At 40.3% G+C, this 72,089-nt stretch overlaps 2 non-coding genes across 2 annotated transcripts; both read left to right on the forward strand.

Moving 5' to 3' along the window:
* Window positions 1–2,991: 2,991 nt before the first annotated feature.
* LOC126032932 (U6 spliceosomal RNA) lies at window positions 2,992–3,098 on the forward strand. Its single transcript, XR_007504090.1, has one exon. It is a non-coding gene; the product is annotated as a U6 spliceosomal RNA (small nuclear RNA).
* Window positions 3,099–14,516: 11,418 nt separating this feature from the next.
* On the forward strand, window positions 14,517–14,649 carry LOC126033288 (small nucleolar RNA SNORA51). The gene has a single exon (XR_007504396.1). It is a non-coding gene; the product is annotated as a small nucleolar RNA SNORA51 (small nucleolar RNA).
* The last annotated feature ends 57,440 nt before the right edge of the window (window positions 14,650–72,089 follow it).

The raw sequence follows: 72,089 nt of genomic DNA on the forward strand, positions 1-72,089 counted from the left end.
CAGTGAGCAGGATATAAAAGTGAAGAATAAAAATGGGGAGGGGAGAGAGAGAGAGAAAGAGAGAGAGTCCTTGTAAATAGTTGACAGGAGATACATACCATAGGCTCACACTCAGGACTCTGGGATAACTCCATCTGGATGAGATCCTGGGTTAGGTCAAGTTTCATTATTGGCACAGGCTCTTAGAGAAGTTTGTGGGCAGCTTCAGAAGATATTTGCTGAGACTTAGAACTGGCTGCAGTTTGGGTTGTTTTGTTTTATTGCATTTTTGTCACAATTCAGCAGTTGGCATTGCATTGTGACCTTGATTTGTCCTTTGTGCCTCTATCTTCAAGGTAAAAACAAGTAAAACTGAAATAAAACTAAATAGGTGGCCAGATCTGTGACAAAGCACACCCTTCACTACCTCCTCAATTTTACTTTCTCAATTTCATAGAGCCATGAATTTTGCCTACCCACATTTTCAGCGTCCCTTGTCATGAAAGCACTGATGTGAGACCACATTTGGTCCAACAGACTTTGCAAAGTTGTCTGAGGGTCTAAGAGGAAAGTCCTTTTTCACTGCCGCAAATCTGGTTAGCATATAGTCTAGAGCTACTACTACTACTACTACTACTACTACAACTACTACTACTACTACAACTACAACAATTCTCAGAGGTATGAGTGAGGTCTGTGAAAGACAGAGTTAAGAGATGGAAAATATCTGGATCCTTAATGACGTTATCAATCCAATCTTTTATAGTTAAAATGAAGCCAGACACAGCTCGGTGATATAACAAATGTCTTTATTATTCCATCAAATTGGTTAGGTAAACTAATTGGTTGGACAGTCTGTAATTGGAAGTCCAAACTATTCCTTACTGATGCCATGGCTGCAAGTTGTACCATCTTAAATTGCTATGCTGTAGGCTTATCCTGTATTGCCTCTAGACAAAAACCAATGCTAGAGTCAATACAAGGGTACAAATGTAATGTGTCCCTGATAGAATGTTAGCGTCCCCTTTTCTAATTGGCAACAGGTGAAGGAAATAGATTCTCTCTGCTGGATGGAAGAATATGTAAGTAGGTGATCTGCATTTGAACCTGAGTTTACTTGTGTGACCTTGACCAAAATATTTTTCTGTGCCTCAGTTTCCTTATGCAACATAATCACTCTGACTTGTTGAAGGGGAATAATCAAGCTAACACCTAAACAATGCTTAGAACAATGTCTGGGTTCCTAGCAAGACATTAATCAATTCCAATCCGGTTTATCTTCATCTTCTCCAGGTAGTGCCCTTTTTGCACATTGCTAATGTGCTTTGTGACCCACTTTGTGCCCTTATCTTCCTTTGCCTACCATTGTTGGGAACAGCTGAATTTGGTGTGGGACCTGACTGGAATGACAGAGCCCACTCAAATCTCTTGTGACCAGGCAGACTGTCAGATAATCAGAAGTTTAACTGACACAAGTAACACTCTCTGTCATATCTTATCACCGCAGAGAAGCCAACATTCCCTGTGCTCTCCACAGCCTGTGTGTAGATGTTCTTCACCCTAGCTACTGGAACAAAGATGACAAGAACTCTCCAACATTGTTTACCCACAGGTTCCTGAGGTACACCCTTCACATTTTCCTTGTAGTGGACAGAAGGATAAAAGTTCTATGCATTCTCTCATTCACTCTCATTTTTACCTTTGCCACCTTTCATTTCTTCCCTCACCTCTTTAGTTTTTCTGCTGGGCCAAGACATCTTCTAAGCTTCTCTTAGGAGGTTCTTTTCCCATCAAATCTAATTTTTGTGTCCTTATCTGATCCCACCCCCAGGGAGTGCAAAGACTCTTTCAGCTTCTAACATCTATACTTGGCTTGTCAATCCAGCTTGGCTTCCAGCCAGTGCTCTTTATAACTAACTTGTCTGTAGAACTCTTGGCAGCTTCCAAAATACTTTGGCCTAATCCTCACAAAAATCTTGTATGATATGTGTTTTAATTCCAAACCAGAAATCCTTGGGAACCTTTTTTTTGTTTGTTTGTTTTTGGGCCACACCCGGCAGTGCTCAGGGGTTACTCCTGGCTATCTGCTTAGAAATAGCTCCTGGCAGGCACAGGGACACCGGGATTCGAACCAACCACCTTAGGTCCTGGATTGGCTGCTTGCACGGCACTGTGCTATTTCCCCTTGGGGACCTTTTATTCCCTGGTAGAGATCAAGGGCAGAGGGAAATGTGACAAAAATACTTTACTTTCTTGTAGCATAGATCAGAATCGATGAGGACTGTGTCCAGTTTTAGTAGAGACAAAAATAAATTCCCGTCAGAAATCAACTGAAGTGAATCTGAAACTTAAGGACTTGACCTTTTTTTGTTTTGTTTTGTTTGTGGGCCACACTCAGTAGTACTCAGGTGTTACTCCTAGCTCTGCACTCAGAAATCGCTCCTAGCGGGCTCAGGAGACCAGAAAGGAAGCCAGGGATTGAACCCAGGTCTGTCCCAGGTCAGCCACATGCAAGGCAAATGTTCTACCTCTATCACACTGGCCCAGGCTTTGGTCTTTTAAGAGTAAATGACCAACCCCCAATACTTCCTTGTATAAAAGTTTCTAGTTCTGATTTCTAACGAGGGGCCCAATGTAGACCTGAGAGAGGGAAAGGAAAAAGACTAGCTTAGTGAAGTACTTCCAGGTATACTAATCTTTTGTCAGTTTTTATGAAGCCAAGGAAACTCACCATTTGGCTCTTCAGATTAAAAATGTTCTTTTGGGGCCCGGAGAGATAGCACAGCGGTGTTTGCCTTGCAAGCAGCCAATCCAGGACCTAAGGTGGTTGGTTCAAATCCCGGTGTTCCATATGGTCCCCCGTGCCTGCCAGGAGCTATTTCTGAGTAGACAGCCAGGAGTAATCCCTGAGCACCGCTAGGTGTGGCCCAAAAACCAAAAAAAAAAAAAAAATAAATAAATAAATAAATAAATAAATAAATAAATAAATAAATAAATAAAAATGTTCTTTTGGTGCTCGCTTCGGCAGCACATATACTAAAATTGGAACGATACAGAGAAGATTAGCATGGCCCCTGCACAAGGATGACATGCAAATTTGTGAAGCGTTCCATATTTAAAAAAAAATGTTCTTTTGCTACTCAGTGATTTTTCATTTATACTGGCAACACAAGGCTTCTCAAACTGAGGCGCTTGAGGAGATGCCTTTGTGGGTGGAGATTTAAATGCTGTATGAGCAACTGAGATACAGTTGGGTTTTCTTGGAAAGAACTGTGGAGCTGGGATTACTGCATTCTAGAAGTGCCTTTTCTGAGGTGAAGGACTATGTATATGGGCTGGTATCACACATACTTCTGCCAAGTTCTCCATCTGAGCTGCCAGACTCATGGAAAAGTTCCTTTCACTTCTTGAATTTTATTCAATGCCAGATTAGAAGGCCTGGAGAGAAGTCAAGGGCAACCACTGTGGTAACCAGGGCAGTACTAATGATAAACAAAGTTTTTTTTAATGTTCTGCCTTCAAAGAAGATTAAATAATAATAAATAAATAAATACCAAAAAAGCCAACCTGACTCACTTTCTATGTTCAAGTACAATCCTGTTTCTTCAAAGATAGAGAAGACCACAGAGCTACGTTTTCGGCTGAAGGGTCAACAAATGGATTCCCACAGAATACAGAGAAGTGGGGAAGGTGGGTTTCACAATAAGAAGATAAGTTATTTCATAAAGCAATGGAAAAATGCCACTATTCTTGTTTAAGTGGCATAGAATATAGCAGAGACTTTATCCCCTAAATCCCACCCCAGATTGTAGCCTGGTTCTCTCAAGACAGGCCAGGTTTCCCAACCCATTTCTGCCTGCCAGATCCTTCCTCTGAATAGGGCTTCTAGAGGGGAATTATTTATTGTTCCTTGAATGGACTTTATAATAGAAGAAACCCTACCTTTGGAAGTCAAATGAGTCATCTTCAATGTCTCTCAGGAGGAAAATACTGAAATGAGCCTCAATTTCTCTCTCTCTCTCTCTCTCTCTCTCTCTCTCTCTCTCTCTCTCTCTCTCTCTCTCTCTCTCTCTCTCTCTCTCTCTCTCTCATGGTTTTTGGGTCACACCTGGCAGTGCTCAGGGAAAACTCCTGGCTCCATGCTCAGAAATTGCTCCTGGCAGACAAAGGGGACCATATGGGATGCCGGATTTGAACTGATGACCTTCTGCATGAAAGGCAAATGCCTTACCTTCATGCTATCTCTCCGGGCCCCCCCCCTTTTTTTTTTTTGCTTTTGGACCATACCTGGCAGTGCTCAAGACTTACTCCTGATTCTGTGCTCAGGAATTACTCCTGGCAGGCTTAGGAAACATATGACATGCTGACGATCAAACCCAATCAAACCTGGGTTAACCATATGCAAGGCAAATGTCCTACCTGCTGTGTTCCAGCCCCTTTCTCTTTCTTATATACCATTCCCATTTTGTCCACATATTCTGTCAGTGTCATGCTCAAAATTCATTCACTACCTCTATAAGAAACCATGCAAATCACATTTATTCAATATTAATACCTATTATGTTTCACAAAAGAAAATGAATCAGTAGGAGATATATTTTAAGAGATTTCTACAATGAATCAGTTAATATACTTGTAGGAGCTTCCAAAATCAGAGAGAGAGAGAGAGAGGCACAGGAAAGGCAGGGGCCAACTCTATCTTTGCATTCTGGGCTGAAGCTGATGTCCCAGGTAGATTTTCTTCTTTGTATCATGTATCAAAAAACCCAGAAAGTTAATATTAACTGACATTTGTGGAAAGGAGTCCTTGTCCACTACTGGACAATGTCATTTGGTTCAGCCTCAATGGAAAGCTGTTTGATGATGTCTCATAAAAATAACAATAGAACTTCGACATGACCCAATGATTGCAGTTTGCTGCAATATAGATGTAAGGCATCCTGTTGAGAGAACTAAGTCAGAGTGAAGGACAAATGCAGGATAATTTCCCTCATCTGTGAAATATAGAAGACAAAACAAGAAAAAAGACAACACCAAACATTGACAAATTCTTTTTCTTAGAGGGGCCACACCCAGTGACACTCAAGGGTTACTCCTGGCTTTGCACTCAGTAATTGCTCCTGGCTCGGGGGACTATATGGGATGCCAGGGTATCAAACCGCTGTCTGTCCTGAGTCAGTTGCGTACAAAGTAAATACCCTACCGCTGCGCCATCACTCTGGCCCCTCATTGGCAAACTCTTGACTTTGGGTTAAGATTACCCAATACTTATTGCTAAACTATGTGGGGAAAGGAAAAATAGAAGGAGTTTTAGGTAAAAATGAGAAAGAAAGAATGAGTTATTAGTATATATGGAATAGAGAAAAAACTGTACTGAGGGAAGTTCATTGGCATTCTTCGGGAAACAAAAGCAAGGTTACATAATAACCTAGCCTTATGGTTTAAAAATAAATTGCTATATTTTAAACATTGTGTTTTACAGAGTGGCTCCTAATACAATTATTTCTAGCATTCAACGTTCCAACACCAATCCTATCACCAGTGCAACATTCCCTCCACCATTGTCCCCAGTTTCACAAATTCCCCCAAGCCTATCCTTTGGCAGGTAGAATAATTTACTTAATATTTCTTGTTACAACTAAGTGGTAATGGAATTGTCGAAAAAACCTTCATTAAAAGAAAATTTGTGAAAATTCTCATATCTCAATGGAGTCATTATGTCATTGTCTGAGGGTTTACTAAGCTATTTATTGCTAGCTGAGCATTCTGATTTTGTTTTTGTTTGTTGAGCTTATGTGACTTCTATGATGATTTTTCACTTAATTTGGTATATTCTTTCTGCGATGTGAGTACACAATTAGGAGGTGTCAAGATCTATGGACTTCAGGGCCGGAGAGATAGCATGGAGGTAAGGCATTTGCCTTGCATGCAGAAGGTCAGTGGTTCGAATCCTGGCATCCCATATGGACCCCTGAGCCTGCCAGGAGCGATTTTTGAGCAGAGAGCCAGGAGTAAACCCTGAGCGCTGCCGAGTGTGACCCAAAAATCAAAAACCAAAAAAAAAAAAAAAAAAAATATATATATATATATATATATATATATATATATATATAGACTTCAAGGATCTGTGGAGCTGGGCCAATGATCTCATATTGCAGCAGCAGTGATTTGTGAGAGTGGCTACTGGGACTTTGGGAAGTATAGTGGCACAGGGACCTGGGGCAAGGTTGCCTAGCTTCAAAGAGTCCTGAGATGTCAGCCACAAAACTGGCACACCTCAAGTTTGGGACAAGTAGGTGTTTCTGCAAGATCAGTGGAAAAGTGGTGAAGCTGGGTCATTGGCATAGCAACAGTTGTTGGGTGTGTCTGTGTGTGTACCTGCGTAGGCTTCAGCAGAGCAAGGATCTTGTCTCCCCCTCTCGAAGGGCTCCAAAGCCCTCAGCTGTGAGGTCAATAGATCCACAGATTTTCTTGGCTTGTTTGCCTTGCTTTCGAGAGTTAGTTAGTGCAGGAAAATGGGCAGCCCTCAGCTCACATTTTTAGAAACTAGGAAAAGGGACCAGAGCGATAATATATCTGTAGGTTACTTGCTGTGCATGTAGCTGAGCCAGTTCTATTCCAGCATCGCATATGGTTCCCTGAGCACCATCAAGAGCAATTACTGAGTGCAGAGCCAGGAATACCCCCGAACAACTCTTAGTATGGCAAAAAGCAAATTAGAAAAAGAATTTTAAAATAAAACAGGCAAAAATGGGGCTAGAACAATAGTATAGGGCTAAGATGATTGAGTTCCAAACTACAAACATGTTTGTAATCATGGTGCTTAAATATATTATTAAAAAATAAAGATTATTGAGTTGCACACTGCTGATCCAGTTTCTATCCTTGGCATTCCATATGATCTCCTGAGCATCCCCAGAGGTAATTCCTGAGTGCAAAGTCAGAAGTAACTCCTGAGCATCACCAGATGTGGCCCCAAAACAAAGCGAAGCAGAAAAGAATCTTACAGATAGTGGGAGTCCTCCCTAGAAAATGAAGACACAAAGTATCTTGGTCTAAGTGTTCATATACTAATTTAAAGAAAGAGTGGCAACGGTAAAAACAACAACAACAAAGTAACTTAGATACACTGTCAGATGTCCATAGCATTATTTGGGTCAACGGATGCCCATACACAACCTGTCTATGTGATTGGCTCTTCCCTCTAGATTTGTGTTAAGTACAATCTTCAACAATTGAACAACAATCACACATGTCAATATAGCCTTGGGACACACTTCCAGAATGTCTCCCAATCACTAATATATGACTGCATGGGGAGACAAAAGGAAAATGAATAATTTTAACAAGGTCTATTTACGCAGATTTCTCTGTTTCTAGTGATAAGAATATTCTTTTCCTCCTGGTATAGGGAGGGCATCTTTCACATGGGAGTTTCACTTCCTGTTTTGGAGAAGAAAAGGATTGGACAGAGCGTCCTTATTGCATATGCAAAGTGGCATATTTAAAGATAACATATCCTGAATCCCTTTTTTGTTCACTGAAGTTTTACTAAAACATCACTATATATGTGGCATGGAGTAGATGTTTAGGAAGTACTGTGGTAGGAGTAATATGGAGGGAGAATGGTAGGAAGCAGGTCGAAAAGTGCCGCAGGGAACAGGGTGTGTGTATATACACTAAAGGATGAAGTTCTTTGTTGGTTAACTGAAGCCAATATATTTCTCCCAAAGAACTGAAGAATACTCCAATTTATCTAGTTAGGAAAATGCCAGTCTTAAACCAGCCTTAGTTTTTCCTTCCCACAGGGAAAGTCACCCAGAGCCACTGTGTACTATTAGATTAGTCAGCATATTTGGATTAACTGAGTACTTTCCTTTCTAGATACTTTCCTTTCTGGAACATAACCTAAATTCTGTTCCCACTGAAATTCTAGGAAATGTGTGAATTTATCCAAAGTCCTTTGAACTAGACTCTGTAAAAATAGTCAATATTTAAAGTTCTAATAATGATTGTTTAATGCACTCTATGTCCCAACATTAGATCTTCCAATAGTGTTTACTGTCTTCCACCATTGTCTCAGAGCCTTATCTCCTATCCCACCCCTATCTTGCCCTTGAAAAGCTCACTTCAGTAGACCAGTTCTCATGTTCTGTTGTCTTTAGTCACTGTTATTCTTTCACTCTGTTTTTTCAATCATTATATATATGAGAGACATAATTCTATAACTCTCTTTCTGGCTGACTTCACACAGCATTACACCCTTCACTTTGGTCTACAGAGTGACAATGACATGATTTCATATTTATTTTAACTGAGTAGTATTCCATTATGTGTATATACTACAGCTTTCTTATCCAATCATTTGTTCTTAGACAGATGTTTCCAGATGTTTCCAGATTTCAGCTGTTGTGAACAATATGCAAAAGTCTTTTCAAAAGAGTGATCTGAACCCCTGGGGAAGTTGCCAAAAAGTGAAATTGCTGGGTTATGTGGAAGCCCAATTGAAAACAACTCTCTTTAACTCTTTAATGAAGACACAAAGTATCTTGGTCTGAGTGTTCATATACTAGTTTAAAGGAAGAGTGATTGATATTACACCATATCCATTGTTTCCTAGATTCCCATTAACAATTACAAACTCAAATTATAATAATTTTATTCTATTTTTTAAGATACTTGCAGTGCTTGTGGTCCAGAGGCCACTGCTGGGCAAAATCAAGACGCAGTGATGAAGGTCTAAAGTTCAGTGCTAAAGCCTGGCAAATGCAATGTGGCTTAGGCCATGTGATACATGGTGGCCACACCTGGTGGTGTTTATGAAGATTGAACTTGGTGTTTGAAGCAAATGAGGTACATATCCCGGTCTTCTGAGCTTTTTCCTGGGTTTTCTTTTTCTAATTTTGTGGAGTGGATTCTAATAATGCTATTGCCAAAAATCAATGTTAACTTATGTCACAGAAATTTTTATTTTATGCCATAGCAATAAAAATATTATATTAAATATTCTAATTGGCTAAGATGAAACCAGTAAAAATAAACCCAAGGTGTGACACTATTAACTGACTTAAGGATATAGGGATTATATCGTCTGTGGTATGATCAGAGTGAAGCTGTAACTGGTAGCAACTTTATGTAGATCATGGAAGAAAGTGGATAATGTAGAAGTTAACTGAGAAAACAGGTGAAGAAAAAGAGATAAGCAAATAATAGAGGGGACTGGAACAATAGCATAGTGGGTAGGGCGTTTGCCTTAAATGCGGTAGACTCAGATTTGATATCTAGTATCCTTTATGGTCCCCTGAGCACCACCAAGAATAATTCCTAAACACAGAGCCAGGAGTAACCCCTGAATGCTGCTGAGTATGACCCAAAAACAAAAGAAAAGGAGGAGGAGGAAAGGGGAGAGAAAGAAGGAGAGGAGGACATTAAGATGAGTCTGAGAGAAGAGCCTCTCTTCCCGAGAGTTCTTTTGTCCTTCACTTTTTGCTCTTTCAATGAATTTCCAAGGACTCCGCCCTTGGACTCCTTTAAAATAATTTAATGAGTTCTCTGCTTCTATTCTCAAGACAAGTTAACTACATAATGTTTTATTGAGGAGAACCATTGAAAAGCAAAAAATTGGGACCTGAGAAATAGTAACAGCAGTTAGTGAGCACTGCTTTGCATGTGCTCAATCCCACTTCAATCTTGGGAACTGCCTGCTTCCCCATGGGAAAACATTGGAGTTTGGAGACAGACCTCTAAGCAGTGCAGGCTATGGCCCTAGAGAATTCCATTCCACTGGAATGGTCCAGGTAATCCACAACACCACAGGGCATAAACAGAACTGTATCCTCAGGTCCTCACATTGAACTGCATTTCAGGATGCCAATAATCAGGGGAGAAGCCCTTAGGCCTATGTGCACTGCCAACCAGAACTTTATGGTACTTTCAGTTGGAATTATGGAGTGACTCTGATATTTTTAGTGTATGGAAAATAAAATAAAAAGGAGTTTCAAGTAAATGGGGTATTTTGGATTAAATGCTCCAACAGAAATGTGACTTGGTGAGAATAGTTGAATCTGAATGAAATCTGGAGTCTAATCAATAATAATAGTAATACTGTTTTCTTTGAGAGAGAGAGAGAGAGAGAGAGAGAGAGAGAGAGAGAGAGAGAGAGAGAGAGAACTAGGGCCAGTTGTTAGGGTGCTTACCTTACATGCAGTGAACTCCAGATTTGATCCTCAGCATCCTATATAGTTTCCAGAGCCCACCAAGAGTGCAGAGCTCAGCAGGTGTGGCCCAAAAACAAACAAGAAAACAAACAAAAACCTGCAACACTTTTTAAATTCAAGTATTCATGATAATTTGGTGAATATATATATATATATATTTTTTTTTTAAAGTGGTCATAGTCTAGTCAGTACCCATCCCCACACATAGGTACAATATATTTTCTGTAATGGGAACTTTTTTGGAGGGGGCATGTCTGATGGCACTCAGGGGTTACCCCTGGCTCTGTACTCAAAAATCAGTCCTGGAAGACTCAGGAGGGCTATATGGGATGCCGAAGATCAAACCCAAGTCTGCTGCATGCAATACTGTGCTATTCCCCTCAGGCCCAGAACTTTTAAGAAGTTCTTCTGAAATCTCAGGGGATGGCTCAGTGGTAAGAGCACCTGCTTTTTGCAGCAAAGGGCTGTGAATTTGACTTCTAGTGCTGCTGCCTGGGACACCCAATGCCAATGTTGCCAATGCCAACACCCAATGTTTTATCTCTACCTCACTGCCAAGAGCACTGGGATTAAAGATGTGTGAGCAATGCAACCAGGACACACAACTCTTGGCAAGCATGTGTGCACATCATGACATCATCCTGTACACTCTAACCAGAAAGTGCTTTAGGACCACAACTAACCCTCCCTCCCATTCTCCTCTCTCTCTCTCTCTCTCTCTCTCTCTCTCTCTCTCTCTCTCTCTCTCTCTCTCTCTCTCTCACACACACACACACACACACACACACACATCTTCCAGGCAGCACAGTCCTTGGACATCATAATAACAAAGGAAAGGAAATGGGGGAAGTTATTTAGTCTTTCAAGAATTTTCTCTCTGACAACTTTCAGATAGACAGTATAATGTTGACGGGAGTGATAACACATTGGTACGGTGTTCACCTTACACACAGCTGACCTGGGACAAAGCTCGGTTTGATTCCTCGGCATCCCATATGGTCCCCTGAGCCTGCTAAGAGCGATTTCTGAGAGCTGAGGGCAAGCCAGGAGTAAGCTCTGAGCACTGCTGAGTGTGACCCCAAAACAAAACAAAAACAAAATGGACAGTACAATGTCATGAACCACTGTCATCATGTTGTATATTACATCTTTATGACTCATTTCTTCTATAAACTTTATACATTTTGACACCTTTTATTTTATCATTTGTCCATCTAGCACCAATCAGCTCTGTAACAATAAGTTTGGGGCTTTTTCTACTTTTTTACTCTTTTTTTTTTTTTTTAGACTTTACATATGAGATCATATGATTCCTGGTAGTGCTTTAAAGAGAAGAACTTTAAGGAGAAGTGAACAAAATATGAGGACAAAATTAACTCTACTTAAAGCATATAACTGAGAGGATATTTGAGAAAGAAAAGAGAAAAGAATGGAAGGAGAAATAACACAGTTGAAAGAGGTCTAGATGCAGCTGTCCTCAGAGCATTTTTATGGAGTCACTTAATTACTGAAGCATGCAATGTTGGGGCCAAAGTAATAGTTGAATGTATAGAGAGCTTGCTTTATAAGCTGCTGACCCAGGTTTGATCCCTGGCATCCTATATGGTCCTCTGAGCATCCCCAGAAGTAACTCTTTTTTGTTTTGTTTTGTTTTTGTTTTTTGGGTCACACCCGGCAGCACTCAAGGTTTAATCCTGGCTCTAGGCTCAGAAATTGCTCCTGGGAGGCTCTGGGGACTATATAGGATGCCGGGACTCGAATCATCATCCTTCTGCATGCAAGGCAAGTGCCTTACCTCCATGATATTTCTCCGCCCTCCCACCCAGAAGTAATTCTTGATATGCAGAGCCAGGAGTAACCCCTGAGCATGCTGGGTATGGCAAAAAAGAAAAAGAAAAGAAAACACATGTATACTCCTATGTTAATCACAACACTATTCACAATAGCCAAAATCTGGAAACAATCCACATATACAAGAACAGCTATTTAGGCAAAAATAAAACTAACACATATACACAGTAAAATGTTATTTGGCCCCAAGAAAAGATGAAGGCATACATAGATACATGCATGGATACATGGATGGATTGGGGAGTATAATGTTGAGTGAAATCAGTCAGAGAAAGAACATACTCAAATGATCTATCTCATTTGTGAAATATAAAGAAACATTGTAAGGAAATATAAATGCTTGATAGCAATAGAAACAAAGACCAGAATAATTGGTCTTGAATAGGACACTTGCTAGTGGGGTGTGGGTGTGCGGAATAAGTTAGAGAAGGGAACACTAGAACAATGGAGGAGGGGGAAAATCCCTACCACAAGGTAAACTAGGGGATGGGAGGAAAACTGGGGACATTGATGAAAGGAAGTACACACTGGTGAAGGGAATGTTTGGAAACATGGTATGCCTGAAACTCAATCATAAATATTTTTGTGATTTATAATTCTGACTGATTCAATTTAAAATTCTGTTTTTTAAAAAAGATAACCCGATTTCCTCTCACCAGGGTGTTGTGAGAATTAGCACTGACAGGTGTAAGAGCTAAGTTGCTCTTACAATCATTGTTTGTTTACTTTTTTAACTAGAGTAACTCTAAAATGCCTACCAGGAAGTAACAGATACTAAATCACCACTGACTTGGTAGGATCTCAGTTTATAAATGTACTTGCTAAAACTCAGAAACATCTAAACCCAATTAGATATTTTTGTGGTCTGAATTAGCTTTGAGGCATGTCTTGGCAAACTTAAGTCATACTTAAGTCATAATTGTTCAACCTTATATGTGTCAACCAGACTGACTGTAGATTGAAGCCAAACTAAGGACACAATTTTATGTAAAATCAAAGCTACGTAACTACATCTTTGCTCATGAGTCAGCAAAGAAAAGCAACAGAATCACATGTCACTACCACATGGCTGAAGGAACTCAGCCCTGGACAGCCCACTCAGCAAATATCTGCTCGAATGTAAGCCTATAAGATAACTAATGAAAACTGGAAATGACTTTGACGTAAAATCCAATATGCATCCATGAAAGTGAGAGGCAAAGATTGCCTAATACTGCTGTGATTTCTCAGAACTCTACAAGACCCTGGAGGCCTTAACATGTAATGCTGATACATTTAGCCCTTTTCTTAAGCAGACAAAGCCTTGGAATAAAAACTTTATTGATTGATTGATTGATTGATTGGTTGGTTGGTTTTTTGGGCCACTCTCAGCGGCGCTCAGGAGTTACTCCTGGCTCTGCACTCAAAAATTGCCCCTAGTAGGCTGGAGTAACATATGAGATGCTGGGAATCAAACCAGGTCCCTCCTGGGTCAGGCGCATGCAAGGCAAATGCCCTATCACTGTGCTGTCTCTGACCCCTAATTTTTTGTTTTTGTTTTTGTTTTGTTGTTGTTGCTGTTGTTGTTTTTGGGCCACACCTAGCAGCACTCAGGGGTTACTTCTGGCTTTGTGCTCAGAAATTGTTCCTGGCTTGGGGGACCATTTGGGATGCTAGGGATTGAGCCTGCATCTGCCCTGGGTCAGTCGTGTACAAGGCAAACACCCTAGTACTGTGCTACCACTCCCTCTGGCAGTCTTGGAATTTTTTTGTCTGAAACATTGGTGTTCACCAATCTTTCTATGAGCTCTTTGCTTCACTCAGATTTTTCTCAAAAGTAGTCTGAAAAAATATTTGTCACAAGTAATTAAGGAACACTGAAGCAGGAGTTGGCAGTGTGCAATACCAAGAAAGAATTTTCTAGGTGAAAAAGAAACTTCACTTTCACTTTAACTTTCCCCTTAGCAATGAGGAACGTATCCACTGCCTTTCATTATTCAATGGAGAGATGCTGAGAGAAGCATGTACTCTCCCATACTTTGAGAGAATCTTCCCTTATGTTGAATTTCATCTCAAAGTGTTGAAGAATCTCTAGAGCAGAACACTGATAATTAGAACATCATTCTGGAAGGTACAAGATGCTGTCGATGAGAATAACATCTGGATGGATCCACAGTGAGCAATTTTCCACTATACTTAAGACTGAGATGAGCAGTGGGCAGTGAGGAATTTGCTGTGGGCCATTAGATGTGGATGTGGTTGTCACCTGTATGTCATCGGCATACATACCTGTATGTATGTACATACCTGTATGTCGTGCAGCCACTCTTGCAGCTAGATTTCAGCTAAATTGCAGTAGAAAGCCTGTCTAGAGTACAGGCCAGTGGGGAGTGGGGAGGAAGGACACTTGGGATATTGGTCATGGGAGTGTTGCACTGGTGAAGGATTTTATATATATATTAAAAATCAAAAAAGAAAAAGAAAAGATAAGGCCTCCCAATTCTCACCACAGGCTGTGTTCTTTACACTGACTGTATAGAAAGAGGAGGTACAGTAAATACACCCCATATACACCTCAACCCAGGTCCTTTGCCTGGTCTGTATTGTGAATTGGGAGACAAAAATTAAAAAAAATCAAAAAAATAGATTTCAATCTTGTGATATTTGGTTCCACAGAGAGAACACTGATCCGAAAAATAAGACCACTCAAATTAGATTATGTGATTGCCGACAAAATCTGGGTTGTGTTAAGATGGATATATTGGAGATTTCTTATTCCTATGGTATATCCAGCACTGCATTAGAGATCATGCTCCATCCAAAACAAACAAAATTTTAAAAAAAGCAAAAAAACTGTGATGGAGAAAGACAAAGATTTCTTCCAAATGTGCAAAAATGTGCTCTATTAGTGAGTCAAAATAAGTAAGAGAATACAGGAAAAGACATCTTAATCTACTTTGTTTCTCAATGAACTTAAAAGGAGAACCCTGGGGCCGGAGAGATAGCATGGAGGTTTGCCTTTCATGCAGAAGGTTATCAGTTCGAATCTCCATCCCATATGGCATCCCATATGGTCTCCCTGTGACTGCCAGGAGCAATTTCTTTTTTTTTTTAATATAATTTTTATTTTGATCATAGTGTCTTACATATTGTTGACAATAACATTTTAGGTACATATTTACATAAAATCAGGGGGGATTCCCATCCCCAAATTGTCCTCCCTACCCCTCCGTTGTTGTCCTACCTCCCATTTCCTCTTCCCTCACCCCCAGGGCGGCTAGAATATGTGGTCCCCTCTGTATCCAACCCACTACTTAGTAGTCTTGCACCTGTTTGGTCTTGATGCCTCCCTTATCTCCCCCTCTAACTGTAGGCAAGACTAGCTAGTTCAAGTTGCGTGGTTTTGCCTGAAAAGGAGAAGATAAATAAACTGGGGTAAGAGTCTAATACTCCCAAAATGGGTGGAATCCTTCTAGAGGCTCTCATCATCGATTTGGGAGATGAAGGAGAGAAAGAAGGTGAAACACTCCACCAGTACCAAAAAAAGTGTCAATTATCCAGTGAGGACTCCAGCTATATCGATAAGCACCACAAAAAACAGCCAAAAAACAAAGCAAAACAGACAAACAAATAAACAAAAAACAAAACAAAAACAAACAAACAAACCAAAAACACGCCATGGTCTTGAAATAAGAAACATGGCATAGCACATAACGAAGGAAAAGAAAAGAATAGAAAAAAATAAGTATAATTGGGGACGACGATTTCAATAATCACACCCAAACAGAGAAATCGACCAAAATAGATAGGTAAATAAAAATAATAATAACAATAATAAATGAAGGTAAAAGATATATATGTATATATATATATACACACACACATATATATACCTATATATAAAATACCAAGGTTTTGTGCTTTTTGTATTTTTGTTTTTTCCCCTCCTGCCCTGGCACAGTAAATATTGGGGTCATTTGAAAAGGAATTCACATGGCCTAAGAAATATGAGGTTTCTCCGTCCTTGGAGTATACTGTCATGGGATCAGCTCTAGACTTTGCTCAGGATCATTTATTCTCCCGGTGGTGTTTTTTGGTGTGTGGAAGACTTCTGTTCTGTCCAGGGTGATACACTCATAGCTCTGTGTTTAGAGGTCTCAGTATCTGCACAGATCCTGAGGTAGGACTTATGGTGAGGTCAGTCTTTGTGGTTCTAGAGGTTCTGTTACCTCAGTGTCGTTTTATTCCATCTTCTGTGGTTGGTGACCTTGGTCTTTGCACTGAACCTAGGATGGCACCTAGGTTAGCGTCTTTCTTTGTGCTTCCAGAAGGCCCATTCTGTTGCAGTTGTCTCTGTCAGACCTTTGGGACTGGGGATCATGCTTATTGTGCAAGTCATAGTTCAAACCCTAAACTAGGGCTTTTTTATTGGTCCCAAGATGTATACTGTCTGGTCGTGGTTCTAGTAGCCAGTCATCTGTAAGTCACGATCTTGGCTTTTGGACCTACCAAAGGGTGCCGAGTCTTCTGGATTTGTCTTGTCATTAGCTGGTAAGGTAGGCTAATCTGCTCTAAGGTCAAGTTGTTCACATTTTCCTCTTTGTCGGGATATCATGTTAGAGCTGGCCCTTGTTGTTGACCCCACAGTATTAAGGCTGTTCCGGATGGAGTTTGTTTCCTGTAGCTGTTGTGAAGAGCTGTGCCGATTCTATGTCTGGGATCCAGGGTTCAAGGCTGGATGAATGGCATCTAATCATCTGAGGTCTAAGTGATTCCACATGACATATTTTCAAGGTAGGAGATACCCCTGTATTGTAAACAACTATGAGTTCCTATCTCTAGTAGATAAGAGCTCTTTTTTTTATATGTAAGGTTTCCCCATTATTTAGTGTGTCTTTGCAGGGGGAGGTGGAGCCACATTGTATTGTCGGTGTGGTTGGGGGTGGACAGAGGGGATAACAGACACAGGTCACATACCCAAAAATGACAAAAAAATAATAATAATAAAATAAAATAAAATAAAATAAAATAAATAAAAACGTATGTGCTCACAAATGTATATATAGGACCAACATTTAAAAAAATAAATAAATAAATTTAAGAGGAAAAAAAGAAAAAAAAAAAAGAACGAAAATGAGTTAGCGAAGTTTTTAAAGGACCAAAGTGGTGCAAAAGACTACCTTACATTTGGGGGAGAGCAGATAACGAGGTGGTGTATTACAGGTCTTATGCCTATGTTGGAAGTACAGTTTTTCCCATTGTCTTTTGGGTTTTTCTTGTGATGTGTGGGTTCCCAGGCATCTTCCTATCACACCCCCTGACCTTCTTCAGGTTGGTAAAAATTTGCGGCAGGGAGGTCTTGGAAGAGTTCTTGCATTGGGGATACTTTTGGACCTAGGTCCGGTTTCAAGAAACAGTCCATGTTAGGGGGAGTTGGTAGGGAGGGCCTCGCAGCATGAGTCCGCAGGGGAGTTGGCTGTCTTTTCTTGCCCGGGACGAGGTGTGGGTTTGACTGGGTGTCCCTTCTCTTGGGTGCTGGGTACTGGTTCGTTGGGGTAGGAGGTCGATCTTGTTGCCTAATAGATTAAGGACTGAGGGTGAAGTGTTTTAATATAGAGGGAGGTCTGGATGGGATTGAGGGGTGGAGGGATAGTTGGATTTCCAGAGGGGGGAAAGGGTGAGGTGTATGGAAGGGGTAGGGAGGGAGAAAAGAGAAAAGTACATTAGAAAGAAAGGGATAAGAGAAAGGATAGAAAGTAAAGAAAAGAATAGAAAAGAAAAAAATAACCAAGAAAGTGGTGAGAAGAGAGGAGAAAATAGCAAGGGAATGCTGGTTTGCTTGAATGTGTTCAGTGAATAGAGCATGTAGTTTGGGTCTGTACGTCGCTGTTACTGCTTCGGTGGTCTGACTGGTCACGTGCTTGAAACCCTAAAAGAAGGTAAACCTAGGGATAAAGTGTATGTTAAAGAGTTTTCTCAGGGCCATCTCGTAGTGCAAACTGGGTATGGTATCTCGTGTGGTATCCCGAGTGCCATCTTAGCTTGTCCGCCCTTTGTATCCAAGAACGCCTGTGGACAGAAAAGCTGAGAGGTTATTTTAAATATAGTAAGATAGAGGCATTAATACGTAGTTTTATGGGATGTTTCCATTGGAGCCAGTGGTTTGCCTTGGTATTCTTTACCTGTGTTCCTGTATACGATCTCTACAGGATTATTATGGGCCATTATTGTAGAAGGTTAATTACGTACCTGTTCTCTCTATGCTGCTGTTCTGGTGTTGCTGTTTTCTTTGTGGTATAATGTGTAGTCGAGAGTTTGTGTTGTTCCTTTTTCATGTGTTTTGGGCACTGTTCCGAGGTATATGTTGACTATTACAGTGGTTGGAGTTTCTACCTTGTTAGAACCTGTTATTTGATTGTTAAGTATTAGTTGTGATTGAGATGTATGTTCTATGTGCTTCAGAATAGTGCTACCATTCTGTGTTTATCTTTTGTCTTCTGACTTACTTCGTTTAACATAACATGATCTTAGTCCATCCACGTTGCTGCAAAATCTGTGATTGTATCATTTCTGACTGCCATGTAATATTCCATTGTGTATAGATACCACATCTTAATGATCCATTCATCTGTTGTTGGACATCACGGTTGGTTCCAAGATTTGGCTATTATACTGAGTGCTGCGATAAATAGTGGGGTGCACACGTATTTTGGAATGAATGTTCTTCCAACTTGGGGGTATATACCTAGGAGTGCAATTGCTGGGTCAAAAGGGAGCTCAATTCTGAGTTCTTTGAGTACTCTCCAGACTGTATTCCATAGATGTTGGACTAGGGGGCATTCCCACCAGCAGTGGATGAGAGTTCCCTTCATACCGCATCCACGCCAACAAAGATTGTTCTCAGTATTTTTGATGTGAGCCATCCTCACTGGTGTAAGGTGGTATCTCATTGTTGTCTTGATTTGGATCTCTCTGATGATGAGTAAAGGTGAGCATGTTTTCATGTGTTTGTTAGCCATCCTTCTGTCATCCTCAGAGAAGTGTCTATTCATTTCTTCTCCCCATTTTTTTATGGCTTTGTTTGGTTTTGAGGGGCTCAGTTTTCTGAGTGCTTTGTAAGTTCTAGATATCAGCCCTTTATCTGATATGTCTAGTGAAAAGATTTTTTCCCATTCTGTTAACTGTCTTCTTGCATTAAGTAAGGTTTCTTTCGCCATGCAGAAGCTTTTTAGTTTGATGTAGTCCCATTTGTTTATGTTTGCTGCTAAGGTTCTTGCCATTGGTGTTCCATTCTCAAAGACCTTTTTGATATATAGGTCTTCGAGTGTTCTCCCTATTTTATTCTCAATAAACTTTATAGATTCGGGTCTGATTTCAAGGTCTTTGATCCATTTTGAGTTGACTTTTGTATAAGGAGTGAGGTATGGGTTGATTTTCACTTTCGTACATGTGGTTTTCCAGTTGTGCCAACACCATTTGTTGAATAGGCTTTCTTTGTTCCATTTCAGATTCTTGCCTCTTTTATCAAATATTAGTTGGCTGTATATCTGGTGGTTTATGTCTGGGAATTCTGTCCTGACCCACTGGTCTGAAGTCCTGTCTCTGTTCCAGTACCATGCTGTTTTGATTACTATGGCTTTATAGTATAGTTTCAAGTTAGGTAAGGAGATTCCACCCAGCTTCTTGTTTTTCAGTATGTGTTTGGCTATCCTGGGTCTTTTGTGGTTCCAGATGAATTTTGTTAATGATTGTTCTAATTCTTTAAAGAATTGTGTCTGGATTTGGATAGGGATTGCATTAAATCTATATAGGAGTTTGGGTAGGATAGTCATTTTGATTATGTTAATTCTACCTATCCATGAGCATGGGATGTTCTTCCATTTCTTTAGATCGTCTTCAATTTCTTTCTGGAGTGTTTTGAAGTTTTCCTGGTATAGGTCTTTCACTTCTCTTGTAAGGTTGATTCCTAGATACCTGATATTTTTTGATACTATCTTAAATGGAATTGTAATTTTAATCTCTCTCTCCTCAACTTCATTGTTTGTATATAGAAACGCTACTGTCTTTTGTGTATTGACTTTGTATCCAGCCACTTTGCTGTATTGGCTGATTGTTTCTAGGAGTTTTACTGTGGACTCTTTAGGGTTTTTAATGTATATCATCATATCGTCGGCAAATAGAGATAGCTTGTGTTCCTCTTTCCCTATTTGAATTCCTTTGATTCCCTTCTCTTGTCAGATTGCTATTGCTAGAACTTCTAAGGTTATATTGAATAAGAGTGGAGAGAGTGGACAGCCTTGCCTAGTTCCTGACCTTAGTGGGAATGCTTCTAGTTTCTCGCCATTAAGTATAATGTTGGCTGTTGGCTTTTCATATATAGCTGTAACTATCTTGAGGAAAGTTCCTTCTAACCCTATTTTTCTGAGTGTCTTTAACATGAAAGGATGTTGGATTTTGTCAAATACCTTCTCTGCATCGATTGATATGATCATGTGGTTTTTGTCTTTCGTGTTGTTGATGTGATGTATCAAATTGATTGATTTGCATATGTTGAACCAACCTTGCATTCCTGGTATGAATCCCACTTGGTCGTGAAGTATGATCTTTTTGATGAAGTGTTGAATTCGGTTTGCTAAGATTTTGTTAAGTATCTTTGCATCTATGTTCATTAGTGAGATTGGTCTGTAGTTTTCTTTTTTGGTGGTGTCTTTGCCTTCTTTGGGAATGAGTGTGATATTAGCCTCATAAAAAGAGTTGGGGAGGATTCCTGTTTTTTCTATGGTTTGGAAAAGCCTATGGAAAAGTGGTAGTAAGTCTTCTTGAAATGTTTGATAGAATTCACCTGTAAATCCATCTGGGCCTGGGCTTTTGTTCTTAGGGAGTTTTTTAATTACATCTTCAATTTCCTCTGAGGTGATTGGTCTGTTTAGGCTTTCTAGATCTTCCTTTTCCAGTCTTGGAAGAGGGTGTTTGTCTAAGAATCTGTCGATTTCTACTGGGTTCTCTAGCCTAGTTGAGTACAGTTGTTCATAGTATGATCTCATGATATGTTGTATTTCTTGGGGTTCTGTTGTAATCGCTCCCCTTTCATTTGTGATCCTGCTGATTTGGGTGTTTTCCCTCTTTTTTTTGGTGATTTTTGCCAATGGTTTGTCTATCTTGTTTATTTTTTCGAAAAACCAACTCCTGGTCTCATTGATTTTTTGTATTGTTTTCTTGGTTTCGATGTTGTTTATTTCTGCTCTGGTTTTTATTATTTCTTGCCTTCTGGTTGTGGTTGGATTTCTCTGTTGCTGTTGTTCCAATTCTTTGAGGTGATCTTTTAAACTGTTGGTTTTGTTATTTTCCTGTTTCTTGACATAGGCCTGTATTGCTATGAGTTTCCCCCTAATTACAGCTTTTGCTGTATCACACAAATTTTGACATGTTGTCTCTTCATTGTCATTTGTCTCAAGGAATCTTTTTATTTCTTCCTTGAGTTGTTCTTTGATCCAGCTGTTGTTGAGCAGGATGTTGTTTAATCTCCAGGTACTAGTTTTTCTCCATTGCTTCTTCTTGACATCAATTTTAACCTCTGTTGCATAGTGATCTGAAAGGGTACTTCTTATGATCCTTACCTTTGTGGTCTTATATAGGTTGGCTTTGTATCCTAATACATGGTCTATTCTGGAGAAGGTTCCATGTGGGTTTGAGAAGAATGTGTATTCTGCTTTCTGGGGATGGAGGGCTCTATATAAATCTATTAGCCCTAAATCTTCTAATTTTTCATTTAGAGCTCTTATTTCTTTGTTATTTTTCTGTTTGGTGGATCTGTCCAGTGGTGATAGTGGAGTATTGAGGTCCCCTACTATTATCACATTTCCCTTCATGTGTTTCTCCAGGTTTGCCAGTAGTTGCCTCACATATTTTGCTGACTCTATATTAGGTGCATAGATATTGACCAGGGTTAGTGTTTCTTGATCTAATGTTCCCCTGATCAGTAAGTAGTGTCCCTCTTTGTCTCTGATCACTTTCTTGAGGTTGAATACAATTTGGTCTGATATAAGAATGGCTGTCCCTGCTCTTTTTTGTTTTCCATTGGCCTGAATAATTACTTTCCATCCTTTTATTCTAAGCCTGTGCTTATCCTGTAACTGTAGGTGTGTTTCTTGCAGACAGCAGAAGTCCGGTTTATTTTTCCTAACCCAGTTCTCTTCTATGTGTCTTTTAAATGGAGAGTTTAGTCCGTTCACATTTAGGGAAATTATTGATAGAGAGGACTGTTGTGCAGTTGTATTGTGTGCAGTGGTTGTTGTTACAATCGGGGGTTTGGATTGTGTAATTCATCTCTGAGTAAGTCGCTTAGGATCGGCTTAGTTTGCACAAATAGTTCAAGTTCGTTCATGTTTGAGAATGTTTTTAGTCTGCCCTCCCATATGAATGATAGTTTTGCTGTGTATTGGACCCTGGGTTGGAAATTTCTTTCATTCAGTCGTGTAAATATGTCATTCCACTGTCTTCTTGCTTGAATTATTTCAAATGGAAGATCCGGTTTGATTCTTATGTCCTTTCCTTTGTACTTGAGGTTTTTTTTCTCCCTTATTGCTTTCAGGAGTTCCTCTTTCTCTTTGTTTTTTGCCATTTGGATTATTATGTGTCTTGGTGTGGGTTTATTAGGGTCTATTTTATTAGGGACTCTCTTGACTTCCTGGATTTGTCCTGAAGTGTCTTTCCAGAGTGTGGGGAAGTTCTCTGTTATTATCTCCCTGACTACCTGTTCTTCCCCCTTTCCTATTTCCTCCCCTTCTGGTATACCCACAATTCTTAGATTGTTTCTTTTGTCTTTGTTCATTAGATATTGGATTTTTCCTTCCAGTGCTTTGCCTTTTATTTCTTTGTTGGTTTCTTGATCTTTTTTTGATTGTAGTTTTCCTTCGAGTTCTTCGATGTGCTTCTCCAACTCTGTGTTTCTGCTCATAAGGCTTGTTACTTTGTCTTTTAAGTCCTTCACTTCTTTTTGTATGGAATCTCTCATGTTCTTTGACATTTCTTCTTTAATTTGGCTGATTTGTTCGTCCATGAATTTCTTATACTCGATTGCTAGTGTTTCTTTCAATTCTTTTATTAATTCTTGCATTTCCTTCCTCATGACAGCTTTTAGGTCTTCTTCCCGTGGATCTGTGCATTTTGGTGGACTTGGAAATTTGATAGGGTTTGTCATGGTGTCTCCAGTTATTAGTGATTTCCTTGCTTTACGCATTGTTCTTTGTATTTAATGGTGTATTTTGGAGTGCTGTGGCTTCTAATTTTGGCCTGCTTTGGTCCCCTTCCTGAAGGTGTTTCTAGAGGGGCCTGTTGGGTGAGTTTGTTGAGCCTAGCCCTTTCTCCTCCCCTTTGCTACCTAGAGTTCAGCCTTCCTGCTGTGGGTCTTTTCCCTTTTCTGCTCCTTATTTCTGTCAGTGGTGCAGTTCCACTCCTGGCCACAATGGTTACTGGCGCTGTTGAGCCTAGCTCTCAATCCCCCCTCCTTTCTCTGGGAGTCAATGGAGTTCCGCCCCCTCCAAGCCTCCCTTGAAGGAGTTCCCTCAGTCCAACCTTTCAGGCTCTGCCCTCGCCCTTGGGGAGTCCCTGGTCCGCTCCAGGGCCCAAGGGGGTGGATTGCTCTAGGTCACCTGAGAGTCCAGATAGCTGGCCCTATCTCCCCCGACTATTCGGGTTGCTCAACTTGCCTTTCCAGGCGCCCACCCGGGGGAAGGGACTCACTGGGGGGGGGGGTCGGTCCTGACGACAAGGAAACAAAGTCTCCCCCAAGCCGCACAAGGGAGCAAAACTCTCACCCAAGCCGCACAGAAAACCCTGTCTCCCCCGAGCCGCACAAGGGAGCAAAACTCTCATCCAAGCCCCACAGGAAACACAGCCTCCCCCAAGCCGTACAAGGGAGGGAACTCTCACCCAAGCCGCACAGGAAACAAAGTTTCCCCCGAGCTGCACAAGGGAGCAAAACTCTCACCCAAGCCGCACAGGGAACCAAGTTTCCCCCAAGCCGCACAAGGGAGCAAAACTCTCACCCAAGCCGCACAGAAAACCCTGTCTCCCCCGAGCTGCACAAGGGAGCAAAACTCTCATCCAAGCCCCACAGGAAACACAGCCTCCCCCAAGCCGCACAAGGGAGGGAACTCTCACCCAAGCCGCACAGGAAACAAAGTTTCCCCCCTGCCAGGAGCAATTTCTGAGCATGGAGCCAGGAGTATCCCCTGAGCACTGCTGGGTGTGACACAAAACCCACAAAAAAAAGCTAAATAAAAAGGAGAACCCACATGTTTTGCTATGTTCAAATGCTCATCTTTATGATTCCTTTATGCTTTTTGTTTAGCTTCACTTTGTGTTTTATCATAAATCATAAAACTAGCACACATTTTGAAACAGAAACTTTATTGTCCATTTAATTGGACTCAAATTTACAGAGTTTTGTGAGAAGTTTAATAAATATAAGATAGATACAATCAGTTCCATGTAAAGTTTACCTAGTACATGAAGAACTATGATTTATGTCCTTCATTTTATAGGCAGCTATTATATTGAGAATCAATCTTTTAGTAATTCAAGAGAAGATTCCTTTTTTTGAGCTATAGATGCTTTCAGAAAAGATCCTTTTTACATATCAGTAATTATTAGGCTTTGAGTTGGTGAGTTAGTGGGTCTGGTTCACTGCCCTCCTCCTGTGGATCTGCTAACTATTCTTCACAAATGAATATGGAAATGTGCTAGATATGCAAAATAGCCAGAGATGAAAAAGATTCTATAACACAACAATTAAAGGCTGAACTTAAAAACCAGCTCCTGAACCTAAGTATAGTAGGAATCCAGTAATATGTGAGTGCAGCATGATTATGGAATGCTATGAGTCTTAGAAAAATTGACCTGACCAGGGCTTTGATCTGTTAACTGTATCTACACAAAACAGGGAAGGCAATCTGCAGAGCCCCAGATTGAATGAAAACTAAAAGAGAAGGGGCTGATGTGGTGGCATGATTCCATGGACTGAGGTTCGATCCCCCGCATCCCATATGGTCCCCCAAGCCAGGAGCAATTTCTGAGCGCATAGCCAGGAGTAACCCCTAGGCATCACCAGGTGTGGCTCCCCAAAAAAATTAGAAGAGGAAAAAGTACAAACTATATATTATAAAGAAAGTAGATATCTCTTGAAAAGAGTAGATCTCTAATGACTAGGGTACTTGTCTTAGTTCACAAAGTGTTAGCTATAGTTTCTGCTATGGTTTTTGCTATGGCTGAGAACCAAACTCAAGGCAAGTGCTCTATCTCTGTCATATTCCCAGCTCATTTGCATAAGGCAAAGTCAGGCTTAAGTCTAGAAGTGGGCCCGAGATTTGTGTGATTCGAGTAGGGGAGGTGGGAAGTTACCCAGTAAATGTAGCTCTGAGTGGATATGAAATATATTCAATGAAGAGTCCACTGCTTTCAATATCTATTTCCTCCGATTTCTCAGGAATATCTCCCCCGAGCATCACTGAGCATTATTGTTTTCTCAAAAGAATAATAATTTCACATACTTTTCAAGTGAAGGCATAGATTTGTTTTTATCTGGAACTTAAACCAGCAGTACTAGATTATTTGAGAAATGGGTATCTCAATATTCTGTCTAGGCATTTTGAAGAACCATCAAGGAACTAGTTTTGCTTTTATGTGATTTATACCTATGGGATCACTTCAGTCATCAGAAGCATCATGGCATGTCTTTCTGTCTAAAATGATGAATGAGCATCTGGCAGCTCCTCACACCCACATATGCAGTTCCCTGTGGGGACACTGACCTGACCACACCAGGTATGCCAGTTGTTGGGCTGGAATTACCAGGGCTTTTCTTGGAGGTGTATGGGCACCCTCCCCTGTGTCTTCCTTCTTCCAAGAAAGCCTGGCAGCTGTAACCATGCACACAAATGCAGTCAACAATGTTTGAATGGGGCTTTCTTCCCAGAGGCCCTGCAGCTGAGTATCTACCCCTAAAATGCATAGTACTGTAGCTTTGAATTTCTGAATAACTTCATTTATTTGATACTGTCATTCCTAAAGGAACACTCCAATTTAACAGACTGAACATATAACAACAGAGCTTACTAAACCACCTTCTATTGTATTAATAGCTTCATTGGTGATACAATAATTTTCATAAATAAGCTTACTAGTGTACTTTTTCTTTTTTCTTTCTTTTTTCCTCTTTAATTTTACTTTTCTTTCCATTTTTTCAATAACTGCTTTCACTTATGTAGAAACAATTGTATTATGATCAACAAAGTCAACTATGTAATGCATTTTATTTAAATAAATAATTTTGATATTTTTGTATGTATAGTATTTTCCCATTTTAATGTGCCTATGCAAGCAAGGAACAATGCCACGTGGCGTTATCGGCTCATATGGGGGCCGTAAGAACAAGTCCAACAATCCCCATGATATGGTTCAATCATAAGCATTAAACTGAGGGACTCTTTCACCAAAATTCCTTATTGAACAGCTCACAAAGAGAAGAAAAGATAAAAAGGGGGTAGAATCGTCACTGTGTAAGAGAATATTTAATAAGAGTTATAGCTCTCAAAGAAAATACACATAAAATATTCAAAAGACATATGTGTCCATTTTATGTCTTTTGAAATAGTTGGAGGTTGTTAAATCCAATGCACGACTTTTGTCTGTGATTAGGACTGTGCAGTACTAAAGTTAAAAAGAGTAAATGTGGGGTCCTGATGGTTAGGAGTGAGAGAGTTAAGTAGTAAAAATGAGCTTTGTTGGGTTGTGTGAAAGGGCAGAATACAAAATGGACATTCTGCATACACAAAGCATAACTTAAGGATAGGGAATACTATTAGTATATACTGTACACATGGGGGCACTAGCCCCCGCATGGTTTTGAACATGTAGACTGGCAAGAAATTGCCAGTGACTACTTTAGTGCAACCAAGCAATTTTGATATTTTTAATAAAAGAATAAGCATGAGGGGTTGGAGAGATAGCATGGAGGTAGGGCATTTGCTTTGCATGCAGAAGGACAGTGGTTCAAATCCCAGCATCCCATATGGTCCCCTGAGCCTTTGAGGAGTGATTTCTGAGCACAGAGCCAGGAGTAACCCCTGAAAGCTGCCGGGTGTGACCCCCCCAAAATAATAAGCATGAGCTGGGCTGCAGATCCTGACATGGGGAAAGAATTATTCCATTTCCACATTCTCCTTCTGGAATTCTTTAGGTATAGGTTGACTTCTGCCCATTTGCAGATTCAATTCTACATAGACTAGTTGTGTCATTTATTCATTCACTTTTTTTGGGGGGTCACACCCAGCAGTGCTCAGGGGTTACTCCTGGCTCTATACACAGAAATCACTCCTGGTAGGCTCAGGGGACTATATGAGATGCCAGGATTCAAACCACCGACCTTCTGCATGCAAGGCAAATGCCTTATCTCCATGCTATCTCTCCGGCCCCTATTCACTTTTTTATTCATTCACCAAGCTTTCACTGGCTGCTTAGACGGCAAATACTAAGACTGAAGATGGAAAAAGTGATTTCTGAGTTACCATGCTAGAGGTAACGACTGGCTTATGGAAGCTCTGAGCTCAATTCCCAACATTGCATGGCTCCTTAGCACTTCCCGATGTAGTCCTGGTTATTCTCAAGTGTTGGGTGTAGCCTTAGTGGCCCTTAGCATTACTGAACCCAAGCAGCATTGCATCACAGGTCCAACATTGAATTGTCTGAACATATAACTTGACTGATTACTAAGAGTATTTCTTTCCTGAAGGTGTTCATAAGCAAATAGCTAATACTGATATAAATAGACATAAATGTGAGATCAGAGAGAAAGTACAATGAATAGAGCACTTGTCTTACAGGCAGCTAATGTGGGTGCCCTATGGTCTCCCAAGCCCAACAGGAGTGATTCCTGAAGACAGGACCAACAGTTAGCCATGAGCACTGCCAGGATGGCCCAAAAACAAAACAAACAAACAAACAAACAAACAAAATGAATGGAATCAAACTAAATGTGAGAAGAACTAAATAAAGGTAATATAGAAGATCAGGTATCCCCAATTCTACTGATTTACTCAAAGGAAGGTGGAGGGAGGGACCTCCAAGAAAGAGAGTAAAATTTAGCAGAACACAAAGATCACAAAACATGTGGCTAGAGCTTAGGATTTGTGTGCAGAAGCTATAGGTATTGAAGTTAAGAAATAGGCAGAGGGGGCTGGGGCAATAGCACAGTGGGTATGCTATTTGCCTTGCATGCCGTTGACCTTGGTTTGATCCTGAGCATTCAATATAGTCCCTTGAGCCTGCCGGATATGTTCTGAGTGTAGAGCCTGAAGTAACCCAAGTGCAGTCAAGTGTGGCATAAAAACAAAAGAAGTAGGTAGAGCTAATGAATGAGCCAGAACTATATAGGCCAGCAAGTTTAAAAACAAACAACAGAGGCCAGAGAGATAGCATGGAGGTAGAGCATTTGCCTTGCATGCAGAAGGATGATGGTTCAAATCCCAGCATCCCATATGGTTCTCCAAGACTGCCAGGAGCAATTTCTGCGCGTAGTGCCAGGAGTAACCCCTGAGCGCTGCAGGTGTGACCCAAAAACCAAAACCAAACAAACAAAACAAAAAAACTGACATGTGTAAAGGATGAAGCAAAGGGAGAGAGCATCAAAACAGGAAAACTAATGAAAAACTTACTGCACCAGGCCTGGTCAAAGGAGATAACAACTTACAATGGGCCCATGACTGATCTTGGAGACAACAGGAAGTGGGTACTTAGGAGACAAAATCTACCAGGCCTACTAAGACTGGAGAAAGAGGCCAGAATTTAGCTCTAATATTCTGTCTGTATGGATAAATTGTAGTTTTGTGGGAGAGGAAATCTGGGTGAAAGAAAGGTTTTTACAGTGTGGGAGGACAGAATTGAGGAAATGAATTTTATTTTGGTCATTTTGAGCTTGAAATATTTGTAGGAAAAATGTTTGTAGGAGTAACATATCCAGTTGGTAGAGTAGTTTGACATTGATAGTGTTGAGCTCGGGATGGAGCTTTAAGGTCATCATTAGACAAGTAATAGAGCAATAATATTATGGTATATATGATAGATCAATAGATAACAGATAATAACTATAAAAGTCAGGTAAAAGTACGGTGGGGAAATAAAAGAGAGGACAATGACTGAGAACACAAGAAATAGGCAAAGAGACAGAAACAAGGAGAGAGAAGAGACAGAGAAAGAGACAGAAAGAGAGAACGAAACTAGAAAAGCTATAAACTGTAAGAATCACGTTTCTTCTTGCTCATAGTGTTATCCATACCACATAGGAAAATGTCCGGTTTATAGTTGTCACAGGAAGAAATAAACACATTATTGGAGTGCTTGTCATAAAGATAAGGAGCCATGCACAGAAGAATACACTCTCAAAGGATTTGAAGAGGGCAATGACGCAAGAGAACTAAGTGTTCCCAGATGAATGGGCACTTCAAATAGAAGCACCAGGGCTGCTTCAGCCACCCAATTCTAATGGGCACTATTTGAGCTTCTGCTTCTTTCATAGACAAGGGTGGAGCCTCTCTGGTGCTAAGCACAGGGCACTTTTCCATTGTTGCGCTCATTATTTTTTGATGTCCCACAGCTGAATGGCTGCCCTTAACCCAGTCCCCCGCTTCTCTCATCGGGAACTTCCTGTATTAGCTATCAATCGCTGTGTAACACACTATTTTAAAATTTAATGGTTGCACTCTACACACATTTATTTTTTCAGTCTCTAGAGTGAGAAATCTGGACCTGATTTAGCTAGGATCCGGGGTTCAAGGTCTTTCAAAAGACCACAGTCAAGTTTCAACGGAAGCAAGACCCATTTTCTAATACTCTCCTGGTTGTGGCAGAATCATGTTCCTAAGAAACTGTTGGATTAAAGGCCCCAGTTCATTATAAACTGGTAGCAACAAGCTGCCCTCAATTCCTTTCCAGATGGGCCTCTCTAACCAGATTACATCATCAGAAACAGCAAGAGAGTCAACTGGTAAGACTGAAGTCACAACTTTTGTAACCTAATCATCTCATCATTGTTGCTTATACACAAGTCACTAGGCCCCACCTACACTCAAATAGGTTACACACAGATGTGAAATGAGGCTATTTCAGAAATCAGTTTATCATAATTTCCAAGAACCTCAATTATTTTTTCAAACTGAATATATATTTTGCTGAGGATAGGTCTTCTCTAGCAGTCTTCCACATCATTTTGGTTTTATGCAGGAAAAAAATTTCTCATTACTAAGTTTTTATGAACTAAGATATCTAATGAGTATATAATACAAATTATATGCCAGGTTTGACATGAACTTTATGGTGCCTTTACAGATATTAGCTTATTTAGTCCTCACAATAGCTCTCTGAAGTAGATTCTCTTGCTAACTCATTACAGACAAAGCAATTGAGCCACAGAGAAGTCATTATTTTGCCAAAGATCACACAGCTATTAATTGGTAGAAATGAAATTTGAGATAGAAGTCTTGGCATCTAGAATTACCATAATCTTATTCTAAAACCCATAAATCAACTGGATACCATATTGTCCAGTCTCATCATGCTATGATACTAAGGAAGAACAGTAAAGACATAAGATAGGGCCAGAAATACCATAAACTCCTTAAGGCACTTGCCTTACCTACCATTACCCTAGCATATGGTCCTCCAAGCACTGATAGCTGTGATCCTTGAAGTAACAAAATAGGAATTCCATTGCAGATGTGGCCCCAAAACAAACAACAGTAAAATGGGCCCTGAAACTCAACCCAGATTATTCTTTCACTTTGATCTTATAGCTCTCTTTTTCAAATTTCCCATTCCTTACAGTTTTGTTATTGTTGCATAACTGGGGATTGCACACACTTTGTACAGCTTGAGTCTGTGCTCCACTCTCAAGTAATGTTGCCTAAATGCATTTTAGTGGAAGTAGTAGCATACTTAATTTTAATGTGCATTGAAGTTTGCATACCTTAGTTGTGATACTGGTACATATATGGCTATTGTGCCCTAGAGATCACATACCTTGTTTGGTGTTACAAACCTTCCAAAAAGCCTGCTATGATCACACCACACATGGCGTTGTAGTGTGGATCAAAGTCCCAAATTCTCAAAGCAGATGATTTGCCACTAAGCTATCTCCAGACAGCTCACTGTCATATAGGTGAACTTGGACTTTTGGCTTCATTCTTTTGTATCTTGTGTGGCTACCCACACAATATCCTTGTAAAATACTGTAATTGACCAAGCCATCTAGATTTTCCCCTTTTTTTCTATCTTATTTTTCTCTCTTTATCTCTCTTTCTTTATCTCAAGAAAAACATAGAACAAGTAGACAGAATGCTCCTTACAGATGAGGAGAAAGGGTGAAGCTTAATGACAAGGAACATATTCTCTTCAGTTGGTGGGGGATGTTGAGAAAAGGACAGTAGGCCAAGAACCTATGAGCTAAGAGCCTTGTCTTTGTCACATTCCAAGCATTACCCAATTTTGTACTAAGTCCTTATCACAGATAAGCTTGCCAAGCACTAATGTGGCAGTGCCAGCAGTACTGAGGGCCTGGGATATGGCAGAGAAGCTTTCTTCCAAACCTCATTCATCTAGATGTTTTCTCTGAAGCTGTCATTGGGGCATAGTTCAGAAGAACCACAGAAAATGAGAGGCTTTTCCAGTCACCTAGCCCTGCAATCAAGGAACAGAACAAGAGCACACATGCTTCCCTTACTAGAAAGTCATAAGAGCTAAGTTGGGAATAAGAAAGTAGTCAGACTTTGCTTTCTTTTAAAATAAAACAAAGAAATCAACTATTTTGAGGAGGCTTAGTGGTTTGGGCCACAGCTGAAGTTGCTCAAGTATCACTCCTGGCTCTGTACTCATGGGACCATATGTGGTGCTGAAGATCAAACCAGGTTCAACAATGTGCAAAGCAAGTGCCCTGTAAAATAAAAATAGACGAGTTGTGAGCTCACCCCACACACAATGTTTCTAATCCCTCTCCACCCCAGCCCAAAGCCAGAACTGCTTTCTTTATTCAAACCAACTGTCAATTTCAGACAAGAAAGGTGGGCTTTTATATATCAAAGAAGAGGTTATTAGGATCTCATTTTACATGCCCTAATCTCTGTAATCTCTGGACCAGATACTATTCATAAATCCCATGGTAACTACCTGAGCAAAATTTCTCCAAGTCCCTTGGGCTCATTCCTGAAGTCACCCTCCCTGGTAATTTCTGTCCTTTATCAAGTCAACTGTCTCTAAAGTTCTCCTATTTCCTGTCAGTCTCCTCAATATTTCACACACCCCTGCAACTTTAATCTCTCAAACCCCAACCTGATCACATCATTTCCCTCCTTCAAACAAATTCATCAGGTCCCCTTGTCTTATAAATCCTCACCTAAGCCTCTAAGACCTCCAAAATCTTCTTCCAAAGACATATTCTTCACATGCAATACATAATTGATAGAAAATAGACAGCTTGAAAACACTCTACACATTTCTTCCCAGGTCCATTAGTTCCAGTGCTCCTCTTGCTTTTTAGAACCTCAATTTACTCACTGCTCCCCCACCCTCATTTACCCAATTTGAATCCCTTCTCAAAATTTACCTTTTATGGGGCCGGAGAGATAGATGGAGATAAGGCATTTGCCTTTCATGCAGAAAGTCATTGGTTCATATCCGACATCCCATATGGTCCCCCATGCCTGCCTGGAGCGATTTCTGAGTGTGAAGCCAGGAATAACCCCTAAGCACTGCCGGGTGTGATCCCCCCAAAAATAAAGTTACCTTTTCTGAAGGCAAATGATTGTAACTGAGTGATTTCCCTTCTTTCCCTTTCTTTATCAATCACTTTTTGACATTTTCTTTATAGAAACATATTCATTTCACACATTTAGAGAAGAAAAAGGTACATTTTTACTAAACTGCAACTATGCTATAGTGCCCAACAAAGAGCTTGAAATAAATATTCAATAAATTATATTGAATATAATTCAATATAAATATTGAATAAATTATATTGAATATATATTCAATAAATTATAGTTGAAATTTGCAGGGGCTGATAATGGATTTGCCCTGTTTGTTATCTGATTTATCCCTTTACATATTTTTCTGGAACAGCTATGACACATTTCTTTCAAGAGAGAGGGTTTGAGGGAAAGCCCAACAGAAACCTTTGACTGGAGCAGGCATTGTCACAGACATTCCACAGCTCACATTTCACCCAAGTCCATGAGCCAAGAGTCTCTGGGTGTTCCCTAGTGAATAATACTTTTCACCAACCTGACCTCATACTTTTCAACTCGGTCACACACCTGAGAGAGTGGGGCAGAGGGCATGTCAAACAGGAAAGATAGTTACATTCATTCAAGTCTACAGATACCCATTCAGCAAATACTATGAACTAATAAGCCCTTGGTTAAGCACTGGAGACAGAATAGGAAACATGTCAGAGGCACCGCCAAAGAGAATGCCAGTAAGAGTTGCATCCATTAACTGAGAGTTTTCTCTGTGAGGCCCTGGTATCAATGTCTGACATTGTTCACTTAATCCTCATAGCAATCCCCATAATTATCTTTACTTTATAAATAGGAAAGGAAAGACTTAAAGAAGGGTTTTTGCCCTGGGTTCACTAGTAGTGGAGCTTGGATTTAACCCAGGTACTGAGTGACCTCAGAGCATTCTTGAAAGCCCTAACTTAGCCTTCACAAGAAATTTTTGTTCTACTTAAAATAGTCTTTCTCCCTTTGTTCCTTGAGTTTTATGATGTACTTTGGAGTAAAGGTCCGTAGAATAACCTAGGTGGCCTTGCCTTCCTTTGCTTCAAAGACTACCTACACATGTCCTTTGAGCAATTTCCCTCGGAATTCTCCAACATTCCTTTCAGCTTCAGTACTCAACAGTTGAAAAACCAAGAAGCAGAGGTAATGTCTGTTTGTTCATACTTCTTTTGTAAATCTGTTTGAGTATTTTGGGGAGCTATATTCAGTGAAGATTGAGGGACCTTGCAGTGCAGAAACTAGATGCCAAGCATGTGCTCTGCCACTTTAGCTACACCTCTACACCTGTCCATAATTCCTTTCTATTCCCTGCTCTTCTCTTTTTTTTTTTTCATTGTTACTATTGCTGCTGCTTTTATTCTTGATATGATAAACAGAGTTTTCACACACACGTGTACATGAACACCTTCCAGTGGTGTTCATCTTCTGAGTATATGATGCTTTCCAGGGATAGCACATCAGGTTGCTAATGTGCTCATTCAAGCTGAGATTCTCATTGATGCTTGTACACGTGCGATGATTATTGTATGGTTAGTTGAGGCACATGAATTATGGTGTGGCACTTGCTGGGGGTTTCTGTCGTGTTCACACACCTGCTCACCAGGGTCATACTTCCTGGCCATAGTACTAGCACATCTTTTTCAGTTGTTGCACTCACAAGAGGTTCTATCCCCTTTTAAGGTGCTTATATACATCAACAGTGCTTACAGCTCTGGGGAATTACACACAGTGAAATTGTCAGATTCAAACAGTATTACAGTCAGAACCATGCTTAGAACACATGGAACACCAAGGATTTGAATTCAATCCAAGGGATTGAATCAATTCATTCAAAGCAAGGGAAGTGCTCTTAGCTGTTCCTCCAGACCTCTTTTTGCAGGCCTTTGCTCATATATATATATAATTTTGATTTGGTGCCACACCCGGTGATAATCAGGGGTTACTCCTGGCTCTGCATTCAGGAGTCACTCTTGGTGGTTCTTGGGAGACCATATAGGATGCTGGGGTTTGAATTCAGGTTGGCAAGGCAAGCATTCTATCTGTTGTGCTATCTCTCCAGCACATCTGCTCAAGTATTTTAAAAATATTTTTACCTTCATTTTCTCTGAAACTCTTATTATATTACTTAAACTTTATTACAGTATGAGTTTTTGCAAATTTCAAATTTTCATGAGCACCACTTGGCTGCAGAAATGTCCCATAAATATAGAATGATAAATATGGAGGTTGGAGAGATACTACATCACGTAAGGTAATTTGCTTCCCTGCAGTAGACCCAGATTCAATCCCTGACACTCCATTTAGTCTCCAGAGTGCATCAGGAGTAATTCCTGAGCACATAACAGGAATAAACTTTGATTACTACAGCGTGTGGCCCAAAAATAATTATACATTTTTTTTTTGGTTTTTGGGCCACACCCAGCAGTGCTCAGGGATTACTCCTGGCTATCTGCTCAGAAATAGCTCTGGCAGGCACGGGGGACCATATGGGACACCGGGATTTGAACCAACCATGTTAGGTCCTGGATCGGCTGCTTGCAAGGCAAACACCGCTGTGCTATCTCTCCAGCCCCATAATTATACATTTTTTAAAGCAATGTAGAATCATAAATAGATGCTTAAGAAAGTTTCCTTGTGAAGGAAACTTGGAGATTTTTGTTTGTTTGTTTATTTGTTAGTTTTGAGTCATACCCAGTGGAGTTCAGTGGTTACTCCTGGCTCTGCACTCAGAAATCGCTCCTGGCAGGCTTGGGGGGCCACATAGGATGCCGGGAATCAAACCAGAGTTCATTCCAGGTAGGCCGAGTGTAAGACAAAGGCCCTACCCCTGTGCTACCACTCTGGCCCCCATCTTATTAAGTTTGCTGGTTGGGGTTGTTGGGGTTCTCACCCCCTCCATGCTTTTAGAACATTCTAGTCTAGTGTCATTTGTATATAGTTTCTTGACACATTTTCTCTGAAGAAGGAATCCTTTGACTAATTAAAGTTTAATCTGTTCAATCTCTCATTGTAAATTCTGTGTATTCCTTGTAGAACTATAAAGCAGAGCAACTACTGTGAAATTCAGTATAGAAATTAAATTCATAATTCCATGTAATAGGGCAACCTCATTTCTAGGTTGAACTGTAAATGAAATGAAAGCAGGGACTCAATCCAATTCTTGAAGACACGTGTCCATAGCAACATTAGCCACAATAGCCAATAGGAGGAAACATCCATATTCATCAATGAATAAATAGGTGATACGTATGCAGGAAATATTATTCAGACTTTAACAGCAAGGAGTTTTGATACATGCTAGCACAGGGATGAATTGGAAGATATACATCATGCTAAGTGAAACAGGCCAGACACCAAAAAGCAAAGACCCATGGTCTCACTTATAGGAGGTGTTTCTAAAGGTCCCTAAAGGTGTTACATCATAGAGACAGAAAGTAGGAGGGTGTGTGCCAGGGGCTGTGTAGAAAGGAATGGGGAGTTCTTTAGTTTTTAATTTTTATTTTGGAAAGCTAAAAATCTCCAGAAGTGGATGGGTGGATACATAACTCTATGAATGTCTGCAATGCCATAAAACTGTCTACTTAAACATGGCTAAAATGGTGAATTTTATGTTATGTATTATTTTGCTATATTTGAAAAAAATGGTGACTTTCTCATGGTAGAGGATCTTAGATTCGAGAAAGAGACTTATCCATGGTTACTTGACAACTGAAGAGCACCTCAGGAACTGAGAACCCAGGACTTGGCCTTCTGATCCTATCTCAGTATTGTCAAGTAACCTTCACTGTGGTTAAGCTTCCCAAAACAGAGCACAGGGTAGCTCCTGAGAGCACCTCCCTCTGGAATCAAGATGAGTCTCTGCAGTAGTACTATGACTGTGAGCTTCCTCCCTTCATTCCCCTTCTTCCTCTTCCTGAAATCAGCACTCATGACAGTAAAACAAACCAGGAAAGTCTTCATAGCAAAGTCCCAGAGAGGCTCATGGAGATTTAATGGGCTCCAGTGGAAAAGGTGGAAAAGGGAGTTATCCTGATGTTCTCTCCTCACCCTCATATTCTTAGCTCTTCATTGCTGAGATTTTGTTCAAAATGAAAATTCCAGCCTTTAGATTGGCTCCTACAGTGGGTTTTGTTTCTTCATTGCATCTTTCTAGAAACTCACCAGCCATCTCCCATGAGTGCCTATGCTCCCATGAATGGCTGTGCTCCCTCAGGTGTTCCAAGAGGCCTTGAACAGTGCTACCACTGTTGGAGAAGCATGCCCTGGCAAGCTCTAAGGGCACGTCCTGGCCTACCTGTGGGAGGGCACACCCTGGTGAAACAGGTTCTGTCACCTGCCACCCAAACATTTGCTCCCTTGGGTGCTCAGTGTATCAGGAGAGAGGCCTCAGGGAAACACAAACCGAAACTTAATTTGGTCTTTGTGCCTTGTTGGACCAAAGGCTTAGCCTAGGGTAGGAAAGCAAAAGAAAGGTGTTGAGAGCTAAGTTGGACCTTTATAGATCAGCTCACTCCCTGGAGGGAAACAATTTTCCAGTCTTTAGTCAATAAATGTGTATCAAACCCCTAACTGGGCTATCCCGGTGTTGGAAGCTGACACTCTCAGGTGTCATGAAGCCTTCATGAAGCTTAAAGTTTTATGGAAGAAGTAAGGAAATGGTAAGGGAACTAGAGAGGAGACTATAAGATGAGACAGGCAAGGTGCTAGGAGGAAGTAGTTAGAGTGAGCAATTGAGAAGGCCACACTGGGAAAGTAGAAAATTAAGAAGTCAATTCAGTCAAAATAAAACTTGTGGAATCACATATACATAGCCTATAAGATCTGGGGTAGAAGGACATGAGTGAGGACCAGAAGGGCCATACAGTTGAATCCTGGTGGGAGTTTACCTTTTATACAAAAGCAGTAGGAAGTCTTTGAAGGCTGAAACAGACAGATGGGAAGGATCCCGAGTAGACCTTCCTTTCTTAGCTGAGATGTTCAATTTCTTCATTGAATTGATCATTCTAAAATTTTGGCTGCTGGTTTTATTTTGCTTTTGTTTGTGTTTGGACCACACACAGAGTTTCTCAGAGATTATTTCAGGACCTGTGCTTAGGAGTGACCTCTAATTGTACTGGGGGACTATATGCAGTACCAGGAATTAATTAAGAGTCTGCGACATGCAAGCCACTGTGTTATCTCTCTGACCTGTAAGTCCAAGTTTTATTTATCTATTTTTTAAAACATTTGTTTATTTAAATTTTTGGCCCACATCCAGCAGCTCTCAGGGGTCACTACTGGCTCTACACTCAGAAATTGCTCCTGGCAGGCTTGGGGGACCATGGGATGCCAGGAACCAAATCTGGGTCTGTCCCAGTTTGGCCATGTACAAAGCAAACTGTGCTATATATAGCTCAGGCCTCTAAGTCCTAGCTTTATTTGTTTTTATTTTTTATATAAAATCTTTTTTGAGCACCATGATTACAAACATGATTGTAGTTAGATTTCAGTCATAAAGTCCTAGTTTTAAATAAGATCTTCTCTGCTCTCAGACTCAGAAGTAGAAACTCTAACATGAAAAGCCTCCTGCCTAGGCTTGACAACACAGAAGAAAAGTTCCAGAGCACACAGCTTATCTCTCTACACTGGAAACAAACCAGGCAGACTGACCTTGAGATCAAAAGCACAGATGGCCTTTCTTATCCTTTGCTTTGCAAAAAAAGTTGTGACAGGCACAGACCTGGGCAACTGCCCTGTCCTTAGACATCCATCTAAATCTCCTCATTCACCTAAGATCCAATTAACCCTAATTAAAATTCAGCCATATGTCTCCATTGCCACAGCCCCACATTCCACCTACAGAGGTGAACCCAACCCACACCTCACCTGTAGCCTCAAAAAATAGAAACTGTTTTCATGACAGCATATGACCCCATCTAGGTCAGCACAAGACTGGGCCACATGGAAGAAAGGCTGCCATCTGGAAGAAAGGTCCTGAAAAAAAACCATCTCTGCTGCAGCTCTGCGAGCCATTTTTCTTCCCATCAGATCATTATCTTTCCTTGGCCACTTAAAGTATGCCTGATTCTCTCTCAACTTCTTTTGTTTCTTCGGTCCTACAAATACATATTGGGCAGCAAATGTAAAATCATAAAAACAAAGTTTTGCATACATTTTATGTAGTCCTCCATATAATTTAGTGATTAGCATTTACTCCCTAAGTATAAAAAATTCTTATTTAAAAAGATCAGCTTAGGGGCCAGAGCAATAGTACAGCAGGTAAGGTGTTTGCCTTGCATGCTGCTGACCTGGGTTTGATCTGGCATCCCATAGTGTCTCCTGAGTCTACTAGGGGTGATTCCTGAGATCAGAATCAGAAGTAACCCCTGAGTGCTGCCAGGTGTGGCCCCAAAGCAACAAGCAAACAAATAAAATATAAAGATCTGGCTGGAGCAATAGTATACATAGGGCAAGCAGATAGGACTTGCATCAGACTGACCTGGATTTGATCCCCAGCATTTCAGATTATCCACTAAGCACTGCCAGGAGTGATTCATGAGCACAGAGGCCAAGAATAACTCCTGACCATTGATGAGCATAATCCAAAACAAATGAAAAATAGATATATAACACATATACATCCATTGCAACACTTATTACAGTAGCCAGGATAGGAAAATAAAACAAATGTCCAATGACAGATGCCTCCCAATGCCATATACTAATTTCATCTGGATGGTCAGGCCCACCAACACCTGGAAGGGGCTGCTGTTTTGGATAGAGGATAATAGAGAGTTTGGGGAGAGGTGGAGAGAGAGAGAGAGAGAGAGAGAGAGAGAGAGAGAGAGAGAGAGAGAGAGAGAGAGAGAGAGAGAGAGAGAGAGAGAGAGCCTAGGCAGCCAGGATGAATACAGAAGAGCAGGAATGAAGCTGCTTAGCATAGAAGCCATGTGGGAAATGCACATGGCGAGTAGGGCCTTAAGGATTTCTCCTTAAGCTTCAACTGACTGCCTGTGAAATTATTCTTCTGCCGTTACCCTGCTACCTACATACCCGCCAGCCTTAGGGGCTGCAGGTGCCAGTCGAGCCGAGAGAGGCCTCAGGACAATATAGTTTATATTTAAACAACAGACAGACAAATGGTTAAACAAGTTGTGAACGGGTGCCAGAGCAATAGTATAGGAGGGAAGGCATTTGCCTTGCACATGTTCAATCTGGGTTGAATTCACAGCATTCTAAATGGGATCTTCACATCACCAGGAGTAACCCTGAGTGCAGAGCCAGGAGTAACCCCTGCACATAGCTCAGTGTGACCCAAAAAACTAAAAAAATATGTATATATACACAACAGAATACTATACAACTCTAAGAAAAGATGAAATCATGCAGTTTACTTTAATGTGGATGGAACTAAAGAGCATCATGTTAAGTTTCACAGAATAGGCCCCAACCAAGCCCATTATACAGCTCAATGTTATTCAATGGTTACCTTCAGAGATTTTTTTTTTTTAATCAGCAATTAGTTAATATATCCTGCCTCTCTTCTCTCACTTTAATTTTTGTTTTTGGGCTACACCCAGTAATACTCAGAGGTAAACTGTCAGGAATTACCCCTGGCAGTGTTTGGAGGACCATATGGGATGTCAGTGATTGAAGCTGAATGGGCTTCATGCAAGACAGGTGCCCTACCCGCTGAACTCTGTCCCTCTCTGATTTTTGTACTATCAATCTTGCAGTAGTTGTAACAGACATCTTTGTTCTCTGATCTAGATGTTAGCAATGAGAATACATAAAACTTGCTTATATGGGGTCAGAGCAATAGGCCAAGTTGTTGGTGAGAGAAAAAACAGGGCATTTCCAGGAATGCTGGCAAAAAGGCCAGAAGAGTCAAGAGTGCTTGTGTCAAAACTTTGATCTATATTCATTAATAAACCAACAAAATCAATAGAAAGATAACTTGAAAAGTGTAGTAGAAACAATTTAAAATTATTCTTTGGTCTATCTAATTTCAGATTAATTATACACTTATTCAAAATGATTGGTCTTATAAGAATTACACTACCTCTAGCGCCACCTTATCGGCCCCCAGTGATTGAATCTTGTTTTCTTTCACTGCAAAAATTATGTGCTACAGCCTTTGAGTCAACTTCTTTGGTGCTCTGTCATCTCTTTATTTCATGTTATATTTCTTTTTTTATTTCTTACTTTTTGTTTTTGGACCATTCCCAGAAGTGCTCTGGGCTTACTCCTAAGCCTATTCTCAGGGGATCATTCCTGGTGGAACTAGGGGGAAATACATGTAGTACTGGAGATTGAATTCAAGTTGACCACATGCAGGGCAATAGCCAGAGCAATACTATCTCTTCAGCATCCACATTCTTTCTCTTAAACAAGATTCAAAATACTCTGAGCAGCAGGCCTGCTAACAGTCTAACCTGTCTGCAATGCAGAGATGGTTGTTCTGTCCTTCTGTGAACACAAATGCAGTGCATCTATCCTTCTTTTAGCTCTATCCTCACTGAGACCTCTAAATTTAAGAGCCCAAGTTACAGGTCCCAGAGGCTGGACAAGAAGTAGAACAGCCCAAGTGTGCCTGCAAAAGGCTCTCTTTAATGAGTTCCTTGGAGTTAATGCTAGAGTGGAATGCCAAGAGTGAGTAGAAAGGGAAAAAATGGCAAAGATGATTAGAGAAATGCCTCTCAGGTAAAAGCCAGGCAGAGCAAACTCACAGGGAAAATATTAAAAAATTATTTATACAACTCACCCCACACTACAAGAAACAGTAACCAACCATAGGAAATATCTCTGTAGCAGAGAATACTAGCTGACTGCCCAAATCCATCTCTCCTACCATAGATTTTATTCTTTCTTGAGGAAAATGGGTTACAACAGTTTGCATATTATTGGCTTTTCACTTGCAATGCTACTGCACCACAATCACCACCAGAGTTCCAATAACCCCACATTTCTACCATTAGCCCATATTCCCTTCTCCAACTCCTATGCACCCTCAGTTCTTACTCTATTGGCCATATCTCAAGCTTTGAAATCACTAGAGTCTGACTAATCTTTTGAGTTGCTTCTTTATAGTCCACTTTATGTCACTTTATGAGTGACATCACCCAGTATTTGACTTTTTTTTTCTTTTTCTTTTTTTTTTTAACTTTCAGTATAATATGCTCCAATTCCATCCACTTGTGGCAAACCACATGATTTAAACTTTTCTCTTTTGAGGAAGGCAAGTGCTGGCCCACACCCAGTAATGCTTTGAACTTACTCCTGGCTTTGTACTCCTGGCAGTGTTTAGAGGAACATATAAAATGCTGTGAATCAATCAGAGTCAGCTATGTACAAGGCAAAACACCTTACCCCCTATCCTATATCTCGAATCCTAATTTTAAGTTTTCTTATAGCTAGGTAGTATTCCACTGTATTTGTATCTATGTTACAATTGCTTTATCCATTCATCTGTGGTTAGACACTGAAGTTATTTCCAATATATAGCCTATTCTAAATAATACTACAGTGAACACAAGTGGGCAAATGTTCTTTCATATTAATGTGAGTTTTTTGTTATTGCTGCTGCTGTTGTTCTGGGAAGGATGCCCAAAGGTAGAATCAATGAGTCTTGTCAACACTCTATTTCTAAAGAGTTTCAACACCACTTTATATAGAGGCTGAACCAGACAACAAGCCCACCAACAATAAATGAGTGTCCCTTTTTACTCCCCACTTCACCCTCACCCCACATAACACTTGTTTCCATTCTATTTACTGTGTACCATTCTCAAGACAAGACTAGCTACACTCATCCCAAGATTCTATCCCAAAACTTCTTTTTTTTTTTGTGGTTGACTATGGTCATATAACTTAGTTCACCAATGAAACAGTAACAGAAGAGAAAGACTTATGATTGTGCTGGACTTTCATTTAAAAAGAAGTTATCCTTCTAAACATTTTTTGTTTGTTTGTTTTGGGGTCACACCCGGAAGTGCTCAGGGGCTAACCCTGGCTCTGTGCTCAGAAATCACTCCTGGCAGGCTCCAGGGACCATATGGGATGCCGGGCATTGAACCCGGGTTTGTCCCTGGTTGGTCGTATGCAAGGCAAATGCTCTACCACTGTGCTATTACTTTGGCCCTAAATGTTTTTCTTATCTGCTTAAAAGTAACACTCAGGGGCCAGAGAAATAGCATGGAGGTAAGGCATTTGCCTTTCATGCAGAAGGATGATGATTCGAATCCCAGCATCCCATATGATTCCCTGAGCCTGCCAGGAGCGATTTCTGAGTGTAGAGCCAGGAGTAACCCCTGAGCGCTGCCGGGTGTGACCCAAAAACAAAAAGAAAGTCAGTCTTAGCCTCTGCCATATCCAGCATAGTCACAAAAAATGAATCCAAAAGAAGCACGTAAGACACAAAATAGAGCATGTTTGCTCTGGTGCTGTGGTAGCCTGGACTGAAACTGAAGCCCCAGATGTGACTGAGAATAAAGGGGAACAGGAAGGAGAACAGTCTTGGTCCCCCAGATATTGAAGGGAGAAAAGCCAAGAGCAATAATTGGATTTTAGCACAGATAGGAGAGCCCTGCAGCCATTTACTAATTTTGCAGCATGGATCTTGGGGATCAGGGGACAAGGTAGGGAGAGAATGTGACCTAAAGCTCTCAAATTCTGTAGCAAAGAGAGAAGGGAGAGTGTGAGGGACCTTCCCATACCCCAAAAGAGAGACATTTGAATGCACATTGTTTGCTAGTGTACTTGAGCCTATTACAGTCCTAGGATTTGAAAAATCACTTGAACAACCTGTGTTTTATAAAGCAGATTAGGGAAGAAGAGAAGATGAAGGACATGGGGGAATTCACCTTCTGAAAGCCTATTTTAGACGATGACCATGGATTTAATAAAACAAGAAGAATTCAATTGCCTCAAGATTTCCAAAGAATTGAAATAAAACAAATATGTGGTAAATTTTGAATAAACCAAAAATCTTATCTTGTTCTGAAACCGCAGATCTGGTTTCAAAATCAACTGTTACTTTTATATATATATATATATATATATATATATATATATATATATATATATATATATATATATATATATAAGAGCCATACTTATGGTGCTTGTGGAACCATGTGGACCAGGGATCCTATTAAGACTACAAGCATTCTAGGCTTAAGCCATCTCCTTAGGCCCTAGATATATTTTTAACCTGCTTAAATTGGTGAGGTTGGGCAGAAGTGATAATGCAATGGGTAGGAGTTTGCCTTGTGCATGGCCCACCTAATTTCTGGCCTCCCACATGGCACCATATCCCAGAGCACCATCAGGAGCGATTCCTCAGTGCAGAACTAGGAGACCCTGAACATTTCCAGGTGCAAAATATTTTTTAAACTAGTGGTTTTTAAAAAATATTATTCCATTGAAGAGAAATATATACATGAAAAAATAATCAAGCAGTACAACTATAAATAAATTCACTGAATAAAAATGGTACCTGTGGAGAGGGGAATGATACCTGTGTTACTTGTACTTCTTTAATAATGAATGAGGTTGAACATTTTTTCCAACATTTAAAGGCATTCTTTATAACATCCCAGTCATATTGTCATTATTTTTTCATGTAGTTGGTCATTTTCTTATTGCTTTATAAGAATCAAAACTTTACTTTAGCATATTGTCCATTCCAACAGCTTTGTCTTTTTCTATTTTTTACATTGTTAAAGATATTATTTTTTCATAAGAAAGGCTTTAAATTGGTTACTAGTCTTTTTCTAAATTTTTAGTTGAAGGATTTTTCACTGTTTGTTTTTTGTTTGTTTGTTTGTTTGTTTTAGTAAAGCTGAACAAATCTTTAAACCATCTACCAACAGCTCCAATTTACTGGTTAGGGACCTCTCTCATAAGAGATGAACCTCGCCCAAGGTTATAAATCAGATTATATGGGGAGGAGAAATAGCGAGTTTTTAGCTTTTTGGTGATCTTTAATATGATTGACTGTTGTCTTGGATACCATCCTACTGTTCCCTTGTGTCCTTCCCTGATAGCTACCTGGTATAGCTAGCTTGCTTGGGGCAGTATAAATGGAAAGAGGCTTGAGAAACCCTAGCATGTGGTCCTTACAAAATGGTGTCTCTCCTTGTTCAGAATCTCAGAGAAGCCTAGCATGTGGCCTTTACAAAATGGTGCCCTCCTTGTTCAGAACCCAGAACCCCACATTTTCTCCTCTTCTTAAGGACCTGAGTCAAATCCTTGACTCTCCTTGAGGTTCCTTGTCCCTGTCCCTACTTATAGACACATACTGAGTCCTTAGCACAAGAATATTAACTAGACCTATGTGTAACCTGAATAAAGTGGATGAGGAAATTAATTATGCAAGGACCTACTAAAATTTTTATCAAAAAAATAAACAATGGCCTAGCCAGGGAGGTTTTCCAGGGTGATTGAGTGAACCACTGGCAGAATTTTTCTATCACTTTTCCCACTCCTGCAAACTAGCCTTCACCTGCTTCAGCATCTCATGGATGACACCTGACTTGTTGGCATAGAAACAACATTGCTCTTCCAGAGGTCCAGGAGAGCAACTTATGCTAGGGAGGCAACTTGTTCTTCCAACATCTCTATTGAAAATTGATATCTTCTTCGATCAGAATCCACTTGTTGGGAGTTCACTGACATTTTAAAATAATTTCCCAGATCTTTACTTCTAATCATTGGTGGGCTTGTAGATTTGCTTCATTGCTCTTCATGGGATTTCTGTAGGTGTATAGAATTGATTATAAACCCAGATTTGTAGGTTGTGTTGTTGTTTGATTTTTGGGCCACACTCAGTGGCGCTCAGGGGTTACTCCTGGCTCTGTACTCGGAAATTGCTCCTGGCAGGCTCAGGGGACTATTGGGGATGCTAGGGATTAAACCTGGGTTCGTCCCAGGTTGGCCACATGCAAGACAAATGCCCTACCTCTGTGCTATCTCTCCAGCCTCCCCAGATTTGTTTTTCTACAGATGGACAGCAGCTTTCTTGGCATCTTCTGTTCATAAACCTTCATAAATATCTGATTGAAATGCCACCCCAATCATTTCTCAAGATCTTAATTTTTGAGCTCCCATCTCTGAGTCATTGGCTTGCCTGTATACTTATAGTCTAGTACCAACTTATCTTAATTAGAAAGCAACTATATTAAACTGAAACTACCCTATTATTTGTCTCTTATCATATTTACAAAGGTACCCTAAATGTATTGACATTTGCATTGAACCCTATTATGTTGCAGATAAAATTATGACTTTATCTGGTTTAGTATAAAATATAGTTTCTTTACTAAGCACCATATTTCACAGCATAATTATTATTCTGCTTTTATTTGTCAGTACAAATATTAAACAACTGGGAAAGAGGAAGAGTGGGGATCCTAAAAGAAGAATAAAAGGCCCAGGTGACAGTATAGCAGGAAGGACTGCAGTTGCCTTGGACTAAGCCAACCTGAGTTTGATCCCTCAGCATCTTGCAGTATTGTAAAGATTGATTTCTGAGTACAGAGCCAGGAGTAAACCTCAAGCTGGGTGTTGCAAAAAATAAGAAAAGAAGGAAAAAGAAGGAGGAAGAGGAGGAGGAAGAAGAAGAGGAAGAGAATGAGCTGGAGTGATTGTACAAGGTAAGACACTTCCTTTCATGCTATCATCCAATTTCAATTCCTGGTATTCCATTTGGTTCCTTGAGCCCTGCAAGGAGTGATCCCTGAGCACCACTCTATGTGGTTTAAAAAAGAAAAGTAGGACAAGGAGGAAGATGAAGGAGAAGAAGGAAGAAAAATGAGGAAGAGGAGGAGGAGAAAATACTGTATAAAAAACTCAAGTATTAGGGGCTGAAGAGATAGTACAGAGAATAGGACATTTGCCTTGCACATGGCTGACCTGGGTTCATTCCTAGAATTCCATATGGTTCCCCCACATAATAATTCCTGAGTGCACAATCAGGAGTAACCCCTAAAAATCACTGGTTGTGGGCCAAAAAAAAAAGAATTTGTCATGGGACTCAACTTAGACTCCACGTGTTTGAACAGTGACCGTCCAATCCTGAACCCAGATTCCAACTATAGAACTGACACAGTTCCCTGCAACAGCACCAGGAATCAAACTACTAAGCCAGGTTGATATGACAGCAACAATTTGATCTAAGAGCAGGTTGCCCTACCTCATCACCTAATGGTAAGATGAAGTCAGAAGATACTTCATCCTTTGATCTAGGCAAAAACCAACCAAGATTACTAATTACAGAAGACTGACTTTGACTACTGAGACTAAGCAGAACTTTACCTGGGACCAATAAGAAAGACCCTAGTGAAAGCTTCAGCCTAGTATTTGTACAAAAACCAAAATCTCTAATTCCAGAGGTCTGGCTTTGACAACTGAAACTGAGCAGAACTTCTGGAACCATAAGTAAAGACTCTATTCTGGGCTTCATCCTAGGATCTGTGCAAAAACCAAGATCACTAATTACAGAAAACTAACTACAGCAACCATGATGGAGCAGAACTTTTCGAACCATAGAAAGACAAAGAAAGACTCTATCCTAGATTTCATCCTATGACCTGTGCAAATATCAAGATCTTTAATTATAGAAGACTTATTTTGTCAACCACAACTTAGCAGAACATTTCCTGGCATCATAAAAAAGACCTTGGGGTTCGATAATGAGCATGTCTGAAACATGTAGTTGTTCCCATGACAGTATGCTTCAAGGGTGGAGAAACCCTGTATCTCTTAGGCCAAGGGAATTCTTTTTCTAATTTCCCCAATACTTACTTTGCCTATGCAAAAAAAAAAAAAAAGAACCTTGCCACACCAGCCCTTTCTCCTTTTTTTTCTTTTTTCTTTCTTGTTGTTGTTTTGTTGTTGTTTTTGTTGCTGTTGGGTTTTTTGTCTTTGCTTGTATTGGTTTTTCTCCTTTCTTCTTTTAAATTGATATTGATAGCTTTTAGAAGAACTCCTCCCAGCTTTCTTTTTTTTTTTTGGTTTTTGGGTCACACCCGGCGGTGCTCAGGGGTTACTCCTGGCTGTCTGCTCAGAAATAGCTCCTGGCAGGCACGGGGGACCATATGGGACACTGGGATTCGAACCAACCACCTTTGGTCCTGGATCAGCTGCTTGCAAGGCAAACGCTGCTGTGCTATCTCTCCGGGCCCCCAGCTTTCTTTTTTCCCCCAACAGAACCACAGAACTTTGAATCATCTTGTTCTGCCTCATAAATTAAGAGGGGGGGGGGGGTGGATGATACCAGGAGCAAACAGTAGTGTGAACATTGAGTGGAAATAAAAAATTATCAAACCTAAACACCAAACCCAAAGTCAATGACAACAGAATCAAGATAGCCAATCTACAACAAGCTATACACAAAGGGAACCTGTTATACTAGCAGTCCAGGGGACCAAAGAGGGTGGTATAGGACACATGCTGGGATCAGGGGTGGAGGGAGGACAACACTGGTGGTGGGAATGACCCTAATTCACTGTCAATATGTACTTTAAATATAACTGCAAAAGACTTGTAATTTATATTAGTCACAATAAAAATTATTTAAAAATAAAAGAATCAGTTGTCAAGTGAACACTGGTGAAAAAATTGGTATCAGAACTTTGTATGCCTGAAACTCAATCATGAATAACTTTGTAATTCATGGTGTGTCAATAAAATTAATTAATTTTTAAATATTCAAGTTTGCAGTTAACAATCTAAAAGATATATATATATACTTTATATGTGATAAATATTATATCAAAAAAGAATATTTCAAGATGTTTTATTACAAGAAAAAAGGGAATGTGTGAAAAGGGCAAGGGTTTAATTGTCATGCTAATTGTACATTTGACATAGCTCCCACAGTACTTTAGGAAAGTTCATTAAGTCAATTTAAACACACAAAAAGGGGATCACTAGCAGTCTCTGTAGCTAAGTGACTGAGGTGCAGAAAAGTTAAGTGATTTTCCATAAGAAAGTGCCAGAGACAATGTGAACCCAGACCTGCTTGACTTGCAGCTAAGTGTTTGCACTTCAGCACAGAGCCACTTTTCCTGGTCCCTGCCCAGACAAGGTCAACACACTCCTATTGGTTCTCTCTTAAAATGATCCTGGCCTTGTTTGTGCCAATGCTTCCTTGGTACGTTGAACACAATGTCTAAATATGATGTAACAAACAGATGATGTCACTGACAAGGAGGAGGAAAACAAATCCCTCTCTTACAAACTCACATAGCATGTCAGGGGGAGCATTTAAGAACAAAGTAAAGTGCCCGGAGAGATAGCACAGCGGCGTTTGCCTTGCCAGCAGCCGATCCAGGACCAAAGGTGGTTGGTTCGAATCCTGGTGTCCCATATGGTCCCCCGTGCCTGCCAGGAGCTATTTCTGAGCAGACAGCCAGGAGTAACCCCTGAGCACTGCCGGGACTGACCCAAAAACCAAAAAAAAAAAAAAAGAACAAAGTAAAGTTTTGGCGGGAGAGATAGCACAGTGGTAGGGCTTTTGCCTTGCTAGCAGCTGATCCAGGATGGACGGTGGTTCAAATCCTGGCATCCCATATGGTCCCCCATGCCTGCCGGGAGCGATTTCTGAGCACAGAGCCAGAAGTAACCCTGAGAGCCACTGGGTGTGATCCAAAACCAAAGTAAAGTTTATTGAGTTCTCAGTCTACCAACTGCTTTCCATTTAATTTATTCCTTTTTTTTTTTTTTTTTTTTGGTTTTTCGGGCCACACCATTTGATGCTAAATTTCTGGCTAAGGGCTCAGAAATTGCCCCTGGCTTGGGGGACCATATGGGACGCCGGGGGATCCAACCGGATCCTTCCTTAGCTAGAGCTTGCAAGGCAGACAACTTACCTCTAGTGCCACCTTGCCGGCCCCCTAATTTATTCCTTAAGGGAGGATTTCAAGCCCAAATATGAGCATTAGGGACAGAGATTGTGATGAATTTAGCCAGTATGGAATAAAACAAATGAAACATAGTCTGGATAAATCTTTGGATATTGAATAGCTGCCTATCATGCAGCATGATTCCCACTAATGGGGGGAATGAAAGGAGGCAGCAGCTGACTTTGACAGTTAAAAGATATATCAGGACTGGGCCTAGAGCTATAGTATAGCAGGTAGAACATTTGACTTGCACACAGTCAATGCAGGTGACTGTGATCCAGCCATCCCATATGGTCCTCTGAGCACTTCCACGAGTGTAGAGCCAAAAATAAGCCCTGAACATCACTAGTGTGGCCAACTCTCAAAATATATATAGGGCGGGGACCCACAGTACAGTATGTAGCACTCTTGTCTTGCATACAGTTGATCCAGTTTCAATCCCCAGAATCCCATATGGTCTCCAAAGCCCCAGTAAGAGAGATCACTGAGAAGAGCCAGGTGTAAACCCTGAGTTATAGCCCAAAAATAAAAATAAAATAAAATAATAAACAATAAGATAACACAATAGTGGTCAGACAGAGGAAAAGGGATAGACATAGAATGATCACACTCATTTGTGGGATTTTAAAAAAGAAAGATAATGAGATGGGGCATTGGTGGTGGGAATGTTGCACTGGTGAAGGAAATGTTCTTTTTTGTGACTGAAACTCAACTACAGTCATATTTGTAATGATGGTGTTTAAATAAAGATATTATAAAAAATAAATAAAATGATACTGTCCAAAATAAAAAATAGATAGTAAGGTAATAATGCCCAAAAACAATATAAATGAAGGTGAGGGCTAGGAGGACTGGTCCATGGTTGGAAGCTTGCCACAAAGAGTGGGAGAGTGCCATTAGGGCAGAGAAGGGACCACTAAAACAATGATTGTTGGAAATGACCACTTGGACAAGAACTAGCTGAAAGGAGGTAAAGTGATAGGTATGATACCCCTTCAGTAACAATATTGCAAACTGGTGCCTAAAAGGAAAATAGAGAGGAAGAAAGAAAGAGAGAAGAGCCGGCACGGACGGGCAACTGGCAGGCCCCCCCATGTGCCAGCGGCCTCTTAGTCCGGCCTAGGGTAGGGGGGCCCGGATCTGGGTCACCCGACCCCCCTCTCCCCCATTCCTCCGGATCTCCAGGTGGGTTCCGGGGAGGAGCTGATGGGGCACCCTGGGTTTTCCCCACTCCCAGGCCGGGCCCGGACACTGGCCTAGGGTGGGGCTTAGGGGGTGGAGTTGGATCTGGTGGGTGACAGATAGCTGCTCAGTTATACTCAGGCTGTCACTGGCAATATCATACCAGTCTACATTTTGCAAACCGCGCGGGGGCTAGTGCCCCCACGTGAACATTTGCTCCTCCCAACCATCAGTACCCCAGATTTACCCTTCTTAACTTCAGTAACACATAGTTCTAATCTCTGACCTAAGACATACAGTAGATCTAACAAATCCCAGAACTATTTAGAAGGACACAAATTGAACACATATATTTGTTGAATATTTTATGGGTATTTTCTTTAACTGGTATAACTCTCTATATATTCTTCTACCATGATGTTTCTATTCACTTTTCATCTTGTCTTTTCTTTGTAAGCTGTTCAGTAAGGATTGTTGTTGGAACTGTCCCTCAGTTTGATGCCTATGATTGAACTATGTCATGGAAATTGCTGGTCTTGTTCCTATTGCCTCCAGATGCACTAATAATGCTTCATGGCATTGATCCTTGTTTGCATAGACATATTAAAATGGGAAAACACCATACATACAGATACGTTTTTATCTAATAAATCTCAGTACAATGTACCTTACACCCTGAACATTGATATAATGACCTGGCACAGGCCTCAGAAGAATGGGCATTCTCCATTCACGCCGGAACCAGGCAAGCTATCTACGAAATATCCAAGGTCTTTTATAGCAACAGCTGGAAGCAGTCCTCTACCAGGAAAGACACTACCAAGGGTCTGACATCGACCTCCTAAAAAGAGACTTCCGTTTACACTGAGATGACTTGACAGCAACAATGACCTGCTCTACAGGTCATGGTTCTCTCTAGTGCTCCTTAAGTGTCAGGTGAAACGAGAGGATGCTCTGCACCATCCTGACTGCAATATGGGATATGCAGACTCCAGGATCTTTAATACAGAAGCATGATACCAACAACAGAGACTATGTGAGGAATGGAGGTGTATTGCCACTACAGACGATGACTTGAATTGGACAAACTAATTTGCCTGGAGCCTAGAGTCAGTCCTGTGCCAGGAAACTTCAGGGGTAGGGTCTCCTTATATTTAGACCATAATTTGTCTTTCCATGTCCCTTATGTTTTGGTGGGCCTATGCAAACAAATGCCACTTTAATACCGTTTTTTACTATGTTCCCTTGACTCCAATCCTTAAGAAAAACAACCCACTAAAACTTTTGACGTTAACTTAAACTAGTTAGCATGTGCATGGAACTAGAGAAATGTACTTTGCCCTCAATGTTTAAGGAGTTACATAAACCTAATGTCTTTAGATTATATTGTGTGCTGCTAAGAAATAGTATGTACTACAACTGGGGATTTGAGGGACAAAGCAATTGTATTGTACATGGGTTCAGTTTTGTTTTTCTTAATGTTCTTTGGCTGAAGGTTCAAGGCTGGGATATCATCGATGGGACTACCGAGAATTCTGTTTATGGGTGATTGGGCTTCCACTGTAACTTTACCCTGTCCTCTTTCTTTTCATCTTTGTTGTCATAATTAAAATAAAAAAATAGCAAAAAAAAAAAAAAAAGATTAAGATTAACCGAGGTTTGAAGAGCCATCCCAATGATAGCAGCATTGGGATGACAGAATGAGTCCCAAAATTACTGCTCTCAGGAATCAGATGGATCTGGACTGTAGAGAGCAATTTAGTCAACAACTTGTACTCAAGAGAAGAATTTTCTTTCTGGGAAAATAATTACAGACCCCAATTAAATAACTTGACCAAACATAAATTCTAGAACTAAAAGTTTAATAGCTTGAATAGGGTGTGACCTATTTTTCATGAGATTCTAACTGGAGGCTTTATTATCACTCTATGGGCCCAGAATATGGTTTTGACATCAAATCTGTGTCCTTGAAATAAAGTATGGTTTTCTTTCTGCCTTTAAAAAAAAAAGAAAAGAAAAAGAAAAAAAAAGAAAGAGAGAAAAGAAAAAAATGTCTTCCATAGAAGTAGAGAGGAAGAAAAAGACTAAGGAAAATTAAAGACTTTGGTGGCAGAAAATGTGCACTGATGAAGAAATGGGTGTTGGACATTGTGTGACTGGAACTCAATCACGAATCACTATGTATATTATAGTGATTAAATTATAAATTATTAAAAATTAAATTTAAAGAAAAAAGTGATCAGAACCATTGCAATCTTCAGGGAGCCAGCAGAACTGTGTACAAAAAAAAAAAAAAAAAAAACACTTAGCAGAGACACATCTGCTGCCACAGACTCAGGAAAGACACAGCAAAAGCAATATCTAGTGAGACAGGCTTGCATCCACTCATATCACATTATACTCAGCACTCTCAATAAAAAAAAGAGAGTTTGAACTAACAGCTTGTTTCTCTTTGTGAAAGACAATTGTAGATGGGGCTCTGGCATGTGTGAGGTTCTGGGTTTTGATCCCAAGTACCACACACACAAATAAACAAACATGACTAGGGGTAGAGGGACACATGCTTTGAATGCAGTGAATTTAATTGTGCACCACAAAGCTATAAAAATAATAACAGACTGTAACTGAGAAGTACTTGCTTAACTTTAACAAAGGCATTTAAACATGCTCTCAGGGGAAAATATTAAAGCATACTGTTAATAAATTTGAAGAACAAGTGCTTTGGAACCCTTTATAATCCTAGCTCAGAAATCCTCACTCTGCTCCACAATAATTATGTGCTTTGTGTAAGCTTGCTACTAACTTATTATTTTCACATTAACAACAGAGCATTAGAATATATGATTCGCTTTATCTGAGACAAATATACTTTAGATCTTGGTGAAGTGTTTATCACCCAAACACAGACGAAATATAACCTTTCCTCATAAGCTAGAAGCAATTTAGATCTCTCTCTCAGTCATACTTTGCAGTTTTCAGGGCTTACTCCTGATTTTTGTGATCAGTGCTTACTCCTTATAGGACTTGGAGGACTATATGTGTTGCTGGGAATGAGACCCAAGTTGGCAATGTATAAGGCAAGTGCCCTACCCACTGTACTATCGCTCTGACCCTTAAACCAATTTTTTTACTCCTAATATTTTCAGTGACAGAAACTTGAGACCTATGAAGCTTGGCAAGCAAAACAAATGACCTTGGAATTGGTCCATTATAATGGTGTGGTTGTGGGATCAAAGACCTAACTTGTTTTTCAGGCTCTATATCTAGTCCAACCAGTCCCATCCAACTCTAGGTTAAGGGGATTGTTCACACAGCATCCTTGCCTTCATGCTCTGATCCTTTGGGGCATTTGGAGATTTACTCATTGTGGGTTCCATATAAAATAAATACAATTATTATAAGTAAATAATACACTTAAAATAAGATAGTTTTAAAAATTAATTTTGTAGGCTGAGGATGTGGCATAGTGATAGAAAAATTGCCTGACATGTGTGAGGTTCTGGGTTTAATTCCTGGTATAGTAAAAAAAAAAAAAAAAAAAACACTAATTCCAATGGGATGAATTTTGTTGATATATTAAAAATACTATGATGTCTCTGCTTAAATAGAAGCATGTATTAGTTTTCAGTGTAACTTGGAATGGAAACAAAGATAAATAAATGGAACTATGTTAAATTAAGAAACTTCTGGGGCCGGGCGGTGGCGCTAAAGGTAAGGTGCCTGCCTTGCCTGTGCTAGCCTTGGGTGGATCGGACCGCGGTTCGATTCCCCGGTGTCCCATATGGTCCCCCAAGCCAGGAGCAACTTCTGAGCACATAGCCAGGAGTAACCCCTGAGCATTACCGGGTGTGGCCCAAAAACAAACAAACAAAAAAAAGAAACTTCTACACCTCAAAGGAAAGGTTATGATAATACAAAGACTGCCCACAGACTGGAAGAAACTATTTACCCAATACTCATCTGATAAAGGATTAATATCTAAGATATATAAGGCACTAGTAAAGCTTAATAAGAAGGAAAAAATCTGACCTCATAAAAAATGGGGTTCCTGTTCAGGAACAGGAACTTCCTTAAATAAGAAATATAAATGGCCAAAAGGTACATGAAAAAAAAATGCTCCACATAATTAATCATCATGGAGATACAAATCAAAACAATGATATCATCTCACATCACAGAAACTGGCATATATCAAAAAGAACAAGAACAACCAGTGATGGTTCAGATGCGAGATGAAAGAAATTCTCATTCACTGCTGTGGGAATGTAAAGTAGCCTGTCTTTTTGGAAAACAATATTGGCGTTCCTTAAAAAGATTAAAAAAATAGAAGTCCCATTTGACCCAACAATACCACTCCTGGGAATATACACTAGGGATCCAAAAAGCACAATACAGAAAAGGCCTCTTTACTTCTGTTTTTGTTTTTGTTTTTGGTTTTTGGGCCACACCCGGCGGTGCTCAGGGGTTACTCCTGGCTGTCTGCTCAGAAATAGCTCCTGGCAGGCACGGGGGACCATATGGGACACCGGGATTCGAACCAACCACCTTTGGTCCTGGATCGGCTGCTTGCAAGGCAAACACCGCTGTGCTATCTCTCCGGGCCCAGGCCTCTTTATTCTATGTTCACAATCACCAGAATTTGGAAACAACTCAGGTGCTCAACAACAGATAAGTGGATGAAGAAACCATGGTACATCTACACAGTGGAACAGCTATTAGGAAAAATACATGGATGGTTATGGAGACTATTATGCTCAGGGAAATGTGTCAGAGGGTGAGGGATAGACATAAAATAATCACTCTCGTTTGTGGGATATAAAAATAAGTAGTATGGTAATAATATCCAGAGACAATAGAGATGAGGGCCAGGAGGACCAATCCATGGTAGAATATTTGCTACAAAGAATGGGAAAGTACAGAAGGGACCACTATGACAAAGATAGTAGGATATTATCACTCTCTACAAGAATTTGGTGCTTAAAGGAGATAACACTTTATGTATGATACCCCTTGGGTAATAAATTGTGAGGTATAATATATAAAAAAAAAGAGAGAGATTGAGAGAGAAGAAAAATATCTGCCACAGAAGGGGAGGGGTGAGAGTGGGAAGGAAACTGAGGAGATTAATGGTGGGACATGTGCATTGATGAAGGGATAGGTGTTGTACATTGTATGACTAAAACTCTATCATAAGTAATGTGAAGTTCACAGTGATTCAATTAAAAATATATTTAAAAAATCAAAAAAAATGACTTTCAAAGATGCATGGCATTTTGTCCTTCCTTGAAACCAAACTCCCCTTGAGGATGAATTGGTGCATTAAACATTAGGTCCGGAGCAAGAGAAATAATACAATAGGTAGGGTGATTCCCTTTCATGCTGCTGACTGAGGTTCAATTCCTGGCACCTGATATGGTCCTCTGAGCACCACAGGAGTTATTCTTGAACACAGAAGTAAATACTGAGCACCTCTAGGTATGCCCCCTTCAAATAAAAAGTTAAAGTTTAGGTCTAGAGCGATAGCACAGCGGTAGGGTGTTTGACTTGCACATAGCTGACCTGGAACGGACGGTGGTTCAATTCCTGGTATCCATTGTTTCCTGAGCCTGCCAGGAGTGATTTCTGAGTGTAGAGCCATGAATAACCCCTGAGTGCCACCGGGTGTGACCCCAAAACCAAAATAAACAAACAAAAAAGAGAAGTTAAAGTATAATTGGTGTAGAAACATTATATGCCTGAAACTACTTTATCTTTCATAACTTTGTAAATCATAGTGTCTTAATAAAAATTAGAAAAAAAATGTGATTACTATATGTGGTACTGGTGATCAAGTCCAGCTTGACAGCATGCAAAACTACCTGCTGTACTATAAGTCTTCACCCTCAAAAAACTAGTTTTTAATAAAATATATCAGAAAAGAAAATAATATAAAATAAATAAATAAATAAATATGCTTAGTGCCAAGGGTCCATATTTGAGGGAAATTTTTAAAATATGTTTTTAGAGGCCAAAATGATAGCACAGCAAGTAGAGCTTTTGCCTTGAACGGGGCCAACCCAGATTCAATCCCTCGCATCCCATATGGTACTCTGAGCCTACCAGATCCTGACAGAGCAGGAGCTTTAGTAGTAGGACATGGTCCAGTAGGACATGATAGCAGGATCCCCCTGACATTGGCAAGCTGGGGAAGATACATGGGATGGGGTGTGGGTAGGTACAGCTGAAGGAGGCTGGAGCTTTGTTAATCCTGATTTATGTGGAAAAGCCAAGAGATCTCTAAGTAGAAACTGAATTTTGTTTTTGTTTTAATTTTCTTGAAGAAAACACAAGTACCAATGGCATTGTTGATTATTTTATATCTGACTAGTCTGCTGCTCTTTAGATTTCAATGCTTTGCACCCAGATGTTCATCTCAAGGACTTCAGTGCCTTGCCAGCTCAGGCATTCTGGGGCTTTTTCAGCTTATTAGTGTGAAGTTCCCCTATCAGAGTAAAGGCAGATGTGCAGAGTAGAGTCTGGCTTTTTTTAAATATCTTTATTCAAGCACCTTGATTACAAACATGATTGTAGTTGGATTTCAGTCATAAAAAGCATACCTCCCTTCACCAGTGCAACATTCCCATCACCAATGTCCCCAATCTCAGTTGAGTAGGCACTGAAGTGGGTGAGTCCATGGCAATGGAAGACCTGAGGTGAGCAGAGGTGCCTGGGAAGGAAGAGTTTGATTTACCCTCAAGATAAAACAGGGAGAAGGATGGGGGATGGGTTTTCTGCAAAGATCTGGGTTTTTCTAACCAGATCATAGTCAGTCTTTTAAGGACTAACCCCCACTTTTGTTTTCTTAACATGATTATTTATTTGGGGTTGGAACTTCCTACAGCTGCAGTTTCGGTCTGACCAGTTTGTTTTAAAAGCACTTTGAGGGATCAGAGCAATAGAACAGTAGGTAGGGCTCTTGTCTTGCAAGCAGCTGACCTGAGTTTGATCTTTGTTATCCCCGATGGTCCCCCAAGCCCATGAGGAGTAATTCCTGAGCACAAAGTCAGAAATAAGCCCTGAGCATCTCTAGCTGTGACCCCCAAAAAATTGAATTTGGGGGCTGGAGAGAGTACAGCAGGTAGGATTCTTATACACAGCTGAGCCAGATTTAATCTCTGCCATTCTATATGTTACCCTGAGTCCACCAGAAGTGATTCCTAAGTGCAGAGCCAGGAGTAAGCCTTGTGCACTGCTGAGTGTGGCTCAAAAACAACACCAAAAATTTGCATGAAAATTTATTTTTTTACATAACTGAAAATCTCACACAAAGTTGAAGCAAGTTCTTTTCCAAATAAAGATTGCTCAAAGCCTGAGGGAGAGATCTCAGTGCCAAAGGAGGTTATTGTTGGCATCTGGCTTTGACAGAGCTGAAAGAAAGCACAGGAGCAGTGTACCTGATAACATCCTTACCTTACTTCTGATAAGTGCTGTGGAAAATTTCTAAGCTGGTTCTTTTTTACCATGCTTTTTTTTTTTTTTTTTTTTTTTTTTTTTTTGGTGAACTCACTAAAAGAGTGAGGTCCATGGGCCAGAGAAATAGAGGTCTAGGCTCCTGACTTTCATGTAGCTGAACCAAGATTGATCTTTGGCACCCACTATGGTTCCCCAAGCATGACCAATAGTGATCCCTAAGCACAGAGCCAGGAGTAAGCCCTGAACATGTGGCCCCTGTCCCGGAAAAGGTTAAAGTTAAAGAACCATTGTAGTCAAGCTAAGAGCAGGAAATTTAAAGAATGAATTATTCACATTAGCATCATGTCCATCTCTTTGGATTTAAAATGTTTATTCAAGAATAAGATCATTGACTTTATTCATGAAAACCAGCTGTTGAAAAAAGAAAGTCACTAGTTGGCCAGAAGCAATACTGCTGGAACAAGTGGGTTTTGTTTAGCCTGCTATAATTTTCCAGATATTACAGGCCCCAGACTAGGTGTTCATCCCTCTGCAGCTGAGAGGAGTACCAGCAATGTCCAAAGACCCAAGGTACCTCCTTGAGGTGCCATCCTTCCACCATTTAACTTAGTTTCTCCTATTTGAAGTGTGCCCACTTTAGGCAGCACCCTAACTTCTGACCAAGGAAACTATATAATCAGCCTTTTAGGCTGGCTCTTGGTTTTTAACAAGTGGAGTGGTGAGTTTTATAAGGCACAGATGGGCCTAGGCAATGGTAGTAGAGGAAAGCAGGATGATGGAAAAAATGTGCCTCAGACCCCTCAGCCGTCGGAGGGCAGCACCAGGTTCTCCTCAGAAGACAGGTGAGTAAGGGGTCGGCATAACAAAAGACTCCAAGTCTTGGGTGCTGGAAAGTGGCTAAGAGCTTTGGCTTGAGCCTCCACTACAGAGCAACTGCATTTATTTCTCTAGATTATTTATACATCTAACAGCAGAATATTGGCAAAAAAAAATCAAAATACATCAATTTACAGGTTCTTCATTTCAACACATTATTAATGATTTTTCTAAGCATGCTGACCTCATCAAGAATCAATCTTACTATTTCTAAACAATGGCATTCTGGTGATTGTCTACATTTACTATATGACCTAAGACTAATAGTTAATGTGGTTAATCTTTACTTGATTTTAGAAACCTTCCCAGCCTGAGTTCTGAGCAGGATTTTTATTATATTTAAGATGTTATAAATCCACCATTTTAAATGTCTGGGGGTACAGGTTTAGGTCTCCAGTCATGTACTGCTTTGGTCCAAGCCTTCCACAGCCTTCTTTATTTGCTTTTTTAGTAAATCCTTTTGTTCCTGTGTAAGATGAAATTAAAGAGGCATTGCTCTTAATAGTATTTCTAAAAAAGGGCAATTTATAATAAGACACTCTTTTTCCTTCATGTATCATTCCTCTGTTACCAGCCTCATCATACACTCCTGTATAAGATGAGTGATCAGGTGTTGTTAATCCTATGCTAAGTGAGCCATAGTTCCCATCTTTTGCCCTATATTAGATATAATCATGGTGTGCCTGGCTTTTTCTTAGGAACATAAAAAATCCTGTTTCCTTTACTTGATCTATTTCTGCTTTATTATAGGGACACTCATACGAATTGGTCACAGTACTCCAAGTGTCTCCAGCTGTCAGGTTTTATGCTGTGGGCTTTTCCCTAGATTCTTCTATCAGAGAATTTTGTACTTTTAACTGATTCAAAGTTATGGCTAAATGATTCTTACTAATATTATTCTTAAGAATATTAGTAATAGTTTTTTTTTTGGATTTTTGGGCCACACCCAGTAATGCTCAGGGGCTACTCTTGGCTATGTGCTCAGAAGTTGCTCCTGGCTTGGGGGACCATATGGGACACCGGGGATCGAACCGCGGTCCGTCCAAGGCTAGCGCAGGCAAGGCAGGCACCTTACCTTTAGCGCCACCGCCCGGCCCCAAGTTTTTAAGCACAGAATCTTAGTGATAGCTTTTAAGCAAAATTCCTTGATTTTCTGCGAAACACTTCTTTTCTAAAAAATTATTCTCGGGGGGCCAGAGAGATAGCCTGGAGGTAAGGTGTTTGCCTTTCATGCAGGAGGTCATCGGTTTGAATCCCGGCATCCCATCTGGTCCCCCGTGCCTGCCAGGAGCAATTTCTGAGCCTGGAGCCAGGAATTACCCCTGAACACTGCCGAGTGCGACCCAAAAATCATACACAAAAAAAAATTATTCTCGGAAGTTTCTGTGTGATTCATAAAATCATTCATGTGTTCTCAAATAATTATATTGTGGGTTTTCTATAGAACCCAGTGTTCGCAGGTTACTGTAGCATGGAGTAAGAAAAACCATCATCATTATTCCCAGAAGCAGTACATGACGTGGGGGATAGTATTTTCTTGGTTTGGGGCCACTGGCGACTGTTCCAGGAGACTAACTTCCGTGAAGCTTTTGCCTCAGGTTCGAGAACATGGCTTTCACCATGTCACGGACTCCACTGGAGCTGCCGTGGCATCTGCCCCTTTTTTATATTTAAGAGCTCGGAGATGAAGTCCCGTCGCATCCTGGTGCACTGCTTTAATGGATTTGATTATTAATCTGAAGATGACTGGAAAAACAACAAGTATGATTTTGAAAACCACACAGAATGCACCGATTACTAGGAAATAATGCCACCAATGTAAAGGATTTAGGGCATCAAAACTTTGTTTTAACTGTTTTACCAGAATGTTAATATTGGACATGTCTAAATGAGCTTTGCTCATGGCTTTTATATCATTCTTTAAGGCCTCTAGATTATGAGTTTCATCATTATCTTTCCAGACTCCTTCCAAATGAGCTCTAGTTTTATTCCAATCCCAGGTATCATTGTATGGTAAAGGAGTGACACATATATATTTAAAACTTGCATGGCACCTAGTGGAGACTTGTGTTTTCAAATTATTTAGTTCTTGTCCTAGTTCTAAAACTACTTCCTCTAAAACTTCAATCTTTGCAGAGAGTTTCTTATCTATTAAGTGTTGTTCTGCCAGAGCAATGGAAACATTTTTGTTTAAATCATTGACAAAATGAGCCGTTTGAATTTCTTGGACCAAGGCAGTGGTAGACACAGCTAAAGTGGTCACTATAGCAATAAGGGCAGTTATACCTAGGATGAGGGCAGTTACAAACCTCTTAGGCCTCATCAATTCATTTAAAGAGGTTAAAACTTGCAAAGCTGAATTATCATACCAAGGGTCATTCCCTAAATCTACAGGTAATAAAACATATGCAGGTCTCTTAACTATTAAAATAACTGACAAATTTGTATCTAAGGAGGAATCTATACAATTAGTAAGTTTACATGCAGTACAAGAAACTTTATAAGAATTGCTCACAGCTACAATTTTAACTTGTGAGGGGTGTCCAAGTAATATAGCATAAGGGTAATTCAGGCATGCACGCAAAGCCAAAGGTGAGGCTACAGTAGTGTTAGGATATTTTACAAGGAGCATATTTGCTGCAGCAGGTAAACGAAAAAGATCATAATGTATGGTAGTTTCATTATACATGGGGGAAATAGCTATCCAAATGGGGGCCACAAACCCTGGAGTAAACCACCTCTTTACTGGTTCCCCATCAGTAGGAGGCTGATAAAAATTAAATTTTACTTTCGAATTGTTCTCTAAATAATCTCTATAATCATTTTCCGGATTAGCAATGGAGAAATCATAAATAAAAATTTTTGTCCCATATGGTATATGTTGAGATGCAGAATTGGAGAACCCACAATCTAACCAGCGAGGGTAATTTTTTGTTAATAAATTCCCCCAAAATTGATCAGGGTCTCTATATTTTTCTACGCATCGGGACAAAGGCATAGAAATATTTGCCAAAAATGTTTCATTATAAACAGAATATCCTAAGGTTTGCATTCCAACCTCCCACATAAATCGAGTGCTTTTTTCCTTACCCTCTGTCTCCTGTACAGGTCCTGGAGCATCTGCAAAGAATGTTCTATAATTTATGGGTAGGCAAGCAGGAGGTGGAGCTCCTTTTAATGATAGGCAGATAGGCGCGCTATCTGATCTGCCCTCATAATTTATATGAGCAGAGAGGAGAGGCCTTAAATCAGAATCCTCTATTCCTCCCACAAGATCTGAATTATTCGTAAGGACCTTTATTTGTACAGGGTCTGTCCATCCTACGGGGTGTAAAATAGGTGGTTTAGGAATATATGCCCAATATGAAATTCCATGCACAAAAAGCACCTGTGAGGAAAGTACAGCAATGATGGCCAAAAACATGTTCTCAGAAGTGCGCGGTTCTGCAGTTCTCTGAAGCATGTCCTCCGCCTCCTTGGTTAGCTTCTTGATCTGTCCCCAAGTTGGTATCTGGGCCGTGGATGTGGTTGTCGCCTGTCTGGGGGACAGAGAAAGTCTCTTCATGCTCTGAGTCAGGGCATCTTGCTCCTGCTTTTGTTTTCTCTTTTGGGCTCTCCTTTGGTTTCTGGAAAGGGCGGATGAGCCGGTCTGGAATCCAGATGGCAGATTCGGCATCCTTTGGAAAAACACAAGTGTAGCCTCTCCCAGATAATTAATATATCGGGGCCTTTCCAGGCTCCCGCTAAAAGGTCCTTCCATTTAACCAGGGGTTTTACCTTTTCCTTTTCTGACCCCCCAGTGTCTTAGCATAGGAGTCAGACCTTGATCATTAGCATTAAGATGATTAAGAACAAATAAAACATGATTTAAAAGCTGATGTGGGGAATAGTAATTACCTTGTTCTTTTAGCCTTTGTGTTTGTAATTTTAAAGTTTGATGGGTTCTTTCAATAATGGCTTGGCCTTGAGGATTATTAGGAATGCCCATAATGTGAGATATTCCCCATTGCTGAAAGAAGGATTGTAAAGCTTTGGAAGTATAGACAAGGGCATTCTCTGTTTTTATTTTATGAAGAATGCCCAACACTGCAAAACAGGAGAGGAGGTGCTGTATAACATCTATAACTGCTTCTCCAGTTCTTGCAGTGACTACAATAGCATGAGAATATGTATCCACTGTTAAATGTATATAGGATATTTTTAATTTTTATCAGAGGTGAGTAATCTTTAACATAAACTGCAGCTCTTCCTGTAGAAGAACCATCTGTGAAAGCAACCAGAGCATTGGCAACAGGCTCTGCTTGTACTTTCCTTGGGAAAATAATTTATGTTTGTTGAACAAACTTAATTAATGGATTTTGGGGTAAGTGGAAGGTAATTTGTCCACTATATCCTTCCAAAGCTACTTGCCAATTGTCATTATTTAGAATCAAATCATCCAATTGTATTTTATTATAGGGAATAGTTATATTTTGCATTTCTTGCCCAAATAATTCTCTAGACCTTGTTTTTCCTTTAGTTATCAAACGTGAGCATAAATATGGATAAGAGGAAACAATTCTGGTCTGGGTCTGAGATATACGGAGCCATTCAAGGACTCCATCCTGCCATAAGCATCCTGTAGGAATATATTGAGTAGGAATAATCAATAAATCCCAATTTTTTGTATAATTTATTTGTTGAAGCTTTGCTGAGGTTAATTGTTGTTCTACTTTGTGAATACATTTCATAGCTTCCTCAGTGAGCTTTCTGGGGAATTTAGGATCAGCTTCCCCTATTAATTTGCTTTACATATTTTCCAAAAGTCTGGCCATTCATGACCATAGCATAAACCACCCCTTGTATGACTGCAGGTGTGGCTTCCAAGCAGGCTTTGACAAAGTCCTGTACTGATCCTGACTTTCTAATAGGCCTAATTAACTCTTGGCACATTGTATTAGCATTTTCTCAAGCAAGTTGTTTTAACAAAATTGTAGTCCCTTCAGATTCTGGCATCATTTTTAAAATAGCTGCCTCCAATCTTGCTACAAAGTCCTCATAAGGCTCTTCCTGTTTTTGCCGTATGCTAGAGAGGGCTGTAGATTTTACATCTTTATTAGATATTTTTCTCCAAGCCTGTCCTGCCATTCTCATAATATTTTCTAATATATGAATTATATATTATATATAAATTCCTAATTGCTAATTCCTAATTGCTAGATAACATCTGCATTCCTATTAGCATTATTCCCATTAGCATAGGGAGAATGGGCTTAACAGCCTTTCTAATAAAAGAAATCCGAGCAATGTATTCCCTGGCCTATATATAGGATATACTGTCCTGGAGTTAGGACTGCCTTAGCAGTTTGGAACCAGTCAAAAGGAGTAAGCCAATTACTTGCCACTATGTCCACCAATTGTATTGTATAAGGGGAAGAAGGACCGGAGGTCCAAACTGCTTCTTGCAGTTTTTTTTTTTTTAATAATTTTAGTGGCAAAGGTTCCCATGTAGGGAAATCCCCCTCCTACATCCACTATAGGGAACGAAAAGAAAAATCTCCCTGTTTGCGTGCCTCTCTCATAGTTTGTTGATGCAGCTTAATGGTGGATGATACTTCTTATGTCCTGGATGTTTATGCTGGGCTCCCCTAGGATATTTGAAGGCTACAGCCCCCATAAAGTTATCTGGACCATACCATGCTCATATTCATATTTAGCTGATTCATCTTCTAGGTCCCAATCATCTAGATCACTCTCATCATCATCTATCCCTTGCCACAGAGGTGCATATGGTCTTTTTACCCCTTTGACATTATTACCCTTAACTACGCCATATCCTGGTTTATGAATATCTTGCAAGGGAATAGTTTCCTGGGGTTCTGAGGGGGTTTCTTCCATCAAGAATTGATATTCATTGATTTTTCATCAATTAAATCTCTTATCTGAGACCACAATAAGAATGCCATTATGGGTATGGCAGCAGGTCCATTTTCTTCATAAAATTTTCTCATACCTCTCCCTACCTTCCTCCAATTTTCTAAAGACAGACTCCCTTCTTCTGGGAACCAGGGCTTAGTTTGTAACACAAAAGAATAAAATTCCACTAATTAACTTTGTGTTACTTTGATGCCTCTTGCTCTTAGTTAGCATGTGTTTTTAAATTGAGGCAAAAATATTCTTATTTTTAGAAGTAGTAGCACCATGGTTTACAAGGCTTAGTTTCTGCTTTACTTGCTTCAATGATTACACGTGTTTTCCTGGACTTATGTCAGTGAGTCTGCAGTACCCCAGCAAGATCCTACCTTTGCCTGAATAAAATTAAAAAAGAAAATAAAGAAAAGAGACAGCTTACCTGTTCCAAGGGTCCCTGCTTGGGTGCCAGCTGCCGCAGACCGCTCAGCTGTTGGAGGGCAGCACTCAGGTTCTCCTCAGAAGACAGGTGAGTAAGGGGTCGGCGTAACAAAAGACTCCAAGTCTTGGGTGCTGGAAAGAGGCTAAGAGCTCTGGCTTGAACTTCCACTACAGAGCAACTGCATTTATTTCTCTAGATTATTTATACATATTGGCAAAAAAAAAAAAATCAAGATACATCAATTTACAGGTTCCTCATTTCAACACATTATTAATAATTTTCTAAGCACGCTGACCTCATCAAGAATCAGATTTAATCTTACTATTTCTAAACAATGGCACTCTGGTGATTGTCTACATTTACTATATGACCTAAGACTAATAGTTAATGTGGTTAATCTTTACTTGATTTTAGAAACCTGCCCAGCCTGAGTTGTGAGCAGGATTTTTATTATATTTAAGATGTTATAAATCCACCATTTTAAATGTCTGGGGGTCCAGGTTTAGGTCTCCAGTCATGTACTGCTTTGGTCCAAGCCTTCCACAGACTTCTTTATTTGCTTTTTTAGTAAATCCTTTTGTTCCTGTGTAAGATGAAATTCAAGAGGCATTGATCTTAATAGTATTTCTAAAAAGGGCAATTTATAATAAGACACTTTTTTTCCTTCAGGTACCATTCCTCGTTACAAGCCTCATCATACACTCCTGTATAAGATGAGGGATCAGGTGTAGTTAATCTGATGCTAAGTGGGCCATAGTCTAGTCCTATCTATAGGTGGTTCCCATCTTTTGCCCTGTATTAGATATAATCATTGTGTGCCTGGCTTTTTCTTAGGAACATAAGAAATCCTTTACTTGATCTATTTCTGCCTTATTATAAGAATTGGTCACAGTCCTCCAAGTGTCTCTAGCTGTCAGGTTTTATGCTGTGGGATTTTCCCTAGATTCTTCTATCAGAGATTTTCCTACTTATAACTGATTAAAGTTATGGCTAAATGATTCTTACTATTATTTTTTTTTTTTTTGGTTTTTGGGTCACACCCGGCAGCGCTCAGGGGTTCCTCCTGGCTCCATACTCAGAAATCATTCCTGGCAGGCTCGGGGACCATATAGGATGCTGGGATTTGAACCACCGACCTTCTGCATGCAAGGCAAACGCCTTATCTCCATGCTATTTCTCCGGCCCCAGTGATAGCTTTTAAGCACAGAATCTTGGTGATAGCTTTTAAGCAAAATTCCTTGATTTTCTGCGAAGCACTTCTTTTCTAAAAAATCATTCTCGGAAGTTTCTGTGTGATTCATAAAATCATTAATGTATTCTCAAATAATTATGTTGTGTTCTCAGTGTTACTGTAGCATGGAGTAAGAAAACCAATCATCAATATTGTCAGAAGCAGTACATGACGTGGGGGATATTTTTTTGCTTTGGGGCTGCTTGCGACTGCTCCAGGAGACTAACCTTCGTGAAGCTTTTGCCTCAGGTTCAAGAGCATGGTTTTCACCATGTCACGGACTCCACTGGAACTGTCATGGCAAAAATGCACATGTATGATAGCAGGGTTCAGTGGTCAGAGATAGTGTATTAGCAGCTCCTCTTGATGGAAAGCTGGTCTTTCCCTGCTGGAAGTGGGAGCTTTCTTTTAGGAAGTGCTCATCTAGTAGTACAGCAGATCAGGCACTTGTCTTGCACACAGCCAACCTGGGTTCAATCCTTGGCACCCTACATGTCCCCCCGAGCACTTCCAGGAGTAATTCTTGAGTGCAGAGACAAGGGTAACCACTGAGCATAACAAAGTCTGATTCCAAAACAAGAAGAAAAAAAGAGGCCCACGAGCCACAGCCCCAGTCATGTCAGTTCATCAGCCAGCACCATAGACCCATTTTATTCTTGAACCCAGGTAGGTCCAGGGTTGGTCAAATGCAAGGCAAATGCCCTACCTTTTTGCTATCACTTGGGCCCCACCTACCAAATTTTCTATCACTTTAAGATACCTCCCTAGATTCCTTTGAAGTAGGTAGATTGGTGAGAGGTCCTTGGCAATGAGTTTCTCAGGAAGTAATAAAACCAAGATTTGAGGAGCTAGAAAAACATCACAGCTCGTAGGGTGCTTGCACACAATAGATCCAGGTTCAGTCCCTGGCATCAATTATGATCCCCCTGAAAACTGCTAGGAGTGATCCCTGTGCGCCTTCATGTGTGGTCCCGCCCCCTAAAGAAAAAATCTGGGAATAAGCACGAGGGATCCAAAGGACATAATGTGTCTTACTAGGAGCAGTATTACTGTGTCAAAAGGAAGCTCCTTTCTTTTTTGTTTGTTTTTGTTTTTGTTTTTGGGTCACACCCAGCAACGCTCAGGGGTTACTCTTGGCTCTATGCTCAGAAATCGCTCCTGGCAGGCTCGGGCACCATATGGGATGCCAGGATTTGAACCACCAATCTTCTGCAGGCAAGGCAAACACCTTCCATGCTATCGCTCCAGTCCCAGGAAGCTCTTTCTATCTATTTGAGGATTGTCAATATTGCTTTCCCAAAAGGCTGGACCAGTTAACATTATCACCAGCAGTGAATTAAAGTTCCTTTATCCCTGTATCTGTGACAGCACTGACTTTTCTTTTTTCTTTTTTTTTTGGGGGGGGGGCCCACACCCGGCAATGCTCAGGGGTTACTCTTGGCTGTCTGCTCAGAAATAGCTCCCGGCAGGCACGGGGGACAATATGGGACACCGGGATTCGAACCAACCACCTTTGGTCCTGGATCGGCTGCTTGCAAGGTAAACGCTGCTGTGCTATCTCTCCGGGCCCTTCTTATACTTTTTGATGAGTTCCAGTCTCTATGTGACTAGAGTAGTTTTGATTTGCATATCCCTGATAATTAATGATGTGTAGCATTTTTTCTGTACTTTGGCCATCTGTATTTCTTCTATGAGTAAATTTCTATTTATCTCTTTTCCTCAATTTGATACGTTTGTATTTTTTTAATGTCTACCAGTGCCATATATGTCTTAGATATTAACCCCGTATCATAGGGGTATTGGGTAAGTAATTTTTCCCATTCCATGGACAGTCTTTATATCGTGGTCTTAATTCCCTTTGAGGTGCAGGAGCTTCTTTTTGTTTGTTTGTTTGCTTGCTTGTTTTTGTATTTGAGTCACACCCAGCCGTGCTCAGAGCAGGATCTTCTTTTTTTTGTTTTGTTTTATTTTGTTTTGTTTTGTTTTGTTTTTGGGCCACACCCGGCAGTGCTCAGGGGTTACTACTGGCTGTCTGCTCAGAAATAGCTCCTGGCAGGCACAGGGGACCATATGGGACACTGGGATTCGAACCAACCACCTTTGGTCCTGGATCGGCTGCTTGCAAGCAAACACCGCTGTGCTATCTCTCCGGGCCTGAGCAGGATCTTCTTAATTTAATGTAGCCTATTTATCTTTGCTTCTAGTAGCTTGGTTAATGGTATTTCATCTTTGAAATACTGAACTTTAATGTCATGGAGAGTTCTGTTCTTTCTCCTCTGTCTAACTTATGAATTCAGGTCTTATATAGAGGTCTTTAAACCATTTGATTTGACCTTTGTACAAGGTATTAGGAAGAAGTCTGAGTTCAGGTTCTTGCACATAGCTGACTAAGTTTCTATAGCACATAGCTGACTAAGTTTCTTTAGCACACTTGTTGAAGAGACTTTTCTTGCTCCACTTCACCTTTTTGTCCCTTTATCAAATATTAATGTATCATACATCTGGAAATATTCTCAAGATACTCAGTTCTATTCCCCTGATCTGAAAGTCTGACTTTATTCCAATACCATGCCATTTTAGTTACTACTGCTTTGTAGGAGAGCTTGAAGTTGGGGGTGGTGATGCCTTTTTCTTTGTATGAATTGCTTTAGCTATTCGTGAAAAGTTTATTGTTCCATATAAATTTCAGAGCTATTTATTCCATTTCTTTAAAAACAAGCATGAGTACACTTCTAGGAAGTACATTGAATCTGTACAATGCTTTGGGAAATATTGCCATTTTGATGATGTTGATGCTCCCAATCCATGAGCAGGGGGTGTGTTTCCATTTTCTCGTGTGTTTTTTTATTTCTTAAGTAGCATTTGTAGTTTTCTTTGTATAGGTTTTTTACCTCTTTAGTTAATTCCAAGATCCTTGATTTTCTGAGGCACATTTGTGAATTAGTTCTTTAAATATCTTTTTCTTTTCTTTTATTATTGGTATATAAATGGAAAGCCATGTACTTTTACATAGCCTGCCACTTTACTGTATAAATCTATGGTTTCTAAAAGTTTTTTATAATCTTTAGGATGAATAAGAATAGTCTCAAATAATCCACAAATAATGGGAGCTTGAATTCTTCCATTCCTACCTGGATGCATTTAATATATTATTCTTGCCTAACTGCTACACAAGTACTTCCAGTTACTATATTGAATAGAAGCAGTGAGAGGACAACCTTATCTTGTGGTGATCTTAAAGAAAAGGCTTTTAGTTTTCCCCATTGATATGTTTGTCATAGGCTGGAGGTAGAATTGACTATATTGAGAAAATTTCCTATTACCATTTTGTTTGAGAATTTTATTATGAATCTGTGCATCTATTTATAAGTGCTTATATGATTTTGATTGACTTGTATATGTTCATTCTTTTATCCCTGAGATCTCTTGGTTACGCTCAACATTTTCTAAGCATAACTACATTACTTCACTATTTTATTCCTGATAGAGAGAATAAAAATTTTTATGAGAGAGAGATGATGAACCTGAACCTTGGTAGATAGTCTGGGCTGGTTCTCCTTTTCTGCAAAAAACGTTATCACACTTCAGTATGAAGCCATGATTTGCTGAGTAACCTTAGGTAGTGAAGATCAAGTCTTGTCCCATACAGATGAAGTAGATTTCATGTGGCATTTGAGTAGATGCCTAGAAGAGACTTGTGGGATGCGATTGCTCAGAGCTCATACTATGCAGATGCTTGCAGAAGACTTTACCAGTCCTAATCCTGCAGGTCCTCCCCTAGGGAAACAAGGATGGGTTAAGCAAGAGGGAAGTAGTGCTCCCACTCTTGCCTCTTGTGCTCTCTCTCTCTCTCTCTCTCTCTCTCTCTCTCTCTCTCTCTCTCTCTCTCAACTACTACCTCCCTCTCTCCCTACTTCTTTCAATGACATCACTTGGGAAAACAATCACAATACTGACACTACCTTGATAGAATTTTGAAAGAAGTAAAGTTTGTATTTGCCATCTTCTCACTACCCCCCCCAGAGAGGTTACTTAACTTATTTCTTATTCTATCTTATAATGACTGGAGTGGTGACTTGGGAGAAGAACAGGGACATCTAATTTTCTCTGTTTTTGACTAGAGTGGGCATTCAGCCCCATTAAACTAAGGAAGGGTGAGAAGTCTATGATTGGGAGTCCTCTCCTAATGTCCCTTCACATTTTTTACTCCTCCAGGTAAGCTTTAACAATGAAATTCTGTCAGACAACTCTGATGATTTGAGCAGGCAACTCACTGCCCTCCACCCACCGCCAGAAAAAAACAATAATCTCAGGATAAATCTGAGCAGCTGTGTGAAGGTATAAGTAGCTTTGAGACATTTACCTGCCCATATGGGAGGAGCCGTGCTGTAAATGCGTCAGAACTGTGCTTGGATGATAATGCCTAGCAATTCCTCTGTGATGAGACGTATCAGAACACCATCACTGAGGCATTTGCCTTAGGAATCCTGAAAGGGGTGGGTGATCATAATACCTGGAGCTTGCTAGCCTTCTTTGTCCAAGAAATCTGTCCTCTCCCTTTTTTTTTTTCTTCAGAATCCACCCAGAAATTAGTTTGTTAACTCAATGAAAATACTGCTGCATGCAGAAAAAGAACATTAAACACAAAGAATAGGTTTGGCATTGCCCCAAGGAAGAAGACAACAGAGAGGTAGAGTTCTAATTACTACTTCTCTGTCTTCTCTAGGAAGGATCCCAACTTGTAAGCATTTGGACAGGAGTAAAAATTACATCAAGACCAACCCCAATTTGATCCACTAATCTCATATGTTCCTCTGAGTACTGCCAGTTGTGATTTCTGAGGGCAGAGCGAGGAGTAAGCACTGAACACTACTAGGTAAGGACCAAAAACAAACTAAAAAAAGTTTCTGAGATTCCAGATTTTAATTATATTTGCAAGACAGTCTCTGCAGCACAGAGAAAAATTTTGGTTGTGAAGACATCATAGTCCTTCATTTTTATTCAGAAACATACTGACTTAAAACCCCAATCAAGAAAGATGCTCTCTATCCTAACCCATTCTGTACAAAAGCCTTCTATAAACAACTCTTCAAAGATAAGTTCATATCTTTTTTTTTTTGTGGGGGAGAGCACACCCGGCCGTATCAGGGGTTACTCCTGGTTCTATGCTCAGAAGTCGCTCCTGGCAGACTCGGGGGACCATTTGGGATGCCGGGATTCAAACCAATGACCTTCTGCATCAAAGGCAAACCTTACCTCCATGCTATCTCTCCAGCCCCG

The sequence above is a fragment of the Suncus etruscus genome, chromosome 16, assembly GCF_024139225.1.
Source record: "Suncus etruscus isolate mSunEtr1 chromosome 16, mSunEtr1.pri.cur, whole genome shotgun sequence".
In the NCBI taxonomy this organism is placed as follows: Eukaryota; Metazoa; Chordata; class Mammalia; order Eulipotyphla; family Soricidae; genus Suncus; species Suncus etruscus.